Source organism: Schistocerca cancellata, chromosome 2 (genome assembly GCF_023864275.1).
Source record: "Schistocerca cancellata isolate TAMUIC-IGC-003103 chromosome 2, iqSchCanc2.1, whole genome shotgun sequence".
NCBI lineage: Eukaryota > Metazoa > Arthropoda > Insecta > Orthoptera > Acrididae > Schistocerca > Schistocerca cancellata.
This window is the reverse complement of record NC_064627.1, coordinates 1061233725-1061305813: the sequence shown is the minus strand read 5'-3', so window position 1 is coordinate 1061305813 and position 72089 is coordinate 1061233725. Positions and strand designations below refer to the sequence as shown.

The following is a 72089-nucleotide window of genomic DNA, read 5'->3' as shown; positions in this document are numbered from 1 at the left end:
AGTTCCCTCCAGCATTACTTCAGACATTAGTCGAGTCCATGTCACGTCGTGTTGCGGCACTTCCCTGTGCTCGCGGGGGCCTTACTCAATATTAGGCTGGTGTACCAGTTTCTGTGGCTCTTCAGTGTACGACTGTAATGTATGACATCTTCCATTCGTGTGTACCCTGAACCGCTTTATTATAAATAGTTACTAGTACTGCTACTATTTTATGTCCTCTGTAGTTCAATAATTCCATTATTGTACCTCCAGTACCGGCTGCTTTTCAATTTTTCAATATTTTAAGGGCATGATAAACTTCATAGTCAGCCACCTCTTCCACAGAGTAAATCTTCACTTCATTGAGCTCTTCTCGAAACTCTTCCCTGTCGTCAACGAGAAGATCTTCGACATGTGTTTTGTACTTTGAAATGGCAATCATTCTAACTCGCCTTCTAACTGTAGCAGGAGCTCTCGCGAGACGTATAAATCGCCAAGCTTCGGATGTCCTGTCGTATCCATCTAAATGGTAGGAAACTAAAATTCGAGAAACTGGAGCCACACACAGCGATACCGACAATACTTTCTCGGCGTGATGGAACGGGAGAAGGGGGGGGGGGGGCGGAAAAGGGAAATGTTACTAGTACGCTAGTCGCAGCAGAATTTCGTACGCATTAAAGTTTTGTATCTGTGTAGATCCACAGCCTCCACACACGTGGTAAACGTGAACATAGTCCGTAATAGGTTGTAATGTGATGTTTATTTAATCGTGCAATTAGGTAATTTCTATTAAGCGTGATTGGCAAGCACCCGTAATACCAACATGGAAATGTACTACCTTGTCTGCATATATCGCCATGTATAAATGACACTTTGCACACCTCACATTACTGTACAAATTTCTTACACACATTTGTACCATCTATATTTCATGTTATTTTCAAATCACTTTTAATTACAAGTAAAAAGTAGCCATATTCCGTCATTTTACAAAAGTATCCAAGCTAATGTGACACCTTTTAAGATCATATTCTGAACTTTGATGTATGTACCACAACAACACTGTAACCGACAGCAACTGGTAATTTGCTGTCACGGATTCATATTCGTCGAATGACTTTAAGACTCTCGATTGCACATATCACAGACACGTTACATATATTGCCGGCGAGCCTGACTTAGTCGACGTCATGCATAACGGACAGTCAACGACTAAAGAATACATTAAGGGCGCACAAATCATCATAAAATACTGTATACGGTATATGGCATATCACCGGACAAACTACTTTATTTTAAACATGATATTAACAAAGATATATATGAGGAACGTACAAAATTCCACAAATAATTGAAATAGAATACTCCATCAATTGCTGGCGTGCCAGGTATAACGATTGCCTTATACCGTAAGTCTGAAAGCTATTTTCTAGTCAAACAGAAGCCAGACCTGACTATCTGTACAGAAAGATAACTCACAGATTTTTTTTAAATTTTAAGTAACAATCAATATACAATGCGTGGCTACGAAATGTCACCTGCGTTATCAAATTATCAACCAGTGCTGTGAACATCAATTACTTCATGATTTACAGCGTATGATAGTATCATAACATACATTAAAAAACCACGGGATCGGTTAAATATAAAGAGAAATAACATCGAAAGCAACGATAAAAAGAGAAGAAAGGAAGCCTCTAAATAGGAAGAGTTATATAGCCACATAAAGTAAACATAACACCGAAGATAAAATGTGTAAAAATCAATATCATACTCGTAAAGGAAGAGCAGTATGTTCCAAAATCCATTCAACATTCACTACATCATTCTTATTGGATATGTGAGGTTCCAAAACAGTGTTCTCAAAATTATATACATGCCATCAATATTGAGCATATACATGGTAATACATCACATTCTTTGAAGAAAGATATACAGTAAACAATAGAAATAACCGTGGGAAATAACTATATAACTGTTTGTTATACACGACATGAACTAAGTGTGGTACGCCAGCATATATGTAATGTGACTACGATATGTGCTGTTGACAGTCTTAAAGTCACTGGACGAAAGATTACCAGCTGCTTTCCGTTACCCTGTTGTTGTACATAGAGCAAAGTTCAGAATACGGTCTTAAAAGGTGTCACTTTAGCGGGGATCCTTTCGTAAAATGACAGAATATGGCTACCTTTTTACTCGTAAGTAAGAGTGATTTGAAAATGACGTGGAATACAGATGCTACAAATACACTACTGGCCATTAAAATCGCTACACCACGAAGATGACATGCTACAGACGCGAAATTTAACCGACAGAGGGAAAATGCTGTGACATGCAAATGATTAGCATTTCAGAGCATTCACACAAGGCTGGCGCCGGTGGCGAGACTTACAACGTTCTGACATGAGGAAAGTTTCCAACCGATTTCTCATATACAAACAGCAGTTGACTGCCGTTGCCTGGTGAAACGTTGTTGTGATGCCTCGTGTAAGGAGGAGAAAAGGGTACCATCACGTTTCCGACTTTGATAAAGGTCGGATTGTAGCCTATCGCGATTGCGGTTTATCGTATCACGACATAGCTGCTCGCGTTGGTCGAGATCCAACGACTGTTAGCAGGATATGGAATCGGTGGGTTCAGGAGGGTAATACGGAACGCCGTGCTGGATCCCAACGACCTCGTATCACTGGCAGTCGAGATGACAGGCATCTTATCCGCTTGGCTGTAACGGATCGTGCAGCCACGTCTCGATCCCTGAGTCAACAGATAGGGACGTTTGCAAGACAACAATCATCTGCACGAACAGTTCGACGACGTTTGCAACAGCATGGACTATCAGCTCGGAGACCATGGCTGCGGTTACCCTTGACGCTGCATTACAGACAGGAGCGCCTGCGATGGTGTACTCAACGACGAACTTGTGTGCACGAATGGCAAAACGTCATTTTTTCGGATGAATAGAGGTTCTATTTACAGCATGATGATGGTCGCATCCGTGTTTGGCGACATCGCGGTGAACGCACATTGGAAGCTTGTATTCGTCATCGCCATACTGGTGTATCACCCGGTGTGATGGTATGGGGTGCCATTGGTTACACGTCTCGGTCACCTCTTGTTCGCGTTGACGGCACTTCGAGCAGTGAACGTTACATTTCAGATGTGTTACGACCCGTGGCTCTACCCTTCATTCGATCCCTGCGAAACCCTACATTTCAGCAGGATAATGCACGACTGCATGTTGCAGGTCCTGTACGGGCGTTTCTGGATACAGGAAGTGTTCGACTGCTGCCCTGGCCAGCACATTCTCCATATCTCTCACCAATTGAAAACGTCTGGTCAATGGTGGCCGAGCAACTGGCTCGTCACAATACTCCAGTCACTACTCTTGAAGATCTGTGGTATCGTGTTGAAGCTGCATGGGCAACTGTACCTGTACACGCCATCGAAGCTCTGACTCAATGCCCAGGCGTATCAAGACTGTTATTACGCCCAGAGATGGTTGTTCTGGGTACTGATTTCTCAGGATCTATGCACCCAAATTGCGTGAAAATGTAATCACATGTCAGTTCTAGTATAATATATTTGTCGAATGAATACCCGTTCATCATCTGCATTTCTTCTTGGTGTAGCAATTTTAATGGCCAGTAGCGTGTAGGTAAGAAATTTGTACAATAATGTTTTATCTTAACGTGACGTGTGTTAAGCGTTTTTTATACTGCCATGTATGTAGTCGATTTAGTTTTTCTCCGTGTTGGTTTTACAGGCGCTTGACAATCACGCTTAATCTAAATTAGCTAATCGCCCGATTAAATACACATCGCTTTACCGCCTACTACGGACCATGTTTACGTTTATTAATTTCGTAGGCTTTTGTGCCGCGAATCAGAAGTATTGCCTTGCCTTGTTTTCTTTGCTAAAGAACACTCCTGCGGTTAATAGGAAACCTCCGCAAATACAGGGCACCGAATAAGACTGCTTCAAAGCTGCGCTCTGAACTCCCTGGGAGGCAGGATCTCAGGCGAGGCTCAGAAGTAGCGCCTCTACAGGGGGAGGGAGAGGCGCTGCTGGTCCCGCTATTTTCTCGACAGCCCTGAGAGGCGCGAGACGGCTGAGCGAGCTAATTACGGGACCAGATCTGCTCAACGTTCCTGCTAACACGACGGAAAAAGGCGCCTCAATGACATTAAACATTTTCTATTTTATTTCCTTGTATTTTTTTCGGTTTATTTAATGAAAAATCATTGTTGTAATGGTTATAACAAAAAGAATCTAGAGACATATTGGAGGAAAATAACCAGATAGGAATTTCGGAGCTCATTCGGGGACGTGGAATCGTGTACGAACCCCAGATTACCATAAGTGCGAGATGCATCAATGTGGAACCGTGGACATAACAGGAAATTAGTAACGAGCGTGCAGAAGTGTCTACATTTAAATAAACCTGCCCCAAGTAATACCTTTTACTCTAAAGAACACAGTTACTCATGAAATTAACTGAAGATTGTGGTCCAACTAGGAAAATTTTCAGTTTGCATCTGTGGCTGCTCAAGTTAGACGCGAATTTTCTGTGTGTTTTCTACTGACAAGGGAACCTCCCCATCGCAACCACCTCAGATTTACTTATAAGTTGGCGCAGTGGATAGGCCTTGAAAAACTGAACACATATCAATCGAGAAAACAAGAAGAAGTTGTGCGGGATTATGAAAAAATTAAGCAAAATATACAAACTGAGTAGTCTATGTGCAACAAAGGCAACATCAAGGGGAATGTGAGTTCCGGACCCCCGTAGTCCCGTGGTTAGCGTGAGTAGCTCCAGTACGAGAGGTCCTTGGTTCAAGTCCTCCCTCGAGTAAAAATTTAAATTTTTTATTTTCAGACAATTATCAAAGTTCAGGCACTCACATATAATCAACTTCGCTCTCCAAAATTCCAGGACATATTCAGATTCGCTTGGACATATGCAGGATTTGACGGTCTACACACGGAAAAATTTGAAAAAGGTTAAAAACATATGATTTGACAGAGCACAGAGAAAATTGTGCGACTGTGAAACTGTTGCATTAATTTGTTGCAGTTTATGTGACAAACTCTTATGTTTTCATCACTTTTTTGGGAGTGATTATCACATCCACAAAAAAACCTAAACCGGGCAAGGTAGGATAATCTTTTTACCCATTCGCCAAGTGTACAAGTTAGGTGGGTCGACAACATATTCCTGTCATGTGACGCACATGCCGTCACCAGTGTCGTATGAATACATCAGACGTGTTTTCCTGTGGAAGAATCGGTTGACCTATGACCTTGCGATCAAATGTTTTCGGTTCCCATAGGAGAGGCACGTCCTTTCCTCTACTAATCGCACGGTTTTGCGGTGCGGTCGCAAAACACAGACACTAAACTTATTACAGTGAACAGAGACGTCAATGAACGAACGGACAGATCATAACTTTGCGAAAATAAAAACGTAAATTTTTCACTCGCGGGAGGAGTTGAACCTAGACCTTCCGTCCCGCAGCTGCTCATGCTAACCACGGGACTACAAGAGTCCTGTGCTCAGGCAATCCTTATATTGCATATATTGCACATGGACTACACAGTTTTTATATTTTCCTTATTTATTCCACAGTTCTACACAACTTCTTCCTGTTTTTTCGATTGATCTGTGTTCAGTTTTTCAAGGTCTATCCACTGTGCCAACTTATAACTAAATCTGAGGGGGGTGCGATGGGGAGGTTCCCTTGTGAGTATGGTTTGACTATTAAATCAGTTACTGTAGAAGCACCGGAGTGGCATTAATTTGGTAAGTTAATAAGCTGTACTGGAGTGCAGTAAGAAAGTCGATTTGTGGTACTGTAAGCTGAATGTTATTAACCGAGTGTTTTAATTTTTGTTAATGTACTGACCTTTCATTCTAACAAATAAGTGGATGAATATGTGTGACCTAACACAATGGTGAAAGACGTTTTTGTTAATTTGTGATCTCATCCACCGTTGTGTCTGTCTTCTGTTTCATTCTGTAACAGGAAGTCTCATTCAGGAGCGTTGTGACAGATGCATATTTCTTATGTATGTTGTATCCAAATTGCAAGCTCTATCTGAAATATATATATTTAATTCGTTTCGGACTGGATTCAATTGACTATAGACGGAACGTTAGCCATGAACAGGATGGGTGAAGGTTCCAATTTTTTTAGGTCTCACGGGTGCACTGTTCGCGATATTATGTAACTGCTTTCGAAAGCTATAAAAACTTCGGTCTGTGACAGCCAAACGCATTCCGACTACAACAAAACCCTTTTTAAAGCTGCAGCGAAGCAGTTTAGAAGTTGTGGGTTCTCGTCCGTTGCTGTTGGCTCACAGTACGGAAGATTAACTTGCATTTCGTCTGACGTGGAGCAGAGAGCGCCTTTCTGTAGGCAACCGCAATTCTTGCCAAGTTATTTCGGCTGGCTAGCTAATTGCTGTATTTTTTTTCTCCAAATTCAGATTTAGTTTTCACAAAACTGATTTCAGTTACATTCGGAGTGTGATTTACATTCATATTCACGAAGTTGACAATTTTTCCTCGCCCACTGAAGCCGTTGCCTCGCGAGAGTTAATGACAAAAAAACGTTTCTCTGCCTGATGTAATGAATGCTGGATGGAGTTGCCGTCGATCTCACTGATGGAGGAACGGACGCCACTGGCCCTGGAATCCACTTCGTCAGTGGCTGGAATACAAGAACATAAAACCACCACTTCGAAAAACAGCGCCGACGAACGCTTGAATAGGTGAATTCAGTTTCAGCAAAATGTTGGCAATGTGTATAGCAACATGTTCCTCCTTTTTAGGTGGACTTCAGTGCACACTAATAGCGTGTCTTTCCTTTCTTTACAGGTAAGGGTATTGGCAACAACCTGTCAACAGTTCGTGAGTACCTTAGAGGAAAGTAAGAGGTAGACATCAGTCGTATTCCATGTATCCTGCAGTGAAGGTTTGAAAGAAGTCAAAGATTTGCAGTTTATATAAGTACATCGCTATGAAATGACATAAAATCGTAAAATATTACTGTGTTTCACTGTTAACGTCGCTTATAGCGTAATTTCAAACAGCAATTTTGACAGTTTGTATGAAGATTCTCTGCAAAGGAGATGGAAGAGTTGCCAATAGAAAGTTCTGTAATTCAGTCTTCACCTCCATCACATTATCCAAAATACATTTAGTACGTTCTGATAGCTTACTCAAAATAAATAAAATAGCATTTGTCAGAATATCCATTTCGTTGAATTAAAGTGCACACCAGTGGACTCAAACATGCAGAATAAACTACGTTCTTTATTTTTAAACCACCGCTAGCAGTAATTATACGTACTGCAAATGCAGCTGAATGAAGAAGCTTCATTAATTTGTGAGTACGGAATTTGAATTAAGGACGTGATCTGTTGGTAGGTCCACAAAATTTACACCTTCTGTTTCTTTCAGTCCGCATCTCGTGGTCGTGCGGTAGCGTTCTCGCTTCCCACGCCTGGGTTCCCGGGTTCGATTCCCGGCGGGGTCAGGGATTTTCTCTGCCTCGTGATGGCTGGGTGTTGTGTGCTGTCCTTAGGTTAGTTAGGTTTAAGTAGTTCTAAGTTCTAGGGGACTGATGACCATAGATGTTAAGTCCCATAGTGCTCAGAGCCATTTGTTTCTTTCATTGCTGGAGTCCACTGTTATTTTACAGGTTATGTATAAGGAACCATCGCGACGTTTGCCTTTAGTGATTTGGTCGGATCTTTCCCATCACAACTTCGTCCGACACATCTTACTTGATGCTGAATTTTATGCATTGATACTCGACATCTTCATCCCTAGAGATGAATGTTTGATGTTGACTTCGAAGATGATCTACGATCTGTTTCTCGTCACACTTGCTAAACAGAAGTATGTTACTACACTTTTGAACATTCACACTTGTAGTCACTGAAGCTATAAACCCTTATGGTGACTGAATCATCCCTCTACGTTCACTGATTCAGAAAGTTCGTGTCTGCTACCTGTAAAGTCGGTTACTTATACTAAGGGGTTTCAATTAATTTTCAGAAACAAGTGTTCAGAACCATCTTAAACGTATCCTTGTCTCTAGTACACAATTTTAATCGTGCGACTCTTCCATTTTACATACGGCAAATTGGAAGATTTTCCTACTATAACACCTTCATCACGAAATATAGCCATGATATTGTCCATGTTTCCTCTGCAGCGTTCCGTCGCTGCAGGTTCTGAGGCAGATAACTTCTGGACTGAGAACATACTTTGTAAAGAACAGAGCATAGGCGACACTAGCTCTTAGTAGGTTTAGAATCAGAAATAGAGGAATGTAAATTTCGACAGCTTAACAGCTGTGAGATGCCTGCGTACAAGGCAGCGAACAGTACTTCTGACGCCTTCAGTCGTCATTAATCTATATCGAAAAGCTGTCAAAGGAACAAGGTATGGAACAACAAACTAACTGTGTAAAGTAAACACGGAAAAAGTGAGTAAGATCACGGGACGCAGAAAAGATTGGATTACGTATCTGGAAGCGCAACGAACGGTGGAAGATGTGGCGCACATTTGAAATTGGCGGGAGAATTTTCCGGACATCAGAGAACGCAAGATGATGAGGCACTTAAAATGGCAGGAAGGATGATTCACTGCGCAGCACAGACCAAATCCTACGTACTGTTCATATGTTTTGTCTGATGCCTCCAGCCACGAATTCCTCTCCTGTGCCAACCTCTTCATCTCAGAGTAGCACATGCAAAACACATCCTCAACTACTTGCTGGATATATTTCAGCCTCTGTCTTCCTCTACAGTTTTTGCCCTCTACAGCTCCCTCTAGCAACATGGAAGTCTTTCCTTGTTGTTTTAACAGATGTCCCTTCTCCTTCTCAGTGTTTTGGACATATTCCTTTCCTCTCCGATTCCGTGCAGTCCACATGATTTTCAGCATTCGTCTGTAGTACCATGTCTCAAATCCTTCGATTCTCTTCTGTTCCAGCTTTCCCAGCCGGCCGAGGTGGCCGAGCGGTTCTAGGCGCTACAGTCTGGAGCCGCGCGACCGCTACGGTCGCAGGTTCGAATCCTGCCTCGGGCATGGATGTGTGTGATGTCCTTAGGTTAGTTAGGTTTAAGTAGTTATAAGTTCTAGGGGACTGATCACCTCAGCAGTTAAGTCTCATAGTGCTCAGAGCCATTTGAACCAACCAGCTTTCCCACCGTCCATATTTCACTACCATACAATGCTGTTCTCCAGACGTATGTTCTCAGAAATTTCTTCCTCAAATTAAGGCCTCTTGGCCAGGAATGCCCTTTTTGCCATTGATAGTCTGCTTTTGATGTCCCCCTTGCTCCGTCTGTCATTGGTCATGTTGCTGCCTGGGTAGTAGAACTCCTTAACTTCATCTACTTCGTGGCCACCAATCCTGATGTTAAGTTCCTCGCTGATACATTTCTTCGATTTACTCTCAACCCATATTCTGTACTCATTAAACTGTTCATTCCACTCAGCAGATCATGTAATTCTTCTTCACTTTCAGGATAGCAATGTCATCAGCGAATCGTATCATTGATATCAATTCACCTTGAATTTTAATTCCACTCCTGAAACTGTCTTTAATTTCAATAATTGCTTCTTCGATGTACAGATTGAACAGCAAGGGCGAAGGAATACATCCCTGTCTTATAACCTTTTTAATCCTAGCACTTCGTTTTTGTCCATCCACTCTTATTATGATGGCCCCAGTCAGGTGATTTCTGGACTGAAGAATACAGAGTCATTCACACCGGAACTGACCAAGATAGACCAGGAATGGGAGGAGTTGGAATATTTTGAGGAAAAACTATGGCTCACGTTTCAAGGGATATGTGCAATATAGCTCTCGAATAATACCAGTCAAACTTGAAACTAAAGCAAAGGACACTGTGGTAATACAAATATACATGCCAACATCCAAAGAAGATGTAGTCGTTGACGAAACATACGATGAAATAAGTAATGCGATGAGAAATGTTAAAGGAGATGGAAACCTGATTGCCATGGGGGACTGGAATGCGATTGTGGGTGAAGAACTAGAGGAAGGAATTGATGGCAAACATGGACTTGGAGGAAGAAATGAAAGAGGAGATCGACTGATCGAGTTCTGCTCGAGGCACCAATTAGTTGCTGCAGAAACACTTTTCCAACATCACAAACGAAGAAGATACACATGGAAGGCCTCTGGTGACCAGAGGAGACAACAGATTGATTACATTCAAGTGAAAGCACGTTTTAGGTTAAAGACTGCAGGAGCTATCCATCTGCAGACATAGGCAGTGACCATAAGCGGATCCTGATGGAAAGTTCACTCAGATTCAAATATTTGAAGAAGAAGCCAGTAAAACTTAAATGGGAACTAGAAAAACTGAAAACTGAGGGACTGGCAAATAGCTATGCTCACGAAACAGGCAACCTAGCTAAAAAAATTTCAACATGGTGGAGTAAATGAAGACTGGGATCAAATTAAATCTGGTATATACAAAGCAGCAGAAAAGATAGTTGGAAAAACTAAACCCAAGAACAAGAGGAAATGGATTACAGCAGATATTATTGAGCTTATAGAAAACAGGAGATTATACAAAAACGCAACTGATGAACAAGGAAAAGCTGAACATAGAAGACTAAGCAATGTAGTCAATAGAGATACTAGGAAAGCAAAAGAAAATTTTCTAGAGGAAATGTGGAAGGATGTGGAACAAAATACGCAAAAGGGAAGAACTGATTTAGCCTAGAGAACAGCAAATAAATTTTTTAACAAACATAAAACAACACTCTCAGACACAATAGAAAATAAAGAGAGGAAAATTCTGTTTGGTGAAGACATTGTGAACAGATGGAAAGAATACATAGAGGACTATGCCGGAACACCTCCTTTGGAGGAAGTAATAGGAAGAGAAGAGCAAGTAGATGAAGATGACAAGGGAGATGACATTCTGCAAGAAGAATTTGAAAAAGCTCTAAAGGAACTACGGGACAAAAAGCAAACGGTATTGATGACATCCCTGCAGAACTGATAAAGAATGCTGATGACAGCATGAAAATGATGCTACTTAAACTTATTAGGCCTATCTATAACACAGGAGAGATGCCGACGGACTTCCAGAAATGCATCATTGTTCCTATACCAAAGAAGGCAGCAGCTACAAAATGTGAACAGTACCGAACTTTAAGCCTAACATCACATGCATCAAAAATTCTCATAAAAGAAAATTCATAAGAGAATTTAAGAGAAGGTGGAGGATGTGGTGAGAGAAGATCAGTTTGGTTCAGAAGGGGTTTGGGAACAAGAGAAGCGATCCTGGCACTGCGACACGTTATCTAAAAGCAATTACAGAAAAATAAAACAACTTACATTGCCTTTGTAGACCTGGAAAAGGCATCTGATAACGTTATCTGGCGAGAGATGTTCAGAGCGCTGAGGAAAAGTGTAATGAAGTACAAAGACATCCGCCGGCCGATGTGGCCGAGCGGTTCTAGGCGCTTCAGTCTGGAACGGCGCGACCGCTACGGTCGCAGGTTCGAATCCTGCTTCGGGCATGGATGTGTGTGATGTCCTTAGGTTAGTTAGGTTTAAGTAGTTCTAAGTTCTAGGGGACTGATGACCTCAGATGTTAAGTCCCACAGTGCTCAGAGCCATTGGAACCATTTTTTACAAAGACATCCGTGTGATACTCAGTTTCTATAAGAATGAGGTGGCAGTGATTAGGAACTGTCACCAGGAACAAGAAGAAAACATTAGAAAAGGGGTAAGGCAAGGAAGTGCTCTCTCTCCTATTATATTCATTGCTTACATCCAGGAAGCTATAGACCAGGTTCGAGAAACTACTGAGGTGGGGATCAAAATTAATGGGCAGAAGATAGACATGCTACGTTATGAAGTTGATAATGCTATAGGCACGCAGACAAAATAAGATCTAAAGGGAGTCCTCAGAACAATGGAAATGGTTCTATGCGATCAGTATGGAACGAGAACAAACAAGTACAGGAGCAGAATATGAAACTCTCAGAATGCGAATTGGAAGAGAGGAGCTGGAAGTGATATGGGAATTTACTTACCTGGGAAGTTAAATCACAAGGGATGGTAGAAGCCGGAAAGAAATTGCGAGCAGAATACAAAAGGCCAAAACTGCATTTAATCGGAGGAGGAATTTGCTCATCAGCAAGAACATCAGTCTGAAAATAAGGAAACGCATCATGAAAGCTTTCGTTTGGAGTGTGGCCCTATACGGATGTGAAACTTGGACAATGGGAAGAGAAGAGAGAAGACGGCTAGAGGCCCTGGAGATGTGGTGCTATAGAAGGAGACAAAGTAACAGATGAATAGGTGCTTAGAAGGGCACAGGAAACCAGATCTCTGTGGAGGAACATCCAAACAAGAAGAAACAAACTTGTAGGGCGCATCCTAGGACATAACAACATCATTGGAACAATAGCAGAACGAGCTATTGAGGAAAGGAATTGGCGGGGGTGACCAAGGATATCATACATGCAACAGATCATGAATGACGTTGGATGTAACACGTACGTGGAAATATAAAGGAAGGCAGACAGAAGAGAGCAATGGTGCTCTGATGCAAACCAACCTCATGGTTGAACACTAAAAGAAAGAAGAAAAAGACTCTTATTATTCCCTCTTAGCTGTTGTACATTTTCTATATTAACCGTCTCTCCCTATAGCTTACCCCTATTTCTCTCAGAGTTCCGAACATCTTGCACCATTTTACACTGTCGAACGCTTCTTCCAAGTCGACAGATCCTATGAACGTGTCTTGATTTGTCTTTAGTCTTGCTTCCATGATCAACCGCAACGCCAGAACTGCCTCTCTGGTGGCTTTCCCTTCCCTAAGGCCAAACTGATCGTCATCTAACACGTCCTCTATTTTCTTTTCCAGTTTCCTGTATATTATTCTCGTAAGTAACTTTGGTGCATGAGCTGTTAAGCTAATTGTGTAATAAGTCTAGCATTTGTCAGCTCTTGCAGTATTCGGAACTGCGTGGATAACTTTTTTACAAAAGTCCGATGGTATGTCACCAGACTCATACATTCTACACACCAACGTGAATAATCGTCTTGTTGCCACTTCCCCCAATGATTTCAGAAATTCTGATGGAATGTTATCAATCCCTTCTAAATCGAATCCTGTTCCTTCTTCTATCATATCCGACAAATCCTCCGCTCTTTCCACCTATCTTCTCTCTGCTCTTCATTCAACAGTGGAATTTCCGTTACACTCTTAATGTTACCACCCTTGCTTTTAATGTCACCGAAGGTTGTTTTGACTTTCCTGTACGCTGAGTCATTCCTTCCGACTATCATTTCTTTTTCGATTTCTTCACATTTTTTCGCGCAGCTATTTCGTCTTAGCTTCCCTGCACTTTCTATTTATTTCATTCCTCATTCCTGAATGTAACTGAACATTTTCGTACTTCCTTCTTTCATCGATCAACTGAAGTATTTCTTTTGGTAACCATGGTTTCTTCGTGCTTACTCTCTTTGTTCCTATGTTTCTCTTTCCAGCTCCTGTGAGTGTCCTTTTCAGAGATGTCCATTCCTTTTCAACTGTACTTCTGCTGAGCTATTCCTTATTGCTGTATCTATAGCCTGAGAGAAATTCGAGCAAATCTCGTCACTTCTTAGTACTTCTGTATCCCGCTTCTTTGCATACTGATTCATCCTGACTAATCTCTTAAACTTCAGCCTACTCTTCATCACTACTACATTGTGATCTGAGTCTATGCCTGCTCCTGGGTACGCCTTAAAATCCAGTATCTGATTACGAAATCTCTGTCTGCCCATGATATAATCTAACTGAAATCTTCCCGTATCACCCGGCCTTTCCCAAGTATACCTCCGCCTCTCGTGATTCTTGAAGAGAATGTTTGTTATTACTAGCTGAAATTAATTACAGAACTCGATTAGTCTTTCTCCTCTCTCATTACTTGTCCCAAGACCAGATTCTCCTGTAACATTTTGTTCTACTCTTTCCCCTACAACTGCATTCCAGTCGCCCATGACTATTAGATTTTCATCTCCCTTTGTGTACTGTATTACTCTTTCAACATTCTCATAAAGGTTTCTCCATCTCTTCATCTTCAGCTTGTGACGTCGATATGAACACCTGAACTTTCGTTGTCGATGTTGGTTTGCTGTCTATTCTTATGGAAACAACCCTACCACTGAAATGTTCATAGTAACACACTACCTGGCATACATTTCTATTCATAACGAATCATACTCCCGTTTACCATTTTCTGCTGCTGTTGATATTTCCCTACACTCATCCGACCAGAAATCCTTGTCTGCTTTCCATTTCACTTCACTGATCCGTACTGTATTTACACTGAGCCTTTGAATTTCCCTTTTCAGATTGTGTAGCTTCCCTATTACTTTCAAGCTTCTGACATTTCACGCCCCCGACTCGTAGAACGTTATCCTTTCGTCTTTTTCTCATGGTCATCTTCCACTTGGCAGCCCCCTCCCGGAGTCCCAAATAAGGGACTATTTCGGAATCTTTTGCCAATTGAGCGATTAAAACCACACTTTTTCAATTACAGGCCACATGATCTCGGATAAACAGTATGTGTCTCTAATGCCTTCTCCCGTGATCTAGGGGTAGCGTCTTCGGTTACTATCAAAACGTCTTCGGTTCCAGGTTCGAAACCCGTGGCACGTAAATTTTGATTAATAATCAGCATTAGCGGCCGAAGACTATCGGCGTAAGAAGTGACCCTCATTCTGCCAACGGCGTTGTCAAGAGTGCGGAAGAGCTGACAGAGGGACAGGCCACTCTTTTGTCCCTGGTGTGGGAAATGCTCCTAAAGGCGGAAGAATCAGCAATAATCAACGGGATGAGGATACAGAAAACAATGGAAACTACTGCATTACAGACGTATGCTGTTCGTATCATCATTTAAACTGAAACACTGCATTACATATATATGCTGTTCGTATCATCATTTAAACTGAAACACAGCTTACGGCTTCCTGCAGAGTTTACCATCTTTGATGCCGAATTGTTTGCGATCTTGCGGGCATTGGAGCAGATGAGATGTGTTCCCAGTCTTAAGTTCCTCATCTGTTCTGACTCCCTGAGTGGCCTTTAGACCATGCAACACTTGTACCCAGCGGATACGGTCGTCCAGAACATCCATGATGCCCTACTCCACCTGCAACGGCAGGGGAAGGAGGTTTCTTTCTGCTGGGTGCCGGGGCACGTGGGAATTAGGGGAAACGAACTGGCGGATGTGGCTGCCAAAGATGCATGTTCCCTCCCTCACGTTGTTGAATGTGCCGTCCCCCTCCATGCTGTTACCTCCCTGTTTTCGTGTTATGCGTCAATGGGAAGAGGAGTGGCTGGCAGTCGGTGAAAATAAGCTGCGTCTGGTCAAGGCCACCACGCGGCCATGGCGTACGTCCTACCAGTCATGCAGGCGGGATGAGGTTCTCCTCACTCGCCTCCGCATCGAGCACAGTCCCTTAACGCACGGTTTTTTACTCCGGCGGGAGGACCCCCCAATCTGCAGTGCTTGTGGCGTCCAGATTACGGTCCGCCACATTTTACTTGACTGTCCTTTATTCTCTGACCAGAGGGCGGTGGTTTCCTTGCCACCGGATTTGCCCTCTATTTTGCAAGACGACGCAACGACTGTGGTTAAGGTCTTACAGTTTTGTGTCCTGTCCAATTTGTTGCCTCGTATTTTAGGGAGAGGATTTTAATGTGCTGCTGGGTGACTGGCTCACCCAGGCTTTAGGTAAGAGGTCCGCCAGTCACGATTACCTACTTGTTTCACTTCGATTTCTGTTCTCTTTTCCTTGTGTTTCCTTTCCTCTTTTAGTGCGTTTCTTCTCCTCTTGTTTTGCCTCTGTATGTGAGGATTTGGAACTGCGTCAGGTCTGTGTCTTTTAGTCGTTCTCCTTGTTCGGTGTCCGTCTTCGTCTCTTCACTGCATGTGTTCCTGTTTCTATGCGTTTGGGCGCTGATGACCACGCTGTTTAGCGCCCGAAAACCTCAGACCACACACACACACACTGAAACACAGCATCCTATTTCCTAAACACGGATGGAGACGTCTGTCGACATGTCTCATAATTCTTCTTACTTCCATGTTGATGGGGATGTGGAAAATTCAGATGTCAATTGATGTGCCTCGAAATATTTCTTAGCTGGTACACTATATGATCAAAAGTATCTGGTCACTCCCAAAAACTTACATTTTTCATATTAGGTGCATTTTGCTGCCACCTAAAGCCAGGTACTTCGTATCAGCAACCTCAGTAGTCATTAGACATCGTGAGAGAGCAGAATGGGGCGCTCCGCGGAACTCACGGACTTCAAAGTGGTCTGGTGATTGGGTGTCACTTGCGTCATACGGCTGTGCACCAGATTTCCACGCTCCTAAACATACCTAGGTCCACTGTTTCCCATGTGGTAGTGAAGTGGAAACGTGAAGGGACACGTACAGCACAAAAGCGTACAGGCCGACCTCGTCTGTTGATTGACAGAGACAGCACACAATTGAAGAGGGTCGTGTTGTGTAATAGGTAGACACCTATCCAGACCATCACGCAGAAATTCCAAACTGCATCAGGATCCTCTCCAAGTACTATGATAGTTAGGCGGGAGGAGAGAAAACTTTGATTTCATGGTCGAGCGACTGCTCATAAACCACACATCACGCCGGTTAATGCCAAACGACGCCTAGCTTGGTGTAAGGAGCGTAAACATTGGACGTTTAAATAGTGGAAGAACGTTGTGTGGAGTGACGAATCACGGCACACAATGTGGCGATCCGATGGCAGGGTGTGGGTATGGCGAATGCCCGGTGAACGTCATATACCAATGTGTGTAGTGCCAACACTAAAATTCGGAGGCGGTGGTGTTATGGTGTGGAGGGGGCTTGCACACCTTGTTGTTATGCGTGGCACTATCACAGCACAGGCCTACATTGATGTTTTAAGCACCTTCTGGCTTCCCACTGTTGAAGAGCAATTCGAGGATGGCGATTGCATCTTTCAACAAGATCGAGCACCTGTTCATAATGCACGGCCTGTGGCAGAGTGGTTAAGCGACAATAACGTCCTTGTAATGGACTGGCCTACACAGAGTTCTGACCTGAATCCTACAGAACACCTTTGGGATGTTTTGGAACGCCGACTTCGTGCCAGGCATCACCGACCGACATCGATACCTCTCCTCAGTGCAGCACTCCATGAAGAATGGGCTGCCATTCCCCAAGAAACCTTCCAGCGCCTGACTTGACGTATACCTGCGAGAGTGGAAGCCGTCATCAAGGCTAAGGGTGGACCAACTCCATACTGAGTTCCAGAATTACCGATGGAAGGCATCACGAACTTGTAAGTCATTTTCAGGCAAGTGTCCGGATACTTTTGATCACATAGTATAATTTCAATGGTCTACTCTCCTCAGTCAGCCTATAAAATAAGCGTTTTGTACTCTAATGAAACAAACAACGTAAATCTTTTTGTAGATTATTTAATGGTTGTAGGACAACATTTTCTGATTTTGTCAAGAAATGCAGTCATCATTAGGCTCCCCCGCCCATGTCCCTGACGGAAGTTCTGCAGTCAGAAAACAGTACGTGAAATCAAAAACCAAACAGTCTTCTTAATCTACTGGACATTGCGCACTGAACGATCTCACAGTTTTGTTTTTTTAATATGACAAAATAGTAAAATGGCGGACGTTTGAAAGAAAGCTGTAGTTTTGTCCTGTGTTTAGTTATGTGTTTTGCAATAACTAATGAGTAAATTAAAATTCAAAAAAAATTGCGTATTACTCCTTGTGGACATGTCTGCGTGCAATATCCTATAGATTAAGAAAATTGTTTGTTTCTTGATTTAGTAGGAGATTTGTAGACTGCAAGTTTTCCTTCATGGACACACCTCATTTTGGACAGATCAGCTTCAACTTCTCTAATGGGTGTGTCTTAAAGATAGCTGAATCTTTTTAAAAAAAAATCAGAAAATGTTGTCCAAGAATCAATAAATAATGTGCAAGGTGATTTACGTTGATTGCTTCATTTGTCTTTCGAAAAAAACCGTAAAAATACTTATTAGTTGATTAAGGAGAATGGACTCTTAATGGGACTGAAGTGTGTGTCGATGTACACTTTGATTTACATGTGTATGGCCTCGATTTAATCGAAAACAAAACAATGTAAAACGAAGGGTGCAAAATTGGTAGATGTGATGCAAACGTACAGACACACAAATGGTTGCAATTTGAGAAAGATATGATGATTTATTCAAGAGAACGAGCTTCACAAATTGATGGTCCATCTCTGGCCCTTATGCAAGCAATTATTCGGCTTGTCGTTGATTGATAGAGTTGTTGGGTGCCTTCCTGAGGGATACCGTGCCAAATTCTGTCCAATTGACGCCTAAGGTCATAAAAACCCCGAGCTGGTTGGAGGGCCCTGTCCGTAACGTTCCAATGTTCTCAGTTGGAGAGAGATGTGGCGACCTTGCTGCCGGAGGCAGGATTTGTCAAGCCCAGGATCGATTTCCATGAAGGGGCATAGAACATCGTCCACGTTCCACTGTACTGTAAGGCTGCCGCGGATGCCAACCAAAGTGGTCCTGCTATGAAAAGAAATGGCACCAGACCATCACAACTGATTGTCAGGCCGTATGACGGACGACAGTCAGGTTGGCGTCCCATCACTGTCCTTGGAGTCCCCAGACACGCCTTAGGCCTGGGGTCCCATTGATTGGAGTAGAACTGTCTTCAGTGATGCATCCCGCTTCGAACTGAGCCCCGATTACCAGCGAAGATGTGTCTGGAGACGCTCCGAACAGTGGTGAGATAACGACCTCACTACCGCACGGCAAGAGCCCGAAGACCAGGCGTGATCGTCTGGGGTGCTGCTTCATTTCGTAGCAAGCCACCTCGGGCTTATATCTCAGCAAAATAATGTCCGCTCGCACAGGGCGAGGGTTTCTACAGGTTGCCTACGGCTTGTGAAACGCTACCTTGGGCGGAAAATTCGCCTAATCATTCGAGAACAGAGAAAATTTTGAGTGTTACGGGTTGGTCACTCCAAGCATCTCGGGAGTTTGACGATCTAACACCTCAGCTGGACAGAATGTGGGACGATATCATTCAGGAGGACCTCCAACATCTCATCAATCTATTTTTTTTAATCGTCAGTCTACTGATTTGTTTGATGCGGCCCGCCACGAACTCCTCAACTGTGCCGCAGTTTACATCTCAGTTATCTGCTGGCCGTAGTCCAGTCTCTGTCTTCCTCTACAGTTTTTGCCCTCTCCAGCTCCCTCTAGTATCACGGAAGTCATTCCCTGATGTCTTAACAGAGTTCCACATATTCCTTTCCTGAAATGATAATTTTATTAAGACCCTAAGCTGTCGACAGGCGTTGATATACGTGGACGGGGACAGCTGAAAATGTACGCCCAGACCGGAACTCGAACCCGGCATCTCCTGCTTACGTGGCAGACGCTCCATCTATCTGAGCTACCGAGGGCACAGAGGATAGTGCGACTGCAGGGATTTATCACTTGCACGCTCCCCGTGAGACCCGCATTCCCAACTTAATGTCCACACACTACATTCGTAGTGCCCCTGCCCATTACACTCATTACTCGCGGCAGACAATCTTACCCAGTCCTTTAAGACTTCGGGCAATGCGCGTACATCCAGCACAGAAGAAGAAGGTCAATGGCCGGTTAGCCTTAACTATGTGAAGATGGTATCTGTTCTTTCGGACATGACCATCTTCATACATTCCTTTCCTCTCCGATTACGTGCAGAACCTCTTCATTCTTTACCTTATCAGTCCACCTAATTTTCATCTGTAGCACCACATATGAAATGCTTTGATTCTTTTGTGTTCCGGTTTTTCGACAGTCCACGTTTCGCTACCACACAATGCTGTGCTCCAGACGTACATCCTCAGAAATTTCTTCCTCAAATTAAGGCCTATGTTTGATACTAGCAGACTTCTCTTCGCCAGGAATGCCCTTACTGCCAGTGCTAGCCTTCTTTTGATGTGCCCCGTGTTCCGTCCGTCATTGGTGATTTTGCTGCGTAGTTAGCAGAATTCCTTAACTTCATCTATTTCGTGACCATCAGTCCTGATGTTAAGTTTCTCGCTGTTCTCATTTCTGCAACTTCTCATTACTTTCGTCTATCTTCGATTTACTTTCAGTCAATGCCAACCCGAGTAGTTGTTTGCATAAGGCCCAGACGTGGGCCAAAATCGTTATTGACTTCCTCAGTTTCTGAAGCACGTTCTCTCCAATGAATCATACAAAAATTTTTAATTGCAATCATTTGTTTGTCTGTACATGCACACCACATCTGCCGATTTCCATCTGATTCGGATAATTCTTTCGAGTTACGTCTTCTTTTTTCTTAGAGTTTGTTATCAAATGAAACGGAGATTAAATGATACGTATGATGTTTTCGTTGTGGCATGTAAGCAACAACCTCTGCATGTGAATGTGAATGTGAAATTTCTTGCCATGTGAGAAGACATTTTGTAACAGTTCGTAAAGATTGCTCTCTGGAGGCTGGTATGAGAACACATGTCTCGCCGTCGTATACCACACATGCTCAATGGCCAGGCCACTCAACGATCCGTACCTTTATCACGGCGGCTTTTGGTTAGGTTAGTGTTTAACGTCCCGTCGAGACAACGAGGTCATTAGAGACGGAGCGCAAGCTCGGGTTAGGGAAGGATTGGGAAGGAAATCGGCCGTGCCCTTTCAAAGGAACCATCCCGGCATTTGCCTGAAACGATGTAGGGAAATCACGGAAAACCTAAATCAGGATGGCTGGAGAAGGGATTGAACCGTCGTCCTCCCGAATGCGAGTCCAGTGTGCTACCACTGCGCCACCTCGCTCGGTAATCACGGCGGCTGTGGTGTAAACTATCATTATGATGCTGCAGTATGCTATTTGATACCCTGGCCATCAAGAGTATAAGAGGATTTATGCATTACCAAAAATATCTTGTCGTCGTGTTCAATGGGTCCACACAGCAGGATTCCAAGTTTTGAAGAATCAGGTAGGCGACCATCTGACCGCCACAGACAGCGGTAAACGCACTGGAGATCTCAACCTTGCTTCCTGTAATACTACATCGTGGTGACACCCTGCCTGTCACATCTGACCGGATTTCAGCTTATGCCAGCCGTATATTCGTCGGATCCAGACTAACAGTCCTACAACATTCTCTGCTTGCCACTGCTGTTTCCCAAAGTCCGTCTCATCACCATTCGCTGCGCAGTCCTGGCAATGCAGCAAACCGCCTGTGCGATCTACATCTACATCTACATCTACATCCATACTCCGCAAGCCACCTGACGGTGTGTGGCGGAGGGTACCTTGAGTACCTCTATCGGTTCTCCCTTCTATTCCAGTCTCGTATTGTTCGTGGAAAGAAGGATTGTCGGTATGCCTCTGTGTGGGCTCTAATCTCTCTGATTTTATCCTCATGGTCTCTTCGCGAGATATACGTAGGAGGGAGCAATATACTGCTTGACTCTTCGGTGAAGGTATGTTCTCGAAACTTTGACAAAAGCCCGTACCGAGCTACTGAGCGTCTCTCCTGCAGAGTCTTCCACTGGAGTTTATCTATCATCTCCGTAACGCTTTCGCGATTACTAAACGATCCTGTAACGAAGCGCGCTGCTCTCCGTTGGATCTTCTCAATATCTTCTATCAACCCTATCTGGTACGGATCCCACACTGCTGAGCAGTATTCAAGCAGAGGGCGAACAAGCGTACTGTAACCTACTTTCTTTGTTTTCGGATTGCATTTCCTTAGGATTCTTCCAATGAATTTCAGTCATTATATCTGCCGGTATAATGCCCACGTATCGCTCTTAACCTTTCTTGAAGCCCGAAATGTGGCCATAAGCTGCACGTATATGTTATCTGGGTGTTCTGCGCTACGACCTGCACCTGGAGAGTGCCGGTAACGTTAGACAAAGCCAATACCCATCGTTTACTCATACCACTTCTCATTTGTTGGAATCGTTTACTTTTTATGTACTAAAAATACTTGAAATAACCTCCATAACGATTAAATTCTAATCAACGTATTCCGCAGGCATGGAAATGCAGGAGAATCACTTCCGTAGCGTTCGGTCAGGGTGTTGTTGGTGTAATGATTTCCACTTTCGTCAATGTGTTGGTTAACCAACGTCATCGTGTTCGGATGTATGAGAGAGCACATGTTGTGTTGTGGTCTTCAGTTCTGAGACTGGTTTGATGCAGCTCTCCATGTTACTCTATCCTGTGCACGCTTCTTCAACTCCCAGTACTTACTGCAACATACATCCTTCTGAATCCGCTTAGTGTATTCATCTCTTGATCTCCCTCTACGACTTTTACCCTCCATGCTGCCCTCCAATGCTAAATTTGTGCCGGCCGTGGTGGCCAAGCGGTTAAAGGCGCTACAGTCCGGAACCGCGGGGCCCCTACGGTCGCAGGTTCGAATCCTGCCTCGGGCATGGATGTGTGTGATGTCCTTAGGTTAGTTAGGTTTAAGTAGTTCTAAGTTCTAGGGGACTGATGACCTTAGAAGTTAAGTCCCATAGTGCTCAGAGCCATTTTTGAGCTAAATTTGTGATCCCTTGATGCCTCATAACATGTCCTACCAACCAGTCCCTTCTTCCTGTCAAGTTGGGCCACAAACTCCTCTTCTCCCCAATTCTATTCAATACCTCCTCATTAGTTACGCGATCTACCCATCTAATCTTCATAATTCTTCTGTAATACCATATTTCGAAAGCTTCTATTCTCTTCTTGTCCAAACTATTTATCGTCCATGTTTCACTTCCATACATGGCTACACTTCATACAAATACATTCAGAAACGACTTCCTGACACTTAAATCTATGCCCGATGTTAACAAATTTTTTCTTCTTCAAAAACGCTTTCCTTGCCATTGCCAGTCTACATTTTATATCTTCTCTACTTCGACCATCATCAGTTATTTTGCTCAACAAATAGCAAAACTCCTTTACTACTTTAAGTGTCTCATTTCCTAATGCAATTCCCTCAGTATCACCCGACTTAATTCGACTACATTCCATTATCCTCGTTTTGCTTTTCTACATCTACATGATTACTCTGCAATTCACATTTAAGTGCTTGGCACAGGGTTCATCGAACCACAATCATACTATCTCCCTACCATTCCACTCCCGAACAGCGCGCGGGAAAAACGAACACCTAAACCTTTCTGTTCGAACTCTGATTTCTCTTATTTTATTTTGTTGATCATTCCTACCTATGTAGGTTGGGCTCAACAAAATATTTTCGCATTCGGAAGAGAAAGTTGGTGACTGAAATTTCGTAAATAGATCTCGCCGCGACGGAAAACGTCTTTCCTTTAATGACTTCCATCCCAACTCGCGTATCATATCTGCTACACTCTCTCCCCTATTACGTGATAATACAAAACGAGCTGCCCTTTTTTGCACCCTTTCGATGTCCTCCGTCAATCCCACCTGGTAAGGATCCCACACCGCGCAGCAATATTCTAACAGAGGACGAACGAGTGTAGTGTAAGCTGTCTCTTTAGTGGACTTGTTGCATCTTCTAAGCGTCCTACCAATGAAACGCAACCTTTGGCTCGCCTTCCCCACAATGTTATCTATGTGGTCTTTCCAACTGAAGTTGTTCGTAATTTTTACACCCAGGTACTTAGTTGAATTAACAGCCTTGAGAATTGTACTATTTATCGAGTAATCGAATTCCAACGGATTTCTTTTGGAATTCATGTGGATCACCTCACACTTTTCGTTATTTAGCGTCAACTGCCACCTGCCACACCATACAGCAATCTTTTCTAAATCGCTTTGCAACTGATACTGTCCTTCGGATGACCTTACGAGACGGTTAATTACAGCATCATCTGCGAAAAACCTAAGAGAACTGCTCAGATTGTCACCCAGGTCATTTATATAGATCAGGAACAGCAGAGGTCCCAGGACGCTTCCGTGGGGAACACCTGATATCACTTCAGTTTTACTCGATGATTTGCCGTCTATTACTACGAACTGCGACCTTCCTGACAGGAAATCACGAATCCAGTCGCACAACTGAGACGTTACCCGACAGGCCCGCAGCTTGATTAGAAGTCGCTTGTGAGGAACGGTGTCAAAAGCTTTCCGGAAATCTAGAAATACGGAATCAACTTGTGATCCCCTGTCGATAGCGGCCATTACTTCGTGCGAATAAAGAGCTAACTGCGTTGCACAAGAACGATGTTTTCTGAAACCATGCTGATTACGTATCAATAGATCGTTCCCTTCGAAGTGATTCATAATGTTTGAATGTTCATCTTATATCCTCCTTTCAAGACACTGTCCATTCCGTTCAACTGCTGAGAGAGCACATAGACAGCTAAATACAAATTAGTTAAAGCAAGTCAATGAAGCATCGCCATTCTAGTCCTGGCTGGACGCTGGAGCGGTTGATGGGTGTGTGTGTGGGGGGGGGGGGGGGGGGGGGAGAGCGGAAGTGCGGCCGAGACAGCGCCGGAAGCGGAAGTGCGGCTCGTATCGGCCGCCGAGCCCCGTCCGATGACGTCGTCGCGGCTCCGATACACTGGGGAAGTCGAATGGCACTGGAAAAACTGCTGTAAGGCACCGTACAAAGTCGTCCATTGCTCCAGTAATCACTCCAGCGATTGATGCATCGCAGTATCCGGCCACCAACCACTTGCAATTCTCTGTTGAAAATATCGTGATTCGCTGCTCCTGAGTCATCACCACCGTCGCCATCATCATCTTCATCAACTTCATTGTCATCATTATGCACTCTCCATCATGTCGCCAAGTTCTTTTCTGACTTCTTAGAATCCGTCAAAGAACTTCCTTATACCATCCACCGCCCATTCGCCTGGCTTCGTGTCTCGCCCACCTCCATTCAGTTCAGATCACGGCCATAATTAACGTTTTCCTTCATCAACTTGTTTGTTTTCGTATCTCACTTAGAATTTTCCTACTTGCATCTCGCCATTCGCCCGCTAAATAGCCTTAAAATTATAAATAGTTTCTTCCAATTAATAGTCCATGTCTGACTGCCGTAAGTTAGAAGTGATAAGAAACTCTGTTTATTACCATCGCCATCATCTCGTTCTAAGGGTCAGGTGTTGTAATCACCTGTTGTAGTCTCTATCAATCATCCATCCAGCAATCTCTTACGAGGTCTACCTAGTGCTGTCTTTCCAGCCTGCCGATAATTCATTATGCTCTTTGGCAATACGTTTTCTGTCATTCCATCAAAATGATCCTTCCCGTTCATTCTATTCTTTTCTATCTTATCATAAACAGAAAAGATTTTTAAGTTTGTTCTTATTGTTTCATTCGTTATTTTATCCATTTTGTTACAGCCTCTTACATATCTCATGAACTTCATCTCTGCTGCTTGTAAAATTGATTTTTCTTTTTAGGTTACTGTCTATAATTCGGTACCATGTAGAAGAGTAGGTACGGCTGTAACTTTATATAATTTCATTTGTATTTCTTTTCTTGTTTTTCTTCCCAAAGTCCTTCCAGTTGTTCCGCAGATAGTTTAATATTTATTAACCTCCTTCTCAATGTCTTTGTCATAGTTAAAACTAATATCACTTCCTAGGTAGCTGAAATGGGATGCTTGTTCTAAAATTTTGTCATTTATTGTTATTTTCTCTGACTGAACTCTATCCTTTGAAGCCATTATCTTCGTCTTATTTGCAGATATAATTAAGTCGCAATATATTCCGTTGTGGCTCAGTCTGTATACTGCTCTTTGTAAATTATCTTCTGTTTCCTGTATAATTATCTAGTCATCATCACATAACAGAGTATTTAATGGTACGCTAGATACAATTTTAATGCCTAAGTGTATTTCATCTTTCCACTTCATAACTATGTACTCAATAGGTAAATTAAGTAAAGTGAGTGACAGACTTCACCTTTGTCGAACATGTATATTTATTAAATTTCATCTGACGTTTTCGTAACAGAAATTTCAACTATTTTTTCACTTAGATGTAGGCTCTTTACTGCATTAATAAGATGGTTCGTGAAAATTTTTATTTCCAATATTTTCCACAAAAGAGGTCTTTTTATCTATCAATGGCCCTCTCAAATTCAATAAAAGCTAAAGGCGTTTCTAAGCCATATTCTCCACGTTATTCAGTAATTTGTCTTATTAGGAATATATTATCATTACACGAACGCCCCTTTCTGAAGCCTGATTGTTTATAAAGTTGCTTCTTCAGAGAGGTCCGACGCTGTGTTTGGAAAATCTCTTTTAGTTTACAAGAGCACTGCAGGCCATTACAATTGTTCTGTTTATTTTATTGTCTTTCATGGTCCTACAAACAAGAACACATCAGTTGGTACTGTGATTTCATTGTTAATATATACTCATTTCGTTTCAAAAAAGAAAAAGACAAAAGCTCCTCGTTCTGCCGCATACGGTCCAATAGGGACCGACCGCCCGCTGCGTCATCCTATGTCAATTTGCTTAATTTGGCGCAGTTTGTCTATACACATACATTTATACTCTGCAAGCCACCTTGCTATGGGAGGCGGGGGTGCCACTGTCACTTCCCCTCCGCCCAAATTTCCTGTTCCAGTCGCGAATACGTCGCGGGAAGAAAGATTTGCGGCGGACTCGAATCCCTCTGATTTTATCTTCATGGTCTTTTCGCGGGATATATGTAAAGGAAGCAATACCTTTGTTGAGTCTTCTAGAAACGTACGCTCACGGAACTTTAACTATAAACCACGCCGTGATGCACTACACCTCTCCTGCAGCGTCTGCCCCTGGAATTGGCTGATCATCTCAGTGAGGATTTCGAGCGTACTAAATGAAACTGTAACGAAACGTGCTGCTCTTCTTTGGATCTTCTCTATTTCTTTAATCAGTCCTAACTGGTACGGATCCCATACTGAAGAGCAATACGTCGATGAACTGCATTTCCTGAGTATTCTTCCAATGACTCTCAGTCTGACATGTGCCTTACTCGGGATTCATTTTATGTGGTCGTTCCATTTACTATCGCTCATTATGCGTACTCTTGGGTATTTTATGGAAGTAACCGCTTCCAGCGGTTGTTCTGCAGAAGTTTAATCGTACAGTAATGGGTATTTCTGTCTTTGTATTCGCATACGTTACATTTGTTTATGTTGAAGGTCAGGTGCCACACTCTGCCGCAACAAGCGTCGATCGTCCAAAAGAGACCTATATCTCTAACGTCGATCAGTTGTAGAATTTTGGAACACGTATTGTGTTCGAGTATAATGACGTTTCTGGAGACTAGAAATCTACCCTGTAGGAATCAGCATGGGTTTCGAAAAAGACGGTCATGTGAAACCCAGCTCGCGCTATTCGTCCACGAGACTCAGAGAGCCATAGACAAGGGTTCACAGGTAGATGCCGTGTTTCTTGACTTCCGCAAGGCGTTCGATACAGTTCCCGACAGTCGTTTAATGAACAAAGTAAGAGCATATGGACTATCAGACCAATTGTGTGATTGGATTGAGGAGTTCCTAGATAACAGGACGCAGCATGTCATTCTCAATGGAGAGAAGTAAGAGTGATTTCAGGTGTGCCGCAGGGGAGTGTCATAGGACCGTTGGTATTCACAATATACATAAATGATCTGGTGGATGACATCGGAAGTTCACTGAGGCTTTTTGCAGATGATGCTGTGGTGTATCGAGAGGTTGTAGCAATGGAAAATTGTACTGAAATGCAGGAGGATCTGCAGCGAATTGACGCATGGTGAAGGGAATGGCAATTGAATCTCAATGTAGACAAGTGTAATGTGCTGCGAATACACAGAAAGATAGATCCTTTATCATTTAGCTACAAAATAGCAGGTCAGCAACTGGAAGCAGTTAATACCATAAATTATCTGGGAGTATGCATTAGGAGTGATTTAAAATGGAATGATCATATAATGTTGATCGTCGGTAAAGCAGATGCCAGACTGAGATTCATTGGAAGAATCCTAAGGAAATGCAATCCGAAAACAAAGGAAGTAGGTTACAGTACGCTTGTTCGCCCACTGCTTGAATACTGCTCAGCAGTGTGGGATCCGTACCAGACAGGGTTGATAGAAGATATAGAGAAGATCCAACGGAGAGCAGCGCGCTTCGTTACAGGATCATTTAGTAATCGCGAAAGCGTTACGGAGATGATAGATAAACTCCAGTGGAAGACTCTGCAGGAGAGACGCTCAGTAGCTCGGTACGGGCTTTTGTCAAAGTTTCGAGAACATACCTTCACCGAAGAGGCAAGCAGTATATTGCTCCCTCCTACGTATATCTCGCGAAGAGACCATGAGGATAAAATCAGAGAGATTAGAGCCCACACAGAGGCATACCGACAACCCTTCTTTCGACGAACAATACGAGACTGGAATAGAAGGGAGAACCGATAGAGGTACTCAAGGTACCCTGCGCCACACACCGTCAGGTGGCTTGCGGAGTATGGATGTAGATGTAAATGTAGATGTAGTTCATGCATTTCGCTGCAGTTTGCTACCATGGCGTCTCTGTGTACAGTAGCATCGTCCGCGAAAAGCCGCATGGAACTTCCGACGTTACACACTAGGTCACGTACACTGATTGGCCAGAACATTACGACCACCGACCTACCGTCGATATAAGCTCGTCGAGGAGATAGCAGCTCACCTGGCGAGAAAAGACTACTAATCAGACACACGCACGTTGCGTGTACTGCTGTCCGAGTGTAGAATGGTGAAGGTGCGCGACCTATCTGAGTTTGACCGAGGGCAGGTTAAGATGGCCCTGAGGCTCATCACGAGCATGACTTGTCGGGTGTTCGAGGAGTGCCGCGGTGTCTTCAACACGAGGTAAAAGCAAGGAGAAACCACGTCCAGGCGGCCACCCCTCATTATAGGTGTCGGACGACGTAGGCTGGACGGACTGGTAAAACAGGACAGGTTGCGAACTGTGGAACAAGTAAATGTCGTGTGATCAGGGCCCGTCGGGCAGACCGTTCGCCGGGTGCGAGTCTTTCGATTTGACGCCACTTCAGCGACTTGCGCTTTGATGGGGATGAAATGACGATGATTACACAGGGTGTTTCAAAAATGACCGGTATATTTGAAACGGCAATAAAAACTAAACGAGCAGCGATAGAAATACACCGTTTGTTGCAATATGCTTGGGACAACAGTACATTTTCAGGCAGACAAACTTTCGAAATTACAGTAGTTACAATTTTCAACAACAGATGGCGCTGCGGTCTGGGAAACTCTACAGTACGATATTTTCCACATATCCACCATGCGTAGCAATAATATGGCGTAGTCTCTGAATGAAATTACCCGAAACCTTTGACAACGTGTCTGGCGGAATGGCTTCACATGCAGATGAGATGTACTGCTTCAGCTGTTCAATTGTTTCTGGATTCTGGCGGTACACCTGGTCTTTCAAGTGTCCCCACAGAAAGAAGTCACAGGGGTTCATGTCTGGCGAATAGGGAGGCCAATCCACGCCGCCTCCTGTATGTTTCGGATAGCCCAAAGCAATTACACGATCATCGAAATATTCATTCAGGAAATTAAAGACGTTGGCCGTGCGATGTGGCCGGGCACCATCTTGCATAAACCACGAGGTGTTCGCAGTGTCGTCTAAGGCAGTTTGTACCGCCACAAATTCATGAAGAATGTCCAGATAGCGTGATGCAGTAATCGTTTCGGATCTGAAAAATGGGCCAATGATTCCTTTGGAAGAAATGGCGGCCCGGACCAGTACTTTTTGAGGATGCAGGGACGACGGGACTGCAACATGGGGCTTTTCGGTTCCCCATATGCGCCAGTTCTGTTTATTGACGAAGCCGTCCAGGTAAAAATAAGCTTCGTCAGTAAACCAAATGCTGCCCACATGCATATAGCCGTCATCAATCCTGTGCACTATATCGTTAGCGAATGTCTCTCGTGCAGCAATGGTAGCGGCGCTGAGGGGTTGCCGCGTTTGAATTTTGTACGGATAGAGGTGTAAACTCTGGCGCATGAGACGATACGTGGACGTTGGCGTCATTTGGACCGCAGCTGCAACACGGCGAACGGAAACCCGAGGCCGCTGTCGGATCACCTGCTGCACTAGCTGCGCGTTGCCCTCTGTGGTTGCCGTACGCAGTCGCCCTACCTTTCCAGCACGTTCATCCGTCACGTTCCCAGTCCGTTGAAATTTTTCAAACAGATCCTTTATTGTATCGCTTTTCGGTCCTTTGGTTACATTAAACCTCCGTTGAAAACTTCGTCTTGTTGCAACAACACTGTGTTCTAGGCGGTGGAATTCCAACACCAGAAAAATCCTCTGTTCTAAGGAATAAACCATGTTGTCTACAGCACACTTGCACGTTGTGAACAGCACACGCTTACAGCAGAAAGACGACGTACAGAATGGCGCACCCACAGACTTCGTTGTCTTCTATATCGTTCACATCACTTGCAGCGCCATCTGTTGTTGAAAATTGTAACTACTGTAATTTCGAAAGTTTGTCCGCCTGAAAATGTACTGTTGTCCCAAGCATATTGCAACAAACGGTATATTTCTGTCGCTGCTCGTTTAGTTTTTATTGCCGTTTCAAATATACCGGTCATTTTTGAAACACCCTGTAACAACACAACACCCAGTCCCTGAGTGGAGAAAATTTCCGACCCAGCCGGGAATCGAATCCGGGCCCTTAGGATTGACTGTCTGTCGCGCTGACCACTCAGCTACCGGGGGAGGACGGAACAAGGAACATCAGACTTTAATGCTGGGCAGAGTACAAGCGTGTCTGAACACACAGACCGCCGAACACTCCTAAAGATGAACCCCTGCAGCCTACGAGCCCTGCATATGCCAATGTTAACACCACGACATCGGCAACTACGACTGAAATGGGCACGAGACCACCGGCACTGCACATCGGCGCAGCGGCAAAGCGTTGCACGGTCTTATGAATCCCAATACCTTCATCATGCCATGAACTGGCGCGAATTCGTCGTCTTGCAGGGTACAGCTCCTTGACACCTGTAGTGCGGTACTGAGGCAAGCAGTCGGCGGCTCCATTATGGTCGGGAGAAAATTCACATGGGCATCCAAGGGTACGGTGAAGCTCGTGCAAGGCACCGCGACGGCCAAGGAGTATCATACACTGGTTGCAGGCCACGTACACCCCCTACATGACCATCGTGTTTCCCGACGGCAGTGGCATCTTTCAACAAGACAATGCGCCGTGTCACAAGGGCAGGAGTGTGATGGAGTGGTTCACGAGGAACATACTGGCTATCTCCACTTGATGTGCTGGCCCCCCACCCGCCAGATATAAACCCTACGGAACACACCTGGGATGTGGTTGAACGTGGCGTCAGACTTCATCACCCCCCTCTCCGGAATTCACGGTAATTAGATGACTCGTGTGTGCAGATGCGGTGCCAGCCCTCTCCAGCGGCCTACCATGCCACGACACGTGGTCATAATGTTCTGGCTGATCTTTGTATATACAGGGTGTAAATTTTAAGTTGACAAACCAGAATAACTCGAAAAATTAGCTTCACACGAAAAAATATGTAGAATCCAAAGTTGATTGCTTTCGAGGCGGACATCTTCTGGTGCTAAAATTAGCCCGCCACCCCAGCCCCTTGGGGAGGGGGCGGGAGGCAACTTCAAAATTTGAAATGGGAACCCCCATTTTTATTGCAGAATCAGATTCTACGTAAAAAACCTACATACATTTTGTCTTAAACATTTGTTTTGATTCTTGGTAGTTGGCTCTGTAATTCAAGACAATCCATGTTCTCATTTTTGCATGGAAAATGGTTACGGATAAATAAAAAATACTTATTTAGTTCGTAAATGTTGATTCGCTAAAACTAAAACTCTCCCTCTCTTCCCATAGGGTGGGGTATGAGAGGGAGAAATTAGAGTTTTACAAATGTTAGCCCAATCCGAATCTGCGGAAAAAATTAATATTTGGGTCAACATTTGTAAAACTCTAATTCCTCCCTCTCAAACCCCACCCTATGGGGAGAGAGGAAGAGTTTTTCTCAAAATGTAGCAGTTCCATACACAGTGGTAACGTATACTCATTACTGTGCACTATAATTGGTTCAGGGGTGGCAAATGTTCCACTTTCCTACCTTTTCTTCTGGTGCCGGATTGTTCCTTTGCATGGTGAAACTGAAAGATTTCTTCTAAGCGATTGGAGAAAGTGCTGAAGATTACGGGAAAAGGCGGATCGATTTGTAGTTTTTAATGTTTGTTCTGTCCTCTTCCTTGTGAAGAGCACTTACGGCACACAGAACTTTTCAAAAGAGGTAATTGTCTTTGTTAAGATTACTGTATTTACAACCTCTAATATTGCACTTTCAGCTTTTCAGATCCTATCAAGAGGAACAATTTGCCATTTGAGTTGCTGGCGAACGGTGAATATTTATACCCGTTTGCTGTTGTTTACACAAGATATGGCAGAAATGCTGTATACACATCCGTTGTAAATTTACCATGTGACAGCCACATGTCATATATTGATAATTTTTGAACTCTGACGTGTAATGAAGTAAAAAAATTGCAGCGTTGTTCCAGTTTTGTGTAAACTGTCTTTTTCCCGCAAACACTACGTAAACAATTTTAACTCGGCCTTTAACTATTTCCTGCAGGTAACTGAAGATAATGGCTGGGAAAGTAAAGCAGTGTGGAGCAGTAGCAGGCCAACCTTAGGGATCATGGCCGGATCAACAACATTCACTTGTAAACTGCATGCAGTAACAAGTCAAATGACGCAGCAGACTGTCAAAGAAAGATGTACAGAACACCGGAGGTACATACGACTTTTACAACCTAACAAGTCGGCAGTGGCAGAACACTGTACTGACACTGGTCACATTATGTTGTATGACAACGTCGAAATTTTGGCAACTACATCATCTTTTTGGGACTCGATAGTCAAGGAGGCAACTGAAATTCGCTTGACGTCGAATTTAATTAATAGAGATAGTGGTTTCAATCTTGATAAATCATGGAATCCGGCACTTGCTGTAATAAACTCACAAAGACACCGTCACAGTGCAGCTCACAATGATATATCGACATGCCAACACAGATCGACTGCGGAGTCACAGATGTACTCGCGTATTGTGTTGCGAATGGAAATCATACTGTCGCTGGGTGTGATTTTTATATCACTTGCAAACAGAAACCAAACTGTCGCCATGTTTTTTTTTAATTGTCTGTCTACTATTTTACCTGTCTACTTCCTGTGTATTTTATTAGCATTGCCAACCCTTTGTTTTCTGTTTTAACTTTCCACAATTTTCCGCCGTTTTACATTTAAGTCACCGTTTTATCGCCTGCTTTTATTGTTTCTTATCTTCTTCTTACGTTTTAAAAAGTCTGTAGACTGAAGAGCAGCGTACTAAGCTGCTGCCAGGCCGCACCCTTAGGGGGGAATCGAAATTCAATAAAGGAAAAAAAAAGAAAAACTGGAGAGGCAGTCACGGGGGTGAAAGCTGTGAAAGCTATATGGGAGAAGAGGCAACAAGCCAGGTAGTTCCTTCCAGACCACTAGAGGCGCTATGGGTCAAACGAAGCTGCAACTGACCAATGAGAACTGTCCAATGGCGGTTACTGATACTGTATCGTCTTGCTCTGTACTGAAGTCCACGGTTGCAGTCGTTTTTGTATATGTTTCATATTTACATACTACTCATCTTCATTATAAACAGGTTCATTACTTTAAATTTCATAAAGTGCACTGTGGAACTGAAGAGATTTCCTGCAGAAAAAATGTTCGCAATTAATCCTAAGGTAAGACATTTAATTTTCAGTAAATAATCTCGTAGCCTATAAATGAAATGTATTCTCTTCTTTCGTGGATGAAGCTGTGTGATTTCTGTTTGCTTACTTAAATAACTTTGATCTGTCAGTAGTAGTTTTATTTGATGAAGAATTTTATGTTTTTCAGAATATTCAACACAACAGATTGACATAGAAATACTGCTGTAAATTCCCTGGCTGTTCATCTGGATATTACGTCGGTTCAACGGAGAAAGTTAGGAACAAGCATTTCAACAGGTTTCCAAAACTACTTCAAGGATTGCTTCTAAAGCGGAAAAGTGTTTGTAAAATGTGACCTGATGTGAATTGTGCTACTTATTTTGTTTGTGAAGATCATTTTTCCGAGGAAGATTTTATGAATAAATCTAGGCATAGGCTAAACAGGGGTGAGTTTCCAAAACATGTGGCAGGTGTTCCATGTGAAATTGTTAATATCAGTTTGAATCAGATGAAACTGTTGCTCATAGTGAAATTTTTATTGTGTGCTTAACAAATAAAAAGTAAGTTTTGTTTTCATTTCACTGTTTTTATCCACCTTTCCTATTTTTGGTACTTAATATTGATGACTTCTTTTTTGTGTTGAAGCGTTTACAGTTGTAAGATGTAGGAACTCTTTTAAGAAATTAATGGTCAGTAGTGCACGTTTCCTGGGCAATTACTCAGAAATTACAGTCCTGTAACATAGTTGTAACAAATTTTAGAGTTCTTCATTCATTAACACTGTGACAAAGATTTCTTAATTGAACCACTTTAACTGCCGATTAGTGTCTTAATAATAGGTTTTTTTTCTTCCATTGACCCCACAGCTTATAAGATGTCAAAGTATGACATTGTTCAGGAATATTTGTGGTCCAATTTATATGCAACAATTTTTATTTAGCTTGTGACAGTTATTTAGACTACAAGCTTGTTTCGACTTACTGTCAGTTTCAAGTGTTGCGTCTAGTTTTTGTAGCGCACAAAACGTTCTGGAGCTCTTATATGTTGATAGAAATCAATATAAGTCTGTCAGTTTGCAAGTCTTTTCTTGATGTTTGCGCCTGACAGTTGCTCCTCAAGGTCATAGAAGCAGCGACTGTCAGAGGCAAACGTCAAGAATAGACTTGTAAACTGACACACACATATTGATTTCTATCAACATATAAGAGCTCCAGGATGTTTTGTGCGTCATAAAAACTAGATGCAACACTTGAAACTGACAGTAAGTCGAAACAAGCTTGTAGCTTAAATAGCTGAAGCTAAATAAAATTGTTGCAGCTAAATTGGACTACAAGTATTCCTGAATAATAGGTTGTCACTGCTGTATTGCAGTGTGCTATAGCTGTGTTTAAATTACACTCCTGGAAATTGAAATAAGAACACCGTGAATTCATTGTCCCAGGAAGGGGAAACTTTATTGACACATTCTTGGGGTCAGATATATCACATGATCACACTGACAGAACCACAGGCACATAGACACAGGCAACAGAGCATGCACAATGTCGGCACTAGTACAGTGTATATCCACCTTTCGCAGCAATGCAGGCTGCTATTCTCCCATGGAGACGATCGTAGAGATGCTGGATGTAGTCCTGTGGAACGGCTTGCCATGCCATTTCCACCTGGCGCCTCAGTTGGACCAGCGTTCGTGCTGGACGTGCAGACCGCGTGAGACGACGCTTCATCCAGTCCCAAACATGCTCAATGGGGGACAGATCCGGAGATCTTGCTGGCCAGGGTAGTTGACTTACACCTTCTAGAGCACGTTGGGTGGCACGGGATACATGCGGACGTGCATTGTCCTGTTGGAACAGCAAGTTCCCTTGCCGGTCTAGGAATGGTAGAACGATGGGTTCGATGACGGTTTGGATGTACCGTGCACTATTCAGTGTCCCTCGACGATCACCAGTGGTGTACGCCCAGTGTAGGAGATCGCTCCCCACACCATGATGCCGGGTGTTGGCCCTGTGTGCCTCGGTCGTATGCAGTCCTGATTGTGGCGCTCACCTGCACGGCGCCAAACACGCATACGACCATCATTGGCACCAAGGCAGAAGCGACTCTCATCGCTGAAGACGACACGTCTCCATTCGTCCCTCCATTCACGCCTGTCGCGACACCACTGGAGGCGGGCTGCACGATGTTGGGGCGTGAGCGGAAGACGGCCTAACGGTGTGCGGGACCGTAGCCCAGCTTCATGGAGACGGTTGCGAATGGTCCTCGCCGATACCCCAGGAGCAACAGTGTCCCTAATTTGCTGGGAAGTGGCGGTGCGGTCCCCTACGGCACTGCGTAGGATCCTACGGTCTTGGCGTGCATCCGTGCGTCGCTGCGGTCCGGTCCCAGGTCGACGGGCACGTGCACCTTCCGCCGACCACTGGCGACAACATCGATGTACTGTGGAGACCTCACGCCCCACGTGTTGAGCAATTCGGCGGTACGTCCACCCGGCCTCCCGCATGCCCACTATACGCCCTCGCTCAAAGTCCGTCAACTGCACATACGGTTCACGTCCACGCTGTCGCGGCATGCTACCAGTGTTAAAGACTGCGATGGAGCTCCGTATGCCACGGCAAACTGGCTGACACTGACGGCGGCGGTGCACAAATGCTGCGCAGCTAGCGCCATTCGACGGCCAACAGCGCGGTTCCTGGCGTGTCCGCTGTGCCGTGCGTGTGATCATTGCTTGTAGAGCCCTCTCGCAGTGTCCGGAGCAAGTATGATGGGTCTGACACACCGGTGTCAATGTGTTCTTTTTTCCATTTCCAGGAGTGTATTTTATTATGATGCTAGCCAAAATAATTACATAGCACTCCCAGAAAACTGAGATAAGAAAATTAAAAGAAAAAAAAAACAGCGTATATAAGCTAGGAGGGATGCAACCCGCAATGTTTATCCTTTTTTAGTTCATCTCCATACCACTAGAGGCGCTGCTATCGGTCAGTGTTGCCCTCTTTTAACACGGGAGTTGCGCTTCTCTTTTCTTGTTGTTCTGTGGCGGCAGTCTTGCGGTACACTCTGAAGATGGCTGACCGTTATACGGCCGAAATATTAGAAGAAGAAGGAGAATTCTTGCGGCTGCACACCCGAAACTTAATGGAACAGTCTTTGCGCCGCCAAAACCTGAAGATTCACAAGGTGTCATTAATCCACGAAGAGGCACAAGTTCCGCACCGTGCTACAAGGTTTCTCGTCGCTCGCTTCTCATCTGCTGCTCCCCTACCGCCTGCCGCCAGTCAACTCCGACCTCGATCTGTATCATCCATCTTTCTCTTCGCCTGCAGGACGCGTCCTTCATGTAGAGCGAAACCCTGCAGCAGTCAAATTCTATCCAAGGCATTCATTCGCACCTCATAACCTAAGGTACACTAAACTCTCTCTCTCTCCGTTCGAACAGCCTTGAAGGCCCCAACGGCACCGGCTGACATCCTCAGCCGATAATCATGAGGATGTAGCGGGGGAGGGGTGGGGGGTGCCGTGTCGGCAGCAACCGCTCTCCCGGCGGTCGTCAGTTTTCCTGCCAACAGCGCTCGGCAGACCGGATGACCGGACGCTCACTCATCCAAGTGCTAGCCAAGCCCGACAGCGCTTAACCTCGGAAATGGCTCTGAGCACTATGGGACTCAACTGCTGTGGTCATAAGTCCCCTAGAACTTAGAACTACTTAAACCTAACTAACATAAGGACAGCACACAACACCCAGCCATCACGAGGCAGAGAAAATCCCTGACCCCGCCGGGAATCGAACCCGGGAACCCGGGCGTGGGAAGCGAGAACGCTACCGCACGACCACGAGATGCGGGCTAAAACTTCGGAAATGTGACAGGAACCGGTGGGTACACTGACCTGACTAAAAAAAGCGAAGCACCCTGAAGGGAAGCAGGAAACGAAATGGAACTTCACGGGTTGAGAATGTGGTGTCACCGCCAGACACCACACTTGCTAGGTGGTAGCTTTAAATCGGCCGCGGTCCATTAGTACATGTCGGACCCGCGTGTCGCCACTGTCAGTAATTGCAGACCGAGCGCCGCCACACGGCAGGTCTTGAGAGACTTACTAGGACTCGCCACAGTTGTACGGACGACTTTGCTAGCGACTACACTGACGAAGCCTTTCTCTCATTTGCCGAGAGATAGTTAGAATAGCCTTCAGCTAAGTCCATGGCTACGACCTAGCAAGGCGCCATTAACCATTTCTAGAGAGAGTCTCACTTGTATCATCAAGAACGCTGTATACAAATGATGGATTAAAGTTAAGTATTCCAGCAGCTACGTACTTTTCTTTATAGCATTCATTACGTATCCTGTTTCAGACCTAACGCCAGCCTGCGTGAGTTGACGCGTGCATTTCGGCCTCCTCTCTCAATTAGTGTGCGTTGTGTTGGCTAATCTGCCGACACAACAGAGAAGGTATGTGATGTTATTTCAGTGATTACAAAATCTAGACAAAGAAGTCGTCAGTATGAGCCGACTTATCATCAGTGTGACCCGCCCCACCCCTCCGGCCTGGATGCACTTAAAGATTCGGTTGGGAAGACCGTCATGAAGGCGGTTGTACCCTACCCTGAGGCGAGCTGGCCCACAGCGGTTGTAACTGGTTCTTGGGCTCAGCTGACCTCCGAGCTCGTCCCACAGGTTTCCTGTCAGGCACAGATCTGGGGATCTTGCTGGCCACAGGAGTATCTCGCCATCGAGGCAGACTGTTCATTGAGACACGTGCTGTTATAACCCTACATCTATTATTGTAATTTAGAATACTTTTACCTAAATAACAGAAAAACCTTTCTCTATGTTGTCAAGTATACTATACCCCAACAGAACAAATAGTCCTGTTACAGGAAAAGCTACGTACAACCCTGTTACTAAAGTTTCCTAATAAAGTACACTGTAGGAGGATAGTCCCGTTAATAGGAAAAGCTAATCAATAGAGTTAACCTTTTTACAGGATTTGACTATGTGTTGTGTCTAATGGATAAGTAAATCAGACTATTCAATTCTTTTCCTAAGGTTTTACTCAGCAGTTGAAAAGAAACGCAGTATGAGTAATATTATACTGAATCTAGTACAACTCGGTTCCAAGTTCATTTAGTGATTTAAAACATGGTCGCCAGCTTATCCAGGCAATGAAATAGAGAAGTATGGACAAGTAGAAGTATGAATTTTGCCTACTTTCTTGCTACTGTTTAAGTTGCTTCCTCAAATAAATATTACTCCACGTAAACAATGTTGGTGCAGACACTGGAATTTCTTTTTGACTACTACACCCTCAAACATTACGTTTTTAAAAGAGGAAAAGCCCAGTAGATAACTTCAAGGAAGCTAAAAAAAATTCCCAGAGGCTACCTTTAGAAAAGCACTTTCCATAATCAACAAACTTAAATACTAAAATACTTAGATATTAAAGCACACGCTTTTTATACTGAACATTTCACTTCAAGAAAACTTCCTTCGTACTGGAATTTACTTTCAAAAGCTATTATTCTTTGAACTAATTCTGTATATTCATTTCATACATTCCAGTAACTAGGCTTCACGCTGATTGAATTTTGTGTAAGCGAACTTTTACTGTGACACTTTGCAATAGGTAAGAAAATTTTTTCATTATTTACAGAAGTCTGTATAATAGGATACTCTGATTCATCAACCACCAGAAAGGAACCCTATGTAGTTGTATGACTAGGATGAAATAACAGCGTGAACCACTTTCCTTAAAGTTCAAGAACGATTATGAAAACACAGTTTAAATTAATGGTTCACTCTGTACAAAAGTAAATTTACTATAAAAAAAGTCTTATCTGGTGCCTGTAGGCTTGGGTGTGGCGAACAATTATAGCGGCCCGCAAGTCTCTTGCTATAGGGGCTCAGTTTCTCTTGTTGGCCTTGGTCAAATCTACATGCAGTGGCCCAACAACTCGCAGCTATGCCGAAACCGTTTGCAGTCTCCATCCGAGGCATTTTGTGCGAATTTGCAGGCAAAGCTTCTCCTACTCCACAAAGGTGTTGCCTCAATCACTGCTGCTACATTCCTGGAAATGGAAAAAAGAACACATTGACACCGGTGTGTCAGACCCACCATACTTGCTCCGGACACTGCGAGAGGGCTGTACAAGCACTGATCACACGCACGGCACAGCGGACACACCAGGAACCGCGGTGTTGGCCGTCGAATGGCGCTAGCTGCGCAGCATTTGTGCACCGCCGCCGTCAGTGTCAGCCAGTTTGCCGTGGCATACGGAGCTCCATCGCAGTCTTTAACACTGGTAGCATGCCGCGACAGCGTGGACGTGAACCATATGTGCAGTTGACGGACTTTGAGCGAGGGCGTATAGTGGGCATGCGGGAGGCCGGGTGGACGTACCGCCGAATTGCTCAACACGTGGGGCGTGAGGTCTCCACAGTACATCGATGTTGTCGCCAGTGGTCGGCGGAAGGTGCACGTGCCCGTCGACCTGGGACCGGACCGCAGCGACGCACGGATGCACGCCAAGACCGTAGGATCCTACGCAGTGCCGTAGGGGACCGCACCGCCACTTCCCAGCAAATTAGGGACACTGTTGCTCCTGGGGTATCGGCGAGGACCATTCGCAACCGTCTCCATGAAGCTGGGCTACGGTCCCGCACACCGTTAGGCCGTCTTCCGCTCACGCCCCAACATCGTGCAGCCCGCATCCAGTGGTGTCGCGACAGGCGTGAATGGAGGGACGAATGGAGACGTGTCGTCTTCAGCGATGAGAGTCGCTTCTGCCTTGGTGCCAATGATGGTCGTATGCGTGTTTGGCGCCGTGCAGGTGAGCGCCACAATCAGGACTGCATACGACCGAGGCACACAGGGCCAACACCCGGCATCATGGTGTGGGGAGCGATCTCCTACACTGGCCGTACACCACTGGTGATCGTCGAGGGGACACTGAATAGTGCACGGTACATCCAAACCGTCATCGAACCCATCGTTCTACCATTCCTAGACCGGCAAGGGAACTTGCTGTTCCAACAGGACAATGCACGTCCGCATGTATCCCGTGCCACCCAACGTGCTCTAGAAGGTGTAAGTCAACTATCCTGGCCAGCAAGACCTCCGGATCTGTCCCCCATTGAGCATGTTTGGGATTGGATGAAGCGTCGTCTCACGCGGTCTGCACGTCCAGCACGAACGCTGGTCCAACTGAGGCGCCAGGTGGAAATGGCATGGCAAGCCGTTCCACAGGACTACATCCAGCATCTCTACGATCGTCTCCATGGGAGAATAGCAGCCTGCATTGCCGCGAAAGGTGGATATACACTGTACTAGTGCCGACATTGTGCATGCTCTGTTGCCTGTGTCTATGTGCCTGTGGTTATGTCAGTGTGATCATGTGATGTATCTGACCCCAGGAATGTGTCAATAAAGTTTCCCCTTCCTGGGACAATGAATTCACGGTGTTCTTATTTCAATTTCCAGGAGTGTATTATTCTTTGAACTAACTCTGTGTACTCATGTAATAGATTGTGTGACTTACTTCCCTCGCTTCCTCTAGGCAGCGCGCCAATTCGCCCTAGCCACCTTTTCCACTCCCCAGAGCCACTTTCGTTTTAAACAAAAGCACACTGGCTTTTACATAACACCGATTTCTTATATTGTTGCTAAGCGTGACCATTTATTAAACTGTCAAATTTATATTAACATGAACAATTTATACACACAAAATATTTTTAAATACGATAGGTCATCAGAAAATCATTTGACATAGTAAACAATTTACATAGTGTTTTACTTACATTATTCACATACAATACAAAGAACTTACACCTCCAGTGTAAGAGACTTTACTTTACATGTGCACAAAATATAGTACCAATATGCGAAAATTTTAAAGCAAAAAAATTATAAAAAATTTAAATGAACCGTAAACAAATATAGTTATAGTGTGTGTGGACGAGGAATGTGCTGTTGGAAAATGACACCACGGTGCTGTCCCATCAGAGGTAATACATGAGGAGACAGGATGTCCGCGATGCACTGTTGTGTTGTCAGAGTTGAGTAATTACTAGCCGTCAACTGAAGTCATACCAGACGGCTCCTCATACCGTGACGCCAGGTGTAACACCGCTGTGCCTCTACGGAAGAACGTGACCTCTCCCCAGGACGTCACCATACTCGCCGACATTGGTCATCCAGGGTCAGTGCAGAAGTGACCTGGCTGGTGGGTAGCGCCAGTTTTAGGTAGGAGACAATTCACTATTTAATGCTCTGACATGTCAATGAATAAGACGATTGTAAACTAAGGGCAGTCCTCTTAGTCCGGCTGTTGCCAATTTGTTTATGGAGAACTTTGAACAACAGGCCTTGCAGACTGTCAGGAAAAGACTAGCCAGCTGATACCGCTATGTCGGTGATACTTTCGTAGTATGGACACACGGTCAGTGGAGTTGGATCCCTCATACATCTCGGTAGTATCAATCCGAACACAAAATTTGCTGTGGAGAATAACGGCTAACTGAATATCTTGGACGTGTCTATTATCAAGCGAGGGGACGGCACAGTGGGCCATAAAGTATACAGAAAAGCCACGCACATTGACCATTATCAGCATAAAGGTTCTAACCACCACTCCTGACAAAAAAGAGAGGTGATTAAAACCTTGGCGGATAGGGCGCACAAAATTTGTGAACCGACTTGCTTAAAAGATGAGCTTGAACATTAACGGACGACATTCAAGAAGCACTGTTATTCTGACAAGGAGATAGATAGGGCACTCCGCCCTAGCGAGAGAATCAGGACTGATGAGGAGCGACTGCCGCCTAAAGGGAAAGTTTTCCTTCCGCTCATCAGTACCATTACAGGTTGCACTGGGAAAGAATTGAGCAAGTACAGTGTGGAAACTACCTTCAGACCCACCAGGAAGATAAAAGAATGATTAAGAGCGGCAAAAGATATACGACATCCTTTGACTACACGGGTGTATACAGGGTGTTTCAAAAATGACCGGTATATTTGAAACGGCAATAAAAACTAAACGAGCAGCGATAGAAATACACCGTTTGTTGCAATATGCTTGGGACAACAGTACATTTTCAGGCGGACAAACTTTCGAAATTACAGTAGTTACAATTTTCAACAACAGATGGCGCTGCAAGTGATGTGAAAGATATAGAAGACAACGCAGTCTGTGGGTGCGCCATTCTGTACGTCGTCTTTCTGCTGTAAGCGTGTGCTGTTCACAACGTGCAAGTGTGCTGTAGACAACATGGTTTATTCCTTAGAACAGAGGATTTTTCTGGCGTTGGAATTCCACCGCCTAGAACACAGTGTTGTTGCAACAAGACGAAGTTTTCAACGGAGGTTTAATGTAACCAAAGGACCGAAAAGCGATACAATAAAGGATCTGTTTGAAAAATTTCAATGGACTGGGAACGTGACGGATGAACGTGCTGGGAAGGTAGGGCGACCGCGTACGGCAACCACAGAGGGCAACGCGCAGCTAGTGCAGCAGGTGATCTGACAGCGGCCTCGGGTTTCCGTTCGCCGTGTTGCAGCTGCGGTCCAAATGACGCCAACGTCCACGTATTGTCTCATGCGCCAGAGTTTACACCTCTATCCATACAAAATTCAAACGTGGCAACCCCTCAGCGCCGCTACCATTGCTGCACGAGAGACATTCGCTAACGATATAGTGCACAGGATTGATGACGGCGATATGCATGTGGGCAGCATTTGGTTTACTGACGAAGCTTATTTTACCTGGACGGCTTCGTCAATAAACAGAACTGGCGCATATGGGAAACCGAAAAGCCCCATGTTGCAGTCCCATCGTCCCTGCATCCTCAAAAAATACTGGTCTGGGCCGCCATTTCTTCCAAAGGAATCATTGGCCCATTTTTCAGATCCGAAACGATTACTGCATCACGCTATCTGGACATTCTTCGTGAATTTGTGGCGGTACAAACTGCCTTAGACGACACTGCGAACACCTCGTGGTTTATGCAAGATGGTGCCCGGCCACATCGCACGGCCGACGTCTTTAATTTCCTGAATGAATATTTCGATGATCGTGTGATTGCTTTGGGCTATCCGAAACATACAGGAGGCGGCGTGGATTGGCCTCCCTATTCGCCAGACATGAACCCCTGTGACTTCTTTCTGTGGGGACACTTGAAAGGCCAGGTGTACTGCCAGAATCCAGAAACAATTGAACAGCTGAAGCAGTACATCTCATCTGCATGTGAAGCCATTCCGCCAGACACGTTGTCAAAGGTTTCGGGTAATTTCATTCAGAGACTACGCCATATTATTGCTACGCATGGTGGATATGTGGAAAATATCGTACTATAGAGTTTCCCAGACCGCAGCGCCATCTGTTGTTGACAATTGTAACTACTGTAATTTCGAAAGTTTGTCTGCCTGAAAATGTACTGTTGTCCCAAGCATATTGCAACAAACGGTGTAATTCTATCGCTGCTCGTTTAGTTTTTATTGCCGTTTCAAATATACCGGTCATTTTTGAAACACCCTGTATAAAATTCCTTGTATTTGTGGCCTGGTACCACAAAAAGGAGTGTTAACATCCATCTCGCAGAATACAAGACGAATTGCCGCCTGGGACGTACGGATAAATCGGCCGTAGCAGAACATCTCTACCAAGAGGGTGATCATAAAATAAAATTCACTGAGAGGCGTGCCATATCAAAAACATAGCGTTATCATACGCGTATGTATAGAGAGGCTATTGAGATCTATAAACACCATATGAATTTTAACAGAAAAGAGGAAGGCATTAAATTAGAAAAAATTTGGATGTCTGCAGTGTAAGAATGACGATCGAGAGAATATTGTCCGCCCTAGGTAGCTGAGTGGTGAGCGCGACAGAATGTCTATCCTACGGACCCGGGTCCGATTCCCGGCTGAGTCGGAGATTTTCTCCATCTCAGGGACTGGGTGTTGTGTTGTTCTAACCATCATCATCATTTCATCCCCATCGGCGCACAAGTCGCTGAAGTGGTGTCAAATCGAAAGGCTTGCACCCGGCGAACGGTCTACCCGACGGGAGGCCCTCGTCACACGACATTTCCATTTCCAATAGAGAATATTGGCATTACCAGCGATAATATCGTAGCCGATGTCGTGTGATGGACTGCGGTGCCCTCTACACTGCCCATATATTCGGCGCTCTCTCGAGTTCTGCTTGCAGTTCGCCATTTTACCTCTGAAGATGTCTCCCACAGTCGGAGAGGAAACGTTAGGGGAAAGTTTTGTACATCGACCACGGGCTAATGGCGCGGAAGTTTTAAGTGATGCCAGAACCAGCCGTGAAAGCTTACATTGTATGATAGTAAACTATTTTATTTATAGAAATGCAGCGACCGTCAATACAGCTTCTCACTCCCCCTTCTGTAGACGCACGCAAATTAAACAAAGAGTCGTCTGCTACGTGATACTGGCAGTGACCGGAATGCAGTCCATGGCAGACGACGCCATTCGATTCCTACCGACGCAGCTGCTCCCGTTAGCCACTTAGTCTTCTGAGAGTGCACGAATAGTGTGTTTGGTTCTTTCAAAAAATGGTTCAAATGGCTCTGAGCACTATGGGACTTAACATCTATGGTCATCAGTCCCCTAGAACTTAGAACTACTTAAACCTAACTAACCTAAGGACAGCACACAACACCCAGCCATCACGAGGCAGAGAAAATCCCTGACCCCGCCGGGAATCGAACCCGGGAACCCGGGCGTGGGAAGCGAGAACGCTACCGCACGACCACGAGATGCGGGCGGTTCTTTCTTTAAGTCCTCAAGTTCGTACAGTTCTCCCATACGTGTGTCCTGTACTGGGCCAAAACCTTTTCCGCTGTATTCCATTTCTGATACCCATGCAGCCCTACAGGTTTAATCAGTATCTTGTACAGAAGTAGTTTGGAATGTCTCAGTAGGCTGCACAGTTCCAAAACTTGGTGGGGACTTAGAAACTGCAGTTTCCAGCTTTTGTCCTTGCCTTGATCTCTGTTGTGCATGACACATATTCACTGACTATTGAGAAAAAAATATTCAAATTACTAAATTTCGAGTATCACTGATTCGCAAAAGAACTTCTCAAAGGACTTTTCTGCGAATGGGCTTGCTCTGAACTTTGAAAAAACGCAGTAGGCTACGTACAATATAGCACATCAATTGAAGTAAGCAGCAACGGCAGAGCTTACTAAGGTTTTGGATTTACATATAAATGAGAATCTTAATTGGAAAATTCATATTTTGGATCTCCTAAAGCGACTAGGTTCGGCAACTTTTGCAATCAGAATAATTGCTAATTTTGAGGATACAGAAATTGGTAAGTTAACATACTTTACATACTTTCGCTCTCTGATGTCATACGAAATAATATATTGGGGTAACTCAACACTTAAGCAAAAAGTGTTCACAGCTCAAAAGAAAGTGGTTAGAATAATGAGTGGAGCTCATAGTCGCACACCTTGTAGCCATCTGTTTAAAAGGTTAGGAATTATTACAACAGCCTTATAGTACATTTACTCAGTAATAAAATTTGTTCTGAACAACAAGAACAATTTTAAAAATAACAGTGACATTCATGATAATACCAGAAGAAAGAAAGACTTACACTATCCTCTAATTAACCTACCTTTGACACAGAAAGGGGTAAAATATGATGCTGTAAAACTTTTCGATAAATTACCAGATGAAATAAAATGTCTGACAGAAAAAAAATCGAAATCAGATCTCCTTGACAATCCTTTTATACCCTAGATGAAGGCTTGAACAGAAATAAATAAATCTGTAGGGATAATACATGCATGTTGTGCCATTTAAGGGAATGGGGTAGGTAATAAAAATTTTAAGCTCAAACAAATAAAAAATAAAAAGAACATCGGTTCATGTACGCATTTCTTATGCAATTGAGCCGTTCCTCATCATAACGGTTACCGTGGGGTTGATCAATGGAACATGTAACTAACTAACTAACTGGACATACACCTGGAGCTATGGTCAGGAGTACGATTTCGTGTAACAGCAGGAGCACTTTCGTGGTTATCCCATGCACCTTAACTGCAAATTAGAACGTGAATCCGGTGATCCGACATGTTCTGCTGCCATCATGAACAGAATACCACGGGGTGTTTTCTATCAGAATAACGTTCGCCTACATACCGCTGTCATAACCTAATATGCTCTACGGAGTGTAGGCATGTTGCGTTGGACTCCTCGATCACCAGATCTGTCTCCGATCAAGCATCATCGGACGACAACTCGAGCGTCATTCATAACCAGCATTAACCTTCCGAATATCGAACGATCAAGTGCAACAGGAACGGAACTCCATCCCACAAACTGACATCCGGCACCTGTGTTACAAAACGCATGCACGTGCGGATGCTAGCGTTCAATATTCTGGCGGTTACACCGGCTATTAACGTACCAGCATTTCAAAGTTGCAATGGCTTATCTCGCGTTTACATTAACCTGTGATCTTGCAATGTCAATCACTTACATATGTTGCCTAGATACGTGAACTACCAAAATTTCACTACTCTACATTAATTATTTTTCCGCCATTGTAATTGAGGACTACCTCCAGATGAAAAGGTAGGCACGGGATAGGAATTCGTGGTGGCTGGCATCAAACCAGTTAGAAGACTGATGGCCTAACCAACGATGTGTACTGCGGAGTCGTCGATAGTCGATAATTCGCACCGAGGTCGAGCACCGCAAATGTGCTTCAAGTCCAAGCAGCATCTTCGACGGCGCCCATCCGGATGGGGCTATAACCGCGTCTCTCACAAGGTTCAAAAAAAATGGCTCTGAGCACTATGCGACTTAACTTCTGAGGCCATCAGTCACCTAGAACTTAGAACTACTTAAACCTAACTAACCTAAGGACATCACACACATCCATGCCCGAGGCAGGATTCGAACCTGCGACCGTAGCGGTCGCCCGCTTCCAGACTGTAGCGCCTAGAAACGCACGGCCACTCCGGCCGGATCTCTCACAAGGGAACCTCCCCATCGCACCCCCCTCAGATTTAGTTATAAGTTGGCACAGTGGATAGGCCTTGAAAAACTGAACACAGATCAATCGAGAAAACAGGAAGAAGTTGTGTGGAACTATAAAAAAATAAACAAAATATACAAACTGATTAGTCCACGCGAACATAGAAAACATCAAGGATAATTTGCGTCAGCAGCGCCGTGGTCCCGTGGTTAGCGTGAGCGAAAAAAAATTTTTTTTGTTTTCGCAAAGTTATGATCTGTCCGTTCGTTCATTGACGTCTCTGTTCACTGTAATAAGTTTAGTGTCTGTGTTTTGCGACCGCACCGCAAAACCGTGCGATTAGTAGGCGAAAGGACGTGCCTCTCCAATGGGAACCGAAAACATTTGATCGCAAGGTCATAGGTCAACTGATTCCTCCACAGGAAAACACGTCTGATATATTCTATACGACACTGGTGATGGCATGTGCGTCACATGACAGGAATATGTTGTCGAACCACCTAACTTGTACACTTGGCGAATGGATAAAAAGATTATTCTACGTTGCCCGATTTAGGTTTTCTTGTGGATGTGATAATTACTCCCAAAAAAGTGATGAAAACATAAGATTTTGTCGCATAAACTGCAACAAATGAATCCAAAAGTCTCATAGTCGCACACTTTTCCCCGTGCTCTGTCAAAACATATGTTTTTAACGTTTTCAAATTTTTCCGTGAGTAGACCGTCAAATAGTGCATATGTCCAAGCAAATCTAAACATGTCGTGGAATTTTGGAGAGCGAAGTTGATTATGTGTGAATGCCTGAACTTTGATAATTGTCTGAAAATAAAAAATTAAACTGTTCTCGCGAAGGAAGACTTGAACCAAGGACCTCTCGTTCCACAGCTGCTCAAGCTAACCACGGGACCACGGCGGTCCTGAGTTCTGTCTATCCTTGATGTTGCCTATCTTGGGCATGGACTAATCAGTTTTTCATAGTTCCACACAACTTCTTCCTGTTTTCTCGATTGATCTGTGTTCAGTTTTTCAAGGTCTATCCACTCTGCCAACTTATAACTAAATCCGAGGGGGTGCGATGGGAAGGTTCCCTTGTCAGAGTTACCAGACGCCACCGCAGCGCACCTGTTACGAAATGCGGCCTCAGGGACCAGGAGAGAGAGATTTTAGTGCGCGTTCCGATTTGGGGTACGTCTCAAGTGAGTGTTCTGTTCCCACCTCCAAGAGTAGTCATCCCATCGCTCGGCCGAGCTATTGGCAGATTTGTGTTCAGAGAGCGTGCCAACGCGTGTCATACGGACAAGTTGTGTGGTAATTGTATTCAGATACTCAGTCTGGTCATTTTACACAGCTCTGTGCCTACGGCTGTTTCTTGACTATCAAGAGTTGTATTTATATATACTGTTCAAAAATGGTTCAAATGGCTCTGAGCACTATGGGACTTAATATCTGAGGTCATCAGTCCCCTACAACTTAGAACTACGTAAACCTAACTAACCTAAGGACATCACACACATCCATGCCCCAGGCAGGATTCGAACCTGCGACCGTATCAGACGCGCGGTTCCGGACTGAAGCGCCTAGAACCGCTCGGCCACCGCGGCCGGCTATATATACTGTTCCACGTATGCTTACTCCAGCCACAATATTGGAGATCGATAAGGATAAGTTTCATATTCTGCTACATAAAGTGTTTTGTTGTTTGGCTGTTGGTGTTACTAAGCTGACTTTGCTCTGTGTTCACTTTCGTATACAAGCACACATTGCAACATGTATGAAAAAATAAGAAAACACAACGTTGGCACTGTCTGGACACCACTACCTCACAACATTGTTTTGTCTACGAGTAGTTAAGATATTCCTTCTCAGTCTGTAACTTCCCGACTAAATTTGTTTCTTTCTGAAATTAGCCCGACTTTACTTCCCACTCTATAAAAGTCTACATATTACCAAAATTATATCCCCACAAACTGTTACCCAAGTTAAACTCGTGTGCTAGCCTTTGACTAAACAGAATCTAATTTGAGCTTAACTGAACCGATAAGAATACAGCTTGTCTTTATATTAAATGCGCAACTAAAATAAAACATTTATCTGGCCTTAATCAGAATTTCCATTTACCTCGCGTCTTGACAATATCGTTGCAGATTTCTCGAAAGCACAACAGTAAACACCAATCAGGCAGCGGTTAAGCTAGCTAGATTTCTGTTTCTAAATACGTATGCAAACTATTGCATGTGGTAATGTGTACTGAAAAACAGTGGGGTGGGGAGAGTAACCTTTCCTATGAAATGATATTCCAAGACAACGATTTTAAAACTAAGTATGTATTCAAAAAGACAGATATGTCAAAGCATGACTCGGGTAAGTGGGGTGGTCCTTCTCTCAGCTCTGAGCAAGGTAACCAGCTGATCGTAATCATTCCTATCTGCGCAGTGCTGCCATCTTACCTCAAACAACTTCTCTTCCAAAATAATGGAATTATTTAAAATTTATATTCCTTTCACTTTTCAATCATATTCATCCTTGCTGTCCTTTACAATCAATCTTTCTTCATCTAATAGATACAATCACAAGTCGACACAGCACTACAGAATACGTCCGTCACCTACCACACTTCAACTAGGAATGTGTCAGACTGCATCAAGTGAAATAACAAGTTTACTGTTGTTTAAGGTATATAAAATTAACAAAATCGGGTTTATATACCACCTGAAATATTTATTCCAACGCATAGATTCAACATCTCAAAACAAAGATCTCCAGAATCCTTTAAAACCTAATCATGCTATAATGTTGTTGTGATGTACATTCTTTGTACTTTGTGATAATGCTTCTCTTCTGCTATATGATTATTGCAACTAATAGTTTCCGGCCGTTATATTTGTTTACAAAATATCACAGTATAATTGCGATATGTTACGACAGTAAAAGGAACCTGTGACCACTGGAGGTATTCTATTTTACTTATTTTATGTTTACCTTTAGATATACGTTTAGTTTGTTGTCAAAAGACCCAAAACCATGTTCTGAAGTAGTGTTTTGTGTCTCCACCAGACAGTTCCATAAGTTCCTCCAAAAATAGTCTTAACACAACACACATTCACACACACACGCGTGTCTTACTAACAAATGTAAATCCACCTTATGATGGAGGTTTAAGCTTTTGAAACGCGTCGTGGAGATAAATAAACAGTGATTGGTAACAGTAAACTTATTGTTTCATTACATGTCAACAACAGTCACGGCAAAGTGTAACGTAAAATGTTCGCATTTAAAGTATCAAACTGCAGAGGCAAAGACTGTACCACGACAACACCAAAAATTGTTTAACAGTAACGCGACTTGCTCTCTCTCTCTCTCTCTCTCTCTCTCTCTCTGACATGCACATCGATGACATACAAAAATCTAAATTACATGACCACCTCACAAGTCCTTCACGAGTAGCTTAGCCTCGTATCCTGCATCACTCATATTACCCTTTTAGGTTTTTCGTTGTGTCCCTAAATCAGTGCAAAATCCAGGGATATAGAGCGAAGTTTCTGCTCCAGCATTCTTTCGTAAGATATTCTCAGTATTCTCCTTGCATCCAATTAAAATAAAAACACAAGTTTTCGACGATACCCTCAACAAGAACTGACTGTCGTGATTCTGTCACAAATCGTATCGATATATGCGACACTATTGGCGTGAGTTGAGAGGTAAAAAAAAAATGGCTCTCAAGTCTCTCAAAGTAGCGAACCCACTTCGATATCCAGCTGATGTCCCGGTTGAAGTTACTGTCGCGCATTCTGACCCACACGGCCTCCTCGATGACAAAGAGTCCCAGTATGCTGATGCGTTGGAGATGGTGACAGAAGGAAAGTTGCCATTTAGAGATGTCATAGTGGAAAGTGTAGTGTAACGACGTAAGTTTCTTATAAATGATTTTCTTTCGACATATGACCATGTGCAGACTTCGTCACCTACGTCAGTTACAACCCACTCCAAAATTATTTATATTCTTTTTAAATTGTCTCAGAATGGTTCTTGAACGAAACTGTAAAACATCATTTGAGTCGTATGCACAGAATTACGTCACTCGGGCCAATTGGTTTGCGTGAACTTTTTCAATTTTTGACGTCGTTTGTTTCTCCTCAGAAATTACATTGATACACTTTATCTTAATTTAATCGATATTAGAACCACATTAAATAAACTTTGAGATTCAAAGTCGCGATGAACACTGTCAAAATTCAGTAATCTCGTCAAATATATTATTAATTCATTCACATAATTCTTCATAAATAAATCCTCAGAACACGTATTTCAACTTTAATAGCATCCACCAGTTTATTATCTTCCTACATACAGACGTGAACCTGAGCCTTGACAAGACAAAACTAACATTTTCAATAAGATTAAACTTCCTACGATATCATTGTTGTACAAAACATTTCAAATTCTCAATTATTTTATTTTTAGAAGCACGACGCAACAACTCGGTTCCAGGATCTTCTGTTGCTCTTTGGCTGTCGACCCGCGACGTATAGTGGCCAGCAATTTTCTCTCTGGTCGCGGCAGCGAAGATGCTGTCTCCGTTCGTTGCGCCGCCCTCTCCGTACATGAAACATAAAAAATACAAACTTTAGGCAATTCACAACCATTACAAAATATTACAAAAAATACATAAACAAAAACTAAATTAAACTTATATTCACCTGCAAACTGGGCTGACACTGGTGGATGGGTGACGCTTCAATTTCGTCCCACTACAAAAGGTAAAGTAAATATGAGGGTCGATCGATATGTACACCTAAAGATAGCGTACACCGCCTCACAATTCAGCGCGCATGGCCTCCTGTGACCCAATCCAGCAGAGAGCGATTTCAAATGCATCGACGTACAGAGCGACAACTGGTTCTTACTGGGGGCACTTGGATTCCGACGAAAAGAAATGAAGAACAAATTCCGAGAAAACGTCTATAAGGCTCCCGATTTTAAATTAGGACTCTTCAGTAAAAGCAAACTCAAGTACATTCACCAACCAAGAGCTGGTCCACCTGTTGCGCTCCGTCCTTTTTGTGCTGCTACGGCTAGCGAAATAGGTTGGATCGTGGGTAAACAACGCAAGACCTATTTCCCGACCTCTCCAAAGGATAAGAGCTATGATTCTCCCCGTAAAAGACAGTGTCGGTTTCATAATCCCTGGAATTTACGATGCTCCTTTTCAGTACGGGAGCAACTATTCCGGTCAGACCGTCCGTACAACTTCACAAGGAATAGTCACGTTCTAATACTAGAAGGCCCGTTTCACCTGTATGACAATAATATGGTGGTCAATGCAATTTAAGAACCACACGAGATGCTGTACATTATTTTACAATAAACTTTCAGTTCCTTCTTACGCCACCGTAGAATAATGTAGATACGGAGCAACTTGGAAGAGTGCTGAAGAATCAAAGCAAACGAAGCTTAAATCATCTACATATTCAAGAAATGACTCAGATTCAGTCTTGCTGAACACAAAAGAATGATTCTAAATTAAATGATCCGCACTGGCTGTAAAATACATTTTAACAAATACGACCCGCTTCGCGTCAGTCCTCAGGTGATAGAGATTATTTTTAACAAGTCATAGCGGAAAGATAACTGCCTTAGAGCCACTCCCCATCTTTCGCGTCAACTTATAAACAAATAACGCGCTAAAAGCGGTAGTCCGTGGTCAGCTACTTGTTTATAACTTGACGTGAACAATGGAGAGTCGCTCTTAGGCACTTATCTTTCTGCAATGACTTGATGAATTTCTGTCACCTGAGGATGCGTCTTGAATTGACGAGAAACCGGTCGTGACTTTTAATAAAAAATATTTTACAGACAGTGTGGATAAATTCGTTCAAAATGTGGAAATCTGGCGGCGATTACCTGCAGTTTAAAATAACATGCTCACAGAGGACTGAATCTCCTAAACCTCGAAAAGAATCTTTTTCACAATACACTTTATAAATGTAAGAAGGGAGCAAGACTGAGAAGAATCGAAAGGCCCGTCGTAGCACAGTTGCAAAGGGTAGAAACTTTCCTGTAAACAGTGAGTATTTAGTCACAGATTAATGCGATGTCAAAGCCTTGTTGAGCAACAAAAACTGGAAGAAAGCCAAAATTAGCGTAAAGAGAGCCATGCGAGAAGTGTTCAAGGAACTAAAAAGTACAATTCTGCCGACCAACTGACAAAAGATAGGAATAAAATACCGTAGGAAGTTAAAGGATCAAAACCATCTATTCAATCGGCCAGTGACTGCACTGGCTCCGAACGGAAGATGACATAGTGTAGAAACATGAAATTCCATTTTCCGAAATTGTATCATTTCAAAGGATTGTACGTAATATGGTTCTTCGATTTGATCATGGTGCGAACGCTGAAATGGCAGATATTGAGATAAGAGGACGGAAAATCAACCAAAACGGCCCAACTGTGGAGAGACATCTGCATCAGGTCACATTTCTCTGCGGTTCTACATAGACTATGCCTTCTAGCAATAGCTCATCTTAGGCTGATGAAGCTACGACCGGTTGCAAGCGGCTGGAAGAAAAGCGAAGGTCGTTCCCCTTTCCAAGAACGCACGTTATTATAGGTCTGTATCACTGACGTCAATCCGTTATGGAATTGCACGACACGTTTCAGGCTCATGAGCTATGGCGTTTTCGTAAAAATAAAATATCTTCTGTAGGACTCAACATGGATTTCATAGACGGAGGTGTTGCGAAACGAAGCCCGCTGAAGGCTGAGGGCTATCTACACAACTGGACATTAAAATTGCTACACCCAGAAGAAATGCAGATGATAAATGGGTATTCATTGGACAAATATATTATACTACAACTGACATGTTATTACATTTCCACGCAATTTGGGTGCATAGATCCTAAGAAATCAGTACCCAGAACAACCACCTCTGGCCCTAATAACGGCCTTGATACGCCTGGGCATTGAGTGAAACAGAGCTAGGATGGCGTGTAAAGGTACAGATGCCCATGCAGCTTCAACGCGATACCACAGTTCATTAAGAGTAGTGACTGGCGTATTGTGACGAGCCAGTTGCTCGGCCACCATTGGTGAGAGGTATGGAGAATATGCTGGCCAGGGCAGCAGTCGAACATTTCCTGTATCCAGAAACGCTCGTACAGGACCTGCAACATGCGGTCGTGCATTATCCTGCTGAAATGTAGGGTTTCGCAGGGATCGAATGAAGGGTAGAGCCACGGGTCGTAACACATCTGAAATGTAACGTCCACTGTTCAAAGTGCCGTCAGTGCGAACAAGAGGTGACCGAGACGTGTAACCAATGGCACCCCATACCATCACGCGGGGTGATACGCCAGTATGGCGATGACGAATACACGCTTCCAATGTGGGTTCACCGCGATGTCGCCAAACACGGATGCGACCATCATGATGCTGTAAACAGAACCTGGATGCATCCGAAAAAATGACGTTTTGCCATTCGTGCACCCAGGTTCGTCGTTGAGTACACCATCGTAGGCGCTCCTGTCTGTGATGCAGCGTCATGGGTAACTGCAGCCATGGTCTCCGAGCTGATAGTCCATGCTGCTGCAAACGTCGTCGAACTGTTCGTGCAGATGGTTGTTGTCTTGCAAACGTCCCCATCTGTTGACTCAGGGATCGAGACGTGGCTGCACGATCCGTTACAGCCATGCGGATAAGATGCCTGTCATCTCGACTGCTAGTGATACGAGGCCGTTGGGATCCAGTACGGCGTTCCGTATTACCCTCCTGAACCCACCAATTCCATATTCTGCTAACAGTCATTGGATCTCGACCAACGCGAGCAGCAATGTCGCGATACGATAAACCGCAATCGCGATAGGCTACGATTCGACCTTTATCAAAGTCAGAAACGTGACGGTACGCATTTCTCCTCCTTACACGTGGCATCACAACAACGTTTCACCAGGCAACGCCGGTCAACTGCTGTTTGTGTATGAGAAATCGGTTGAAAACTTTCCACAGTCAGCACGTTGTAGGTGTCACCACCGGCGCCAACCTTGTGTGAATGCTCTGAAAAGCTAATCATTTGCACATCACAGCATCTTCTTCCTGTCGGTTAAATTTCGCGTCTGTAGCACGTCATTTCGTGGCGTAGCAATTTTAGAGGTCAGTCGTGTATGTTTTATACTCAGTGAGACTAAGTATTGGCATGTGTTTTAAACTATTTTTCTGTAGCGAAGGTTGTTAACAATGGAAAACACCATGCGTCTATCTGACACCTCAACACTTCAAACATTACAATGCGACGACCGACAACCCAACCTTCGTTCCCAGAAGAATTTTTACCTATCAGGAAAATCTGGTATTAAAGAAGGTTTTTATGTTAGCAAGAGGAGTTTTAGCTCTCAATTAGATTCTCTGGACTTTGTGAAGAAGCAGTTTATTTATTATTTTCAATCTTTAATGTTATTTCTTGTGAAAACTGCATTGATTTCATTTAAAAATACGGCAGTGAGCTGACTATGTATAAGAAGCTGTGGGCTCATCCCGGACGCTGTATTTTCTTCTTTTCTTTTTTCACGCAAACATCCGTGGCATTCCATGCCGAATAATAATATTACGTATAGGCGTAACAGAATCGTGGAGTATCTTAACACTACTTCCCACAAATTTTGATCCTCCCGCTTCACGTTCGAAACTTGAGGATGGCGCATTTACCATGCGCGAAATGTAATGTTTTGGTGGCAACGTACGAATAATGTACGTAAATGATGACCTTAATACGGAAGCCGACAAACTGCTGGAATTGACGAAACGCACCTACGATACCAGGAATTTTAACGACCATGTCAGCTGTATAAACACCTTCACTTTAGAGTGAACTTGTCACCCTGTCTCGTCAGACATTCTTTTCGTGCACCGCACCTATAGCTTATGAAATATTTATGTCATGGAAGCGAGGAACACAATTACCACGGAGAGTTCATGATGAAACATTGTACACAATCTTCGAAAATACATCTGTACGATATTTAAAAACAAGTGAAAAAAGCTGAAATCGAGAACTGTTACGAAAGGTAACAGAAGCAGTCATAATCTGTTCCTGTATTCAGCCAGAAGAAGGTTCATCTAGATCGTTACTTTGCAGTTCATACCTAAGGGTTCGGTATTTGTCTATCGTTCCGCTCCCGTATAACACGTGGGAAAGATGAACACCTAAATCGTTCCGAGCGAGTTATGATTTCTCTTATTACGGTGATTATTTCTCCAGAATATTTTGGCATTCGGGGGAGAAAGAATCAGTAGTAAGCCGGCAGAACTCTTAAAACAAATTCAGAAGCCAAAGAAGTTAAAGAAAAATCCAGTGACAACTTCATTCGGCGCAAATAACATTTGAAGACTTCTTATCTATGACAATGAAATAAATCAAGAGATAAACAGTTTTTGATGTTGCTCAGCAACAGTCATACAATAATTCTTAAGTGAACACACCGTCATTTGACTGTACTCTTGTTTATTTAATTACGGCCCAAGTTTCGGCCTCTTATGCCATTTCCAAGTGATCGTGTTTATGTCATTAAGATATATTGCAGGACATCAAGTTTAAAATTGCCCACACGCTAAGAAAAATATTCGCTCCCCGCGAAATGCCAGCTGTAAAATCATAATAGTGTAAAAAGATCAGTAAATAATAGTGGGAGCACGTCATATTTCATAAAAACAGGTTTACTTTGGGATATAAAAGGATATGTGTTCATCTTTTATTATTATCTATTATTTATTGCTGTTATTACACGACGATGACTTTACATTTCAAGCTTGATCTCCTGCAATTTATGTTAATGACGTAAACTCAGACACTTGAAAATGGCATAAAAGGACGGAACCTGGGTTGTAATTAAATAAACAACAATGCAGTCAACTTACAGAAAAATTGTGAGCAAAAATTGTGTGAGAAACCGTGTGGAAACGGTACACTGAATAGCCACTGATCGAGACACCAAACACACACACAACAGGACGAAAAAGTCTAAGTACAGAAACCCACATAACCTCTATCCATGAAACAGTTTTCATAAATACGTGTTAATTTTCCTCTTGGCTAGTTTTCAGATAACATGCTGTCAAAAAGTCGACGATAAAGAGCGCAAAAACCAGTGTATAATAACGCAGTTAATTTAGCGATGTAATTTTAACGTGAGCATCGAAACAAAACAAAGCAAATTGCACATGTTGTAATTCTTAGGCCTACAACAGTTAAATTATCAAAAGTTTCATATTGTACTTTACAGAAATAAAATTTGACCCACAGAAGATGACATACAGGTGTCGAAACATGTCTGGGTAAATACTACACTCCTGGAAATTGAAATAAGAACACCGTGAATTCATTGTCCCAGGAAGGGGAAACTTTATTGACACATTCCTGGGGTCAGATACATCACATGATCACACTGCCAGACCCACAGGCACATAGACACAGGCAACAGAGCATGCACAATGTCGGCACTAGTACAGGGTATATCCACCTTTCGCAGCAATGTAGGGTGCTATTCTCCCATGGAGACGATCGTAGAGATGCTGGATGTAGTCCTGTGGAACGGCTTGCCATGCCATTTCCACCTGGCGCCTCAGTTGGACCAGCGTTCGTGCTGGACGTGCAGACCGCGTGAGACGACGCTTCATCCAGTCCCAAACATGCTCAATGGGGGACAGATCCGGAGATCTTGCTGGCCACGGTAGTTGACTTACACCTTCTAGAGCGCGTTGGGTGGCACGGGATACATGCGGACGTGCATTGTCCTGTTGGAACAGCAAGTTCCCTTGCCGGTCTAGGAATGGTAGAACGATGGCTTCGATGACGGTTTGGATGTACCGTGCACTATTCAGTGTCCCCTCGACGATCACCAGTGGTGTACGGCCAGTGTAGGAGATCGCTCCCCACACCATGATGCCGGGTGTTGGCCCTGTGTGCCTCGGTCATATGCAGTCCTGATTGTGGCGCTCACCTGCACGGCGCCAAACACGCATACGACCATCATTGGCACCAAGGCAGAAGCGACTCTCATCGCTGAAGACGACACGTCTCCATTCGTCCCTCCATTCACGCCTGTCGCGACACCACTGGAGGCGGGATGCATGATGTTGGGGCGTGAGCGGAAGACGGCCTAACGGTGTGCGGGACCGTAGCCCAGCTTCATGGAGACGGTTGCGATTGGTCCTCACCGATACCCCAGGAGCAACAGTGTCCCTAATTTGCTGGGAAGTGGCGGTGCGGTCCCCTACGGCACTGCGTAGGATCCTACGGTCTTGGCGTGCATCCGTGCGTCGCTGCGGTCCGGTCCCAGGTCGACGGGCACGTGCACCTTCCGCCGACCACTGGCGACAACATCGATGTACTGTGGAGACCTCACGCCCCACGTGTTGGGCAATTCGGCGGTACGTCCACCCGGCCTCCCGCATGCCCACTATACGCCCTCGCTCAAAGTCCGTCAACTGCACATACGGTTCACGTCCACGCTGTCGCGGCATGCTACCAGTGTTAAAGACTGCGATGGAGCTCCGTATGCCACGGCAAACTGGCTGACACTGACGGCGGCGGTGCACAAATGCTGCGCAGCTAGCGCCATTCGACGGCCAACACCGCGGTTCCTGGTGTGTCCGCTGTGCCGTGCGTGTGATCATTGCTTGTACAGCCCTCTCGCAAGTATGGTGGGTCTGACACACCGGTGTCAATGTGTTCTCTTTTCCATTTCCAGGAGTGTAAAATAAACAAATTGTGTTTGCTTAAGGCTGATTTTCAAAACAACTCAACTACCCAATCTAAAAACATAAGACTTGTAATAGCTATACTTATTAGTCTGTAAATGACATAAATAATGATTTAATGTTGTTCAGTACACCGCCCTTAATCACCAAAAGAGAAATCTGCACTTATACAAGCTACATTCTGTACATAATAACACAAGTTTTTGAAGATCTCAGGAATTGCCTTAAATGGAAATTAATGGTTTCTTCTCTTAATATGTGGCACTAGAATAAGATTTAGAAATATGTTTATGCTATGCAATGTCAGGATAATTAGATTTGGAGTTATTTTGACAGGTGGCGAAAATGGGGTGTGGGGGGGGGGGGGGAGGGGGACGGAGGAGAACAAATGACATGTCACTTGTGGCGAAAAGTGTTCTCGAATCAAACCTGTTCTCGATGGTGTAGTTGATGAAGAGCGGAATGTTAAACAAAACGAAAAGGAAGATAGGTGTCTAATTATAAAAGAAAGAGGTGAAGTAAGATAAGAAAGATTCGAAGGGGAAAGACGAAAGTATCTCGAACAAAATGGAATGTACTTACAAAATGCAGTCAAATTCGGAAGCATTCTATCTCGCTACCTGTTAAGGGACTTATCGCGTGAGGTATGCCAAGAGACGCCATGGACAAGAGTGATGCAATGTTCGCAACGAAATAAGAACGATATCAATGCACCACTGAAAGAAAACCTGAACAGCAGCGACGTGAAAATTTCGGAATGCTGCTACGGTGGCTTATTTGTGGCTCACAGAGTGGTCCTGACCGGAAGCACAAGTAATTGTCTCACAACGGATTTCTTGTGCTGTCGCTGAGATGGTTATATGGAATGATGTCTACATATCACGAAAGTTTAAACACAGCAATCAATCGCATGGCGCCGTTAAGTAAATAAGCATCGAAAAAATCTTACGAGTTGCAAAATTTTCCTTGCCAATTTATCACTTGTTAACAGTGCTGCCCAATGTTTTTCACACTTAACGGATGGCCTTTGGCCATAACAATATTTATCTGCCGTTTCGCCACGGCATTATCGAAGACGTATCAGCTTCTATTACCGGTAGTGGACCGCAGCTTTGCTTTGGCGCAGTTTATCCTTACGTTCGAAATATTCAGTGTCCTATATTTCGGTAAAGGTCGGATCTTTCCACGCCGTATTTCACGGCAGGCGTAATGTTCAGTGGAGGTAACCCATGCTCTGTATCCTTTCTGCCCTTCGTCGTTTTTACCGGACTTTTGAGATATTGCGTCTTGGATCAGTGCACAAGCAGGGTAATCAGAAAATGGTTCAAATGGCTCTGAGCACTATGGAACTCAACATCTTAGGTCATAAGTCCCCTATAACTAGAACTACTTAAACCTAACTAACCTAAGGACATCACACACACCCATGCCCGAGGCAGGATTCGAACCAGCGACCGTAGCAGTCCCGCGGTTCCGGACTGCAACGCCAGAACCGCTAGACCACCGCGGCCGGCAGGGTAATCAGACAGCGGTGCCTGTACAACCATGTTCTTAACCGCCAGTTCACTGGAGGAGAAATTCTTTTCGTGTCTCCTCCGCTGTTCTCATACCAATTTTGTATTCGATGAAATACGAGAGTGACTTCAAAATAAATGCACAACATTTCCTCAAAGATCCAACTTTGGCTCTACATCTTTGCTAGTCAAAGAGGACATAGAAACGTTTTTCCTGCTTGTATATAAATTTAGTTCAACCTGTCCCCGCAAGTCGTGCTGTCGTAGCGCTGACTAAAGATGGCTACTGCACTTGATGTTCGCTTGAAGCAACGTGCTGTTACAGAGTTATTGTATTATGAAAACGAGACAGTGACAAACATTCACAAGAGAAGGAACAAGCTGTAGAGCAGTAACTTCCAAAGTAGTCCATATCGACCCACAGGGATCGACTGTAGCTTGGTAGGGGTCCATACTATCGGGAAGAAAACTGGGCGTGCATTAGATGTAAATGGAGCTCCATAAGAGTGGATCCCAAACCAAACTTCTGAATTATTCTTACACAGTTAAAGCTTGGCCCTGTGTGCGTCACTATTCGTCTCATCGGCTAAGATAGAGGGCGGAGCAACTTCTCATTTTTGCTCTCCTGCTCACAGAATTAAGCGACATAATGACATAATTCCAATCCCAAAGAAAGCAGGTGTTGACAGATGTGAAAATTACCGAACAATCAGTTTAATAAGCCACAGTTGCAAAATACTAACACGAATTCTTTACAGACGAATGGAAAAACTAGTAGAAGTCGATCTCGGAGAAGATCAGTTTGGATTCCGTAGAAATACTGGAACACGTGAGGCAATACTGACCTTACGACTTATCTTAGAAGAAAGATTAAGGAAAGACAAACCTACGTTTCTAGCATTTGTAGACTTAGAGAAAGCTTTTGACAATGTTGACTGGAATACTCTCTTTCAAATTCTAAAGGTGGCAGGGGTAAAATACAGGGAGCGAAAGGCTATTTACAATTTGTACAGAAACCAGATGGCAGTTATAAGAGTCGAGGGACATGAAAGAGAAGCAGTGGTTCTACATCTACATCTACATCCATACTCCGCAAGCCACCTGACGGTGTGTGGCGGAGGGTACCTTCAGTACCTCTGTCGGTTCTCCCTTCTATTCCAGTCTCGTAGGGAAGGGAGTAAGACAGGGTTGTAGCCTCGCCCCGATGTTATTCAATCTGTATATTGAGCAAGCAGTAAAGGAAACAAAAGAAAAATTCGGAGTAGGTATTAAAATCCATGGAGAAGAAATAAAAACTTTGAGATTCGCCGATGACATTGTAATTCTGTCAGAGACCGCAAAGGACTTGGAAGAGCAGTTGAACGGAATGGATAGTGTCTTGAAAGGAGGATATAAGATGAACATCAACAAAAGCAAAACAAGGATAATGGAATGTAGACGAATTAAGTCGGGTGATGCTGAGGGAATTCGATTAGGAAATGATACACTTAAAGTAGTAAAGGAGTTTTGCTATTTGGGGAGAAAAATAACTGATGATGGTCGAAGTAAAGAGGATATAAAATGTAGACTGGCAATGGCAAGGAAAGCGTTTGGTTCAAATGGCTCTGAGCACTATGGGACTTAACATCTATGGTCATCAGTCCCCTAGAACTTAGAACTATTTAAACCTAACTAACCTAAGGACAGCACACAACACCCAGCCATCACGAGGCAGAGAAAATCCCTGACCCCGCCGGGAATCGAACCCGGGAACCCGGGCGTGGGAAGCGAGAACGCTACCGCACGACCACGAGATGCGGGCAAGGAAAGCGTTTCTGAAGAAGAGAAATTTGTTAACATCGAGTATAGACTTAAGTGTCAGGAAGTCATTTCTGAAAGTATTTGTATGGAGTGTAGCCATGTATGGAAGTGAAACATGGACGGTAAATAGTTTGGACAAGAAAAGAATAGAAGCTTTCGAAATGTGGTACTACAGAAGAATGCTGAAGATTAGATGGGTAGATCACATAACTAATGAGGAAGTATTGAATAGGATTGGGGAGAAGAGAAGTTTGTGGCACAACTTGACCAGAAGAAGGGATCGGTTGGTAGGACATGTTCTGAGGCATCAAGGGATCACCAATTTAGTATTGGAGGGCAGCGTGGAGGGTAAAAATCGTAGGGGGAGACCAAGAGATGAATACACTAAGCAGATTCAGAAGGATGTAGGTTGCAGTAGGTACTGGGAGATGAAGAAGCTTGCACAGGATATGGTAGCATGGAGAGCTGCATCAAACCAGTCTCAGGACTGAAGACCACAACAACAACAATGAATTCTTTTTCTAGCTCCGCTCAGTAAAGTACTACCCTTGTCCTTCTCCGAGGAGAGGAAACAGTGTTCTGAGGCTGCCTGTGGTGGGCCAGGCATCTCCATGTCAATCATCAAGAGATGTATTAATTTTCAACGCAACACAATGCGACGTAACAATGGCTGGCACATTGTAGACTGGCAATAGAGGGGAGGATGGGCCCTTGGTAGGCAGGAAGCCGACGAGACAACTGCGAGCGTTCTGCGAATTTCCGTTGGACAGGTCACTGGCGCCCAGATGTCCAGTCTCTGTTACAAAACATATTTGTGAAGGCACGAGGCGTTTAGCGAGTTTATGGCCGTTCTTTGGAAACTCCGAAATCTACGCAACAAAGGAGATAACAAGCTTTTTATGGAGGGGTGCGGTTCCATCCTGGTCATGTTGTTAGCAAAAGACACGGTGTAAACGAGTGGGAAAGAGGCTGCGAAGCAGAATCTTTTTTCATTTTCTTCCAGTTCACTTTAATGTCTTTGGTTGGTCAAATCGGTGTATGTAGAGCAAGGAGTGCTCTCCGAGCTTAAAATGCCACGTTCCAGCTCGTAATTGGCTTGTGTTAAAGTGGGGGAAGTCTAAGATGTAAATGGTCTTTTGCTACCGAGCTGAGGAGGGTAGCAAAAGAAAGACAAGATCACTCTTGTGTATGTAGGCTGTTTATGTTTTCTTTATGTAAGTAGGCTGTTTAGGTTCTTATATTGGTAACGCCGCCGCCACGTAGCGCTCTCTGTATGAAAATCACTGGCTGTGCTGTGTGCAGCCTGTGGCTAGTTTGCATTGTTGTCTGCCATTGTAGTGTTAGGCAGCGGCAGCTGGATGTGAACAGCGCGTAGCGTTGCACAGTTAGAGGTGAGCCGCCAGCAGTGGTGGATGTGAGGAGAGAGATGGCGGAGTTTTGAAATTACATATATTATGACTTGTGATGATATTAAGGTAAATACATTGTTTGTTCTCTATTAATATCTTTCATTTGCTAACTATCTCTATCAGTAGTTAGTGCCTTCCGTAGTTTGAATCTTTTATTTAGCTGGCAGTAGTGGCGCTCGCTGTATTGCAGTAGTTCGAGTAACGAAGATTTTTGTGAGGTAAGTGATTTCTGAAAGGTATAGTTTAATGTTAGTCAGGGCCATTCTTTTGTAGGGATTTTTGAAAGTCAGATTGCGTTGCGCTAAAAACATTGTGTGTCAGTTTAAGCACAGTCATGTATAAACTGTTCTAAGGGGGCGTTTCACTTGTACTAGTGCTTCGCTAGAAAAGAACTGCAGGTCTCTACCTAAACGGCGAGACTTGTGTCCTTTGCTAGTGTGCCACTTAGAGCCTGTGCCAGTCACCTTCTGAACTGTCAGTCACTGCTTCTAGCATCACGCACACAAGGAGTGATGCATGGGTGTACTTATTTGTGTTGCGTCGGCCGTCTAAATATTTTACATGTTCCGTCACACATAGTCGTGACACGGAGGCAAACTGGTTTGGCAGACCAGCAAACGGGTCCACCTGCACACTGGAATCGATCGAGGTTTCAGAGGTGTTCCGAATTAACCAAACACGAGACCGCGTACTTTCAATCTTCGGGCGCGTGGCATTAATAAACAGATTGCGGCCGTCCATGGCTTCAGTCGCCGACCGCATCGTGGTGTACCACCCTGACCAGCAGGAGGGTAAAGTATTCGGTGCTTCGGCGTAGGGCTCCAATATAAGTTTCTCAGCACCCTGTTCTTTCGAACCATATTTTTTAATTTTATTTTATTTATTTATTTATTTATTTTGAATGTGTAGAGTATAGATGCTTGATGGTGTCGTAGTTTTTGTGCCATAACCCAGATTCGCGTGTATAAAGTCAGATAAAGCGATTAGTTCAAATGGCTCTGAGAACTATGGGACTTAACTGCTGAGGTCATCAGTCCCCTAGAACTTAAAACTACTTAAACCTGAATAACCTAAGGACATCACACACATCCATGCCCGAGGCAGGATTCGAACCTCCGACCGTAGCGGTCGCGCGGTTTCAGACTGTAGCGCCTAGAACCGCTCGGCCAAAACGGCCGGCTAAAGCGATTAGTGTTCCGGTTAGTGTCGTGTGTCGATCCCCAGCTGATCACTTTGTCCATCACAGACCCCATGTCAGTGAAAGCGTTTGTCAAATAAAAATGCTTGTGTGACGTTCCTTTAGTCATTTTTGTTGTCTTGTAATGTTAAGGATGAATGAATCTATTGTCATTTAGATCACAACTTCTCCCTGTGTTCTGATTAACAGTATCTTGCCATTTTTATTAAAGTCCAGATACGAGTGCTGCTCGTACCTGTCTAGCTTTTTACATCCACTGTACCCTTTGTGATTTATCCCACCTCCGAACAATTAGCATCCTGAGGTAAAACCCACTGCAGCATTCCACCTTTAGTGTGATCTGTTTTCCCGGATGAAATCACAATGTTCTCTCTGTTAACCATCGATCAACCATGTTACAATTAAGAATCAACAAAATATAGCGGGATAGAGGTTTAAATTTTCGTATTGAAATAAGTTTTTCTCTCTTAATCTCCAGTTTCAAGTGGTCATTGCTATTCTCTTTAGCAGTCGTCCAAGTATTAAAATTCTGCTACGGTAGGCAATTTCAAATCCCAAAGTCGAAGCGACGCCATTTAATTCATCTCTATACACAAAGAGCCGCTACTGCATTGCCGTCCGTATATGATCGACGGCAGCGGCTAAAAATGTCAAGCCTTGTTAAGAGCTATATCGGGATAATAATGCCGCGGTGTACTGGGAGAAGGATCTCCGCTAAATCTGGAAGCTGTGGGATAATTACCGTCGCCTTTAATACTCCGGCGCTGCGGTAACGAGCTCGTTTGTGGACGGATGCCCGAAAAAAAAAACATTCCCTCTATATAAACATGGTTTTATATATACAGCGCTTAGGCCCAGGGCCGGCCATTGTGCCACGAGAGGGCTGTTTGCCTTCCTTCCAGTCCGCCCACTTAATGTCTACCCTACGCCCACGGGGAGGGCGAACTTATTGAACGCGAACGTGAACGCGCTCGGGACAAACAGAACGGAGCAAACAGGCGGACGGGTCTTTGACATTCTGCCGACAGCTCTGACCCCAGCCATCGAATCGAACCGAATCCCGACAAGGCAGCTTTGTGCAAGCACGCCTACCTTCATGTCGTAAACGGGAGTTCCGTAACGGTCGTTATCAGAAGAGTTTACGCTGAGGGAAATTGAAAGAGGTACAGCTTGACTGAGCTTTGTTGATTAAAATTTCACCCTTATGCGAGGTTATTTTCAGGAAAAAAAAAAAAAAAGAAAGCCATTCCTGATGATGAAGCACGGTGTGACTACTTGATGGCTATTGGGTGTCTCTAACGTTAGTGGAACTTTTCAGGTAGGGATCGAGACGAAGAATGCCCAGCTAATATGCACTTGCAACTAATCGCTATATTCTGGACTTCTGGAATTGTCGAATTGATGACATGACGCACATGGCAATATCATATCGACAGGATATACAGACAGTTGGCCGAGTCTAGGATTCACTTCCGGGCGACAACACCATTACGAATGTGCCATAGATGCCTACATTTATTAAAATAATAATATTTCAGAATAAAATTCAGTCGTCAGTTGCAAATACATTCTATTTCGTGGAGGTTTCTGTCGTCTACGCAACTAACTGAAGGCAGTCCTTAAATATCGGTTTGTTGCAGGATTCTCGAACATAGTCTCAGCTGGAATATAATGAATTTCCTTGAGACAGAGAAGTTGCTGTCCATGCATCAGCACGGCTTTAGAAAGCATCGGTCCTGCGAAACGCAACTCGCCCCTTTTTCACATGATATCTTCCGAACCATGAATGAAGGGTATCAGACGGATGCCATATTCCTTGACTTCCGAAAAGCGTTTGACTCGGTGCCCCACTGCAGACTCCTAACTAAGGTAGGAGCATATGGGATTGGTTCGCAAGTATGTGAGTGGCTCGAATACTGCTTAAGTAATAGAACCCAGTACGTTGTCCTCGATGGTGAGTGTTCATCCGAGGTGAGGGTATCATCTGAAGTGCCCCAGGGAAGTGTGGTAGGTCCGCTGTTGTTTTCTATCTACATAGATGATCTTTTGGATAGGGTGGATAGCAATGTGCGGCTCTTTGCTGATGATGCTGTGATGTACGGGAAGGTGTCGTCGTTGAGTGACTGTAGGAGGATACAAGATGACTTGGACAAGATTTGTGATTGGTGTAAAGAATGGCAGCTAACTCTAAATATACACTCCTGGAAATTGAAATAAGAACACCGTGAATTCATTGTCCCAGGAAGGGGAAACTTTATTGACACATTCCTGGGGTCAGATACATCACATGATCACACTGACAGAACCACAGGCACATAGACACAGGCAACAGAGCATGCACAATGTCGGCACTAGTACAGTACCTTTCGCAGCAATGCAGGCTGCTATTCTCCCATGGAGACGATCGTAGAGATGCTGGATGTAGTCCTGTGGAACGGCTTGCCATGCCATTTCCACCTGGCGCCTCAGTTGGACCAGCGTTCGTGCTGGACGTGCAGACCGCGTGAGACGACGCTTCATCCAGTCCCAAACATGCTCAATGGGGGACAGATCCGGAGATCTTGCTGGCCAGGGTAGTTGACTTACACCTTCTAGAGCACGTTGGGTGGCACGGGATACATGCGGACGTGCATTGTCCTGTTGGAACAGCAAGTTCCCTTGCCGGTCTAGGAATGGTAGAACGATGGGTTCGATGACGGTTTGGATGTACCGTGCACTATTCAGTGTCCCCTCGACGATCACCAGTGGTGTACGGCCAGTGTAGGAGATCGCTCCCCACACCATGATGCCGGGTGTTGGCCCTGTGTGCCTCGGTCGTATGCAGTCCTGATTGTGGCGCTCACCTGCACGGCGCCAAACACTCATACGACCATCATTGGCACCAAGGCAGAAGCGACTCTCATCGCTGAAGACGACACGTCTCCATTCGTCCCTCCATTCACGCCTGTCGCGACACCACTGGAGGCGGGCTGCACGATGTTGGGGCGTGAGCCGAAGACGGCCTAACGGTGTGCGGGACCGTAGCCCAGCTTCATGGAGACGGTTGCGAATGGTCCTCGCCGATACCCCAGGAGCAACAGTGTCCCTAATTTGCTGGGAAGTGGCGGTGCGGTCCCCTACGGCACTGCGTAGGATCCTACGGTCTTGGCGTGCATCCGTGCGTCCCTGCGGTCCGGTCCCAGGTCGACGGGCACGTGCACCTTCCGCCGACCACTGGCGACAACATCGATGTACTGTGGAGACCTCACGCCCCACGTGTTGAGCAATTCGGCGGTACGTCCACCCGGCCTCCCGCATGCCCACTATACGCCCTCGCTCAAAGTCCGTCAACTGCACATACGGTTCACGTCCACGCTGTCGCGGCATGCTACCAGTGTTAAAGACTGCGATGGAGCTCCGTATGCCACGGCAAACTGGCTGACACTGACGGCGGCGGTGCACAAATGCTGCGCAGCTAGCGCCATTCGACGGCCAACACCGCGGTTCCTGGTGTGTCCGCTGTGCCGTGCGTGTGATCATTGCTTGTACAGCCCTCTCGCAGTGTCCGGAGCAAGTATGGTGGGTCTGACACACCGGTGTCAGTGTGTTCTTTTTTCCATTTCCAGGAGTGTATATACAAATAGTAAAACAATTACAATATATGTCGCCTTGGCAGCTAACTCTAAATATAGATAAATGTAAATTAATGCATATGAATAGGAAAAAGAATCCCGTAATGTTTGAAAACTCCATTAGTAGTGTAGCGCTTGACACAGTCACGTCGATTAAATATTTGGGCGTAACATTGCAGAGCGATATGGAGTGGGACAAGCACGAAATGGCAGTTGTGGGGAAGGCGGATAGTCGTCTTCGGTTCATTGGTAGAATTTTGGGAAGATGTGGTTCATCTGTAAAGGAGACCCCTTATAGAACGCTGGTGCGACCTATTCTTGAGTACTGCTCGAGCGTTTGGAATCCCTGTCAGGTCGGATTGAGGGAGGACATAGAAGCAATTCAGAGGCGGGCTGCTACATTTGTTACTAGTAGGTTTGATCATCACGTGAGTGTTACGGAAATGCTTCAGGAACTCGGTTGGGAGTCTCTAGAGGAATGGAGGCGTTCTTTTCGTGAATCGCTACTGAGGAAATTTAGAGAACCAGCATTTGAGGCTGACTGCAGTAGAATTTTACTGCCGCCAACTTACATTTCGCGGAAAGACCACAAAGATAAGATAAGAGAGATTAGGGCTCGTACAGAGGCATATAGGCAGTCATTTTTCCCTCCTTCTGTTTGGGAGTGGAGCAGGGAGAGAAGATGCTAGTTGCGGTAGAGGTACCCTCCGCCACGCACCGTATGGTGGATTGCGGACTATGTATGTAGATGTAGATGTAGATGCAGTTTGGTTACTGCCATACGCGTTTCCCTTCTTTTATTAAGGAAGCATCATCAGTAGCCTGAAATACATGCGACCCTTTATACATACAATAAACGTGTGGTAGATATAATATGCTGCTGTATTACATTTTGTCGCGTTTTGCTCTTGTTTTTTAGATTCGAACAACTGTTGTAGCACAAATTCCGTAATTCAAACTTATCGTTCGGTGTTACTTGCGATTTCCAGCGCTGTTAACTAACGTGTGTGGTCCTGGAGATGTAATCGTTAGTTTCCTTATTCCAGCTGGCCGATTTATGGTGTTCTGTCACCTCCATGTGTCACATCGCATGTATCACTTGTACTTTCCATTTTTGTGATCAATATATGTGTAGAATGAAATTTTCACTCTACAGCGGAGTGTGCGCTTATATGAAACTTCCTGGCAGATTAAAACTGTGTGCCGGGCCGAGACTCGAACTCGGGACCTTTGCCTTTCGCGGGCAAGTGCTCTACCAACTGAGCTACCCAAGCACGACTCACGCCCCGTCGTCACAGCTTTACTTCTGCCAGTACCTCGTCTCCTACCTTCCAAACTTTACAGAAGCTCTCCTGCGAACCAGGTAGCGAAGAGAGAAGGGGGAGAAGGAGATTAATTAATTATTTATCTTGGTTACATTTCGGATTTGTTATTGTTTTGGTGGCTAGCATGATCAGAGAGTTATTGGTTATACGGAAATGGTCTATGAATACCTTCTTTTCCATTGCAATGGCTCTTTGTATGGGAAAGTTTTCTTGCAATGGTTCAAATGGTTCAAATGGCTCTGAGCACTATGCGACTAACATCTGAGGTCATCAGTCGCCTAGGACTTAGAACTAATTAAACCTAACTAACCTAAGGACATCACACACATCCATGCCCAAGGCAGGATTCGAACCTGCAACCGTAGCGGTCGCTCGGTTCCAGACTGTAGCGCCTAGAATAGCCGGGCACTCCGGCCGGCTTTCTTGCAGCCTCAGGAGCTTTTTGTTGTGATTATTCACATTCCACGTTGGACGTTTCATGTCCATGTTTTATCAGGTGTTCGGCAAAGGAAGAATGACTATTTTCATATTTCCAACTTCTTATACACTACTGGCCATTAAAATTGCTACACCACGAAGATGACGTGCCACAGACGTGAAATTTAACCGACAGGAAGAAGACGCTGTGATGTGCAAATGATTAGCTTTTCAGAGCATTCATACAAGGTTGGCGCCGGTGGAGACACCTACAACGTGCTAACATGAGGAACGTTTCCAACCGATTTCTCATACACAGACAGCAGTTGACCGGCGTTGCATGGTGAAACGTTGTTGTGATGCCTCGTGTAAGGAGGAGAAAAGCGTACCGTCACGTTTCTGACTTTGATAAAGGTCGGATCGTAACCTATCGCGACTGCGATTTATCGTATCGCGACATTGCTGCTCGCGTTGGTCGAGATCCAATGACTGTTAGCAGAATATGGAATCGGTGGGTTAAGGAGGGTAATACGGAACGCCGTGCTGGATCCCAACGACTTCGTATCACTGGCAGTCGAGATGACAGGTATCTTATCCGCTTGGCTGTAACGGATCGTGCAGCAACGTCTCAATCCCTGAGTCAACAGATGGGGCCGTTTGCAAGACAACAACCATCTGCACGAACAGTTCGACGACGTTTGCAGCAGCATGGACTATCAGCTCAGAGACCATGGCTGCGGTTACCCTTGACGCTGCATCACAGATAGAAGTGCCTGCGATGGTGTACTCAACGACGAACCTGGGTGCACAAATTGCAAATTGTCATTTTTCGGATGAATCCAGCTTCTGTTTACAGCATCATGATGGTCGCATCCGTGTTTGGCGACATCGCGGTGAACGCACATTGGAAGAGTGTATTCGTCACCGCCATACTGGCGTATAACCCGGCCTGATGGTATGGGGTGCCATTGGTTACACGTCTCGGTCAGCTCTTGTTCGCATTGACGGCACTTTGAACAGTGGACGTTACATTTCAGATGTTTTACGACTCGTGGCTCTACCATTCATTCGATCCCTGCGAAACCCTACATTTCAGCAGAATAATGCACGACCGCATGTTGCAGGTCCTGTACGGGCCTTTCTGGATACAGAAAACGTTCGACTGCTGCCCTGGCCAGCACATTCTCCAGATCTCTCACCAATTGAAAACGTTTGGTCAATGGTGGCCGAGCA

General features: G+C 44.3%; 1 non-coding gene across 1 annotated transcript; it reads right to left on the bottom strand.

Moving 5' to 3' along the window:
* Nucleotides 1–70314: 70314 nt before the first annotated feature.
* On the bottom strand, nucleotides 70315–70389 carry Trnas-cga (transfer RNA serine (anticodon CGA)). Its single transcript has one exon. It is a non-coding gene; the product is annotated as a tRNA-Ser (tRNA).
* Nucleotides 70390–72089: the final 1700 nt, after the last annotated feature.